This window comes from Panicum hallii, chromosome 1 (assembly GCF_002211085.1).
Source record: "Panicum hallii strain FIL2 chromosome 1, PHallii_v3.1, whole genome shotgun sequence".
In the NCBI taxonomy this organism is placed as follows: domain Eukaryota; kingdom Viridiplantae; phylum Streptophyta; class Magnoliopsida; order Poales; family Poaceae; genus Panicum; species Panicum hallii.
The window spans coordinates 3,586,960-3,651,187 of record NC_038042.1 but is presented as its reverse complement, the minus strand read 5'-3'; the positions used below and the strand labels follow the sequence as shown (position 1 = coordinate 3,651,187).

The 64,228-nt window shown below is 44.5% G+C and overlaps 9 protein-coding genes across 11 annotated transcripts in view; 3 read left to right on the top strand and 6 right to left on the bottom strand.

Moving 5' to 3' along the window:
- Positions 1–7,052: 7,052 nt before the first annotated feature.
- On the top strand, positions 7,053–9,393 carry LOC112879249 (myb family transcription factor APL). Its single transcript, XM_025943505.1, has 6 exons — positions 7,053–7,242; positions 7,325–7,401; positions 7,521–7,578; positions 7,792–7,858; positions 8,028–8,100; positions 8,392–9,393. The coding sequence occupies exons 1-6, from the start codon at positions 7,053–7,055 to the stop codon at positions 8,998–9,000; spliced, it is 1,074 nt and encodes a 357-aa protein (XP_025799290.1). The 3' UTR covers positions 9,001–9,393.
- Positions 9,394–12,645: 3,252 nt separating this feature from the next.
- Positions 12,646–21,594, bottom strand: LOC112872977 (succinate-semialdehyde dehydrogenase, mitochondrial). The gene is made up of 20 exons (XM_025936013.1): positions 21,437–21,594; positions 21,172–21,285; positions 20,690–20,789; positions 18,313–18,361; positions 18,136–18,223; positions 17,933–18,043; positions 17,103–17,165; positions 16,893–17,003; positions 16,407–16,472; positions 16,228–16,305; positions 15,987–16,064; positions 15,116–15,182; positions 14,952–15,037; positions 14,635–14,667; positions 14,494–14,526; positions 14,057–14,157; positions 13,810–13,895; positions 13,273–13,379; positions 13,113–13,190; positions 12,646–13,019 (listed from the first exon to the last, which is right to left on the bottom strand). Exons 1-20 carry the CDS (start codon positions 21,530–21,532, stop codon positions 12,987–12,989), a joined length of 1,578 nt encoding a protein of 525 aa, XP_025791798.1. The 5' UTR covers positions 21,533–21,594; the 3' UTR covers positions 12,646–12,986.
- A 1,744-nt stretch (positions 21,595–23,338) lies between these two features.
- On the top strand, positions 23,339–26,212 carry LOC112892320 (ALA-interacting subunit 3-like). The gene is made up of 8 exons (XM_025959490.1): positions 23,339–23,765; positions 24,200–24,258; positions 24,348–24,422; positions 24,502–24,615; positions 24,797–24,867; positions 24,995–25,292; positions 25,507–25,796; positions 25,876–26,212. The coding sequence occupies exons 1-8, from the start codon at positions 23,681–23,683 to the stop codon at positions 25,928–25,930; spliced, it is 1,047 nt and encodes a 348-aa protein (XP_025815275.1). The 5' UTR covers positions 23,339–23,680; the 3' UTR covers positions 25,931–26,212.
- A 7-nt stretch (positions 26,213–26,219) lies between these two features.
- Positions 26,220–29,925, bottom strand: LOC112892313 (ribosomal RNA large subunit methyltransferase I). The gene is made up of 8 exons (XM_025959479.1): positions 29,715–29,925; positions 28,666–28,891; positions 28,443–28,577; positions 27,909–28,125; positions 27,600–27,786; positions 27,216–27,400; positions 26,881–27,018; positions 26,220–26,598 (listed from the first exon to the last, which is right to left on the bottom strand). The coding sequence occupies exons 1-8, from the start codon at positions 29,878–29,880 to the stop codon at positions 26,470–26,472; spliced, it is 1,383 nt and encodes a 460-aa protein (XP_025815264.1). The 5' UTR covers positions 29,881–29,925; the 3' UTR covers positions 26,220–26,469.
- Positions 29,926–30,352: 427 nt separating this feature from the next.
- On the bottom strand, positions 30,353–32,632 carry LOC112902247 (haloacid dehalogenase-like hydrolase domain-containing protein 3). Its single transcript, XM_025971212.1, has 5 exons — positions 32,316–32,632; positions 31,992–32,241; positions 31,308–31,630; positions 31,010–31,216; positions 30,353–30,920 (listed from the first exon to the last, which is right to left on the bottom strand). Exons 3-5 carry the CDS (start codon positions 31,605–31,607, stop codon positions 30,603–30,605), a joined length of 825 nt encoding a protein of 274 aa, XP_025826997.1. The 5' UTR covers positions 31,608–31,630; positions 31,992–32,241; positions 32,316–32,632; the 3' UTR covers positions 30,353–30,602.
- A 179-nt stretch (positions 32,633–32,811) lies between these two features.
- On the bottom strand, positions 32,812–36,393 carry LOC112878176 (choline-phosphate cytidylyltransferase 1-like). Its single transcript, XM_025942604.1, has 8 exons — positions 36,079–36,393; positions 34,511–34,624; positions 34,337–34,432; positions 34,108–34,150; positions 33,834–33,989; positions 33,633–33,713; positions 33,336–33,434; positions 32,812–33,256 (listed from the first exon to the last, which is right to left on the bottom strand). The coding sequence occupies exons 1-8, from the start codon at positions 36,309–36,311 to the stop codon at positions 33,122–33,124; spliced, it is 957 nt and encodes a 318-aa protein (XP_025798389.1). The 5' UTR covers positions 36,312–36,393; the 3' UTR covers positions 32,812–33,121.
- Positions 36,394–40,512: 4,119 nt separating this feature from the next.
- On the bottom strand, positions 40,513–42,055 carry LOC112893053 (VQ motif-containing protein 22). The gene has a single exon (XM_025960210.1). It carries the CDS (start codon positions 41,738–41,740, stop codon positions 41,057–41,059), a length of 684 nt encoding a protein of 227 aa, XP_025815995.1. The 5' UTR covers positions 41,741–42,055; the 3' UTR covers positions 40,513–41,056.
- Positions 42,056–46,950: 4,895 nt separating this feature from the next.
- On the bottom strand, positions 46,951–51,739 carry LOC112877151 (cytochrome P450 97B2, chloroplastic). Its single transcript, XM_025941362.1, has 14 exons — positions 51,388–51,739; positions 50,961–51,165; positions 50,682–50,789; positions 50,348–50,432; positions 49,668–49,891; positions 49,305–49,478; positions 49,170–49,217; positions 49,003–49,062; positions 48,815–48,901; positions 48,645–48,733; positions 48,411–48,502; positions 47,789–47,850; positions 47,472–47,621; positions 46,951–47,382 (listed from the first exon to the last, which is right to left on the bottom strand). Exons 1-14 carry the CDS (start codon positions 51,543–51,545, stop codon positions 47,167–47,169), a joined length of 1,758 nt encoding a protein of 585 aa, XP_025797147.1. The 5' UTR covers positions 51,546–51,739; the 3' UTR covers positions 46,951–47,166.
- Positions 51,740–62,154: 10,415 nt separating this feature from the next.
- The window catches only part of LOC112892598 (urease accessory protein D), a 2,948-nt gene continuing 874 nt past the window's right edge, over positions 62,155–64,228 (top strand). Inside the window, exons 1-5 of one of the 3 annotated variants that reach the window (XM_025959735.1) lie at positions 62,156–62,389; positions 62,515–62,589; positions 63,466–63,510; positions 63,624–63,854; positions 63,973–64,055. In XM_025959735.1, the coding sequence (XP_025815520.1) occupies positions 62,216–62,389; positions 62,515–62,589; positions 63,466–63,510; positions 63,624–63,854; positions 63,973–64,055 (608 nt within the window). In that variant the 5' untranslated portion in view covers positions 62,156–62,215. Of the gene's footprint in view, positions 62,390–62,514; positions 62,590–63,465; positions 63,511–63,623; positions 63,855–63,972; positions 64,056–64,228 lie in introns of all 3 variants that reach the window. The other 2 variants (XM_025959741.1, XM_025959746.1) reach the window with 2 other exon arrangements.

Here is a 64,228-nt window from a genome sequence, read left to right as displayed (position 1 = left end):
AGGGAGGGAGGGGGGGGGGGGGGGGGGGGGGGGCGAGAGAGAGAGAGAGAGAGGCCCTACAGGTAGCAGGCACGTCATCGGACCATGTACTGTCATCGTCTCGGCCCGGCCCGTATGTGCAAATGGGCCCACGATAGTAACAGAGCCTTCCCCATCAATAATAATTACTCCAGAATGAATCCAAACAGAACCATCTCTGCAAACAAAATGGAGAAGAGAAGCTCAGCGAGCATACGATGAAGACAACTAGACGAGATCAGAAGATCTAAAATCTCCCGTCGATCTGGGGCCTATCTGCATTGGATTCTTGAAATCATCATCATGCGTGCAGATTACTTGGGCTGGGCTTAATCTTCTACCGCATCGCTAGGCGCCTAATCGAGGACCTTGGGCCATCACCAACCGAATCGTTCCATACCTGAGCTAAAATGCGGCCCATACCAGCTCTGCAAACGTTTGATGCAACAAAACCCTTTTTTTGAGCTGGCAGCACACATCATGCGTGCACTTGCAACCAAGAAATAAGAAGTTCCATTCAAAAAAAAAAGAAAAGAAATAAGAAGTGACTCTGAAGATGGACCGACGATCAGCAGAGTCAAAGGATGCATTCACATGCACACCAAAAAGATTCAGCATTTCAGCTGCGGCCAGGGAACAGAAAGCGCTCGACAGGTCACTTCAGGGAGGAAACATTTTCAGCAACGGCGACCGGGATGTTCAGTCAGAGTCGTCAGTCTATGTGATGGGCGTGCATGCCTCGGCGAGGTTAGCGTCAGATCGATTGAAACGGATGGCCTCCCGAGCACTGAAAGGTATAGCTCGGGCGCTCAGTTCAGCTCGGCGGTGGCCGTTGTTTCTTTAGCTTACGCCCGGTGAAAAGTGCCCACGAAAAGGGCGCCGCAGATGGAAAACAACGCCCCCGTCTTGACCGGAGACCTCAAGGAACGACTGGATCTCTCTTTATCAAGTTCAGTTCAGTCATTTACACGCCCGGATCTGCTGGGTGTTCAAAGTTGGGGTAGTGAGTTTTGGAATCAGCAGTACATTATGCATGCAAAACCTTTCAGAAAAAGTTTCACTGATCTAAGGAAAAATAAAAAGGAATTCCATTGAACTGAATGAAGATCTTGTATTCTTATGAGAACTGAAGGTTTCATTGGAAGATGGAAAGATTATATGCATGGAACACTGTAGAGAAGCATATCCCAATTGACGATTTACCTAATAATAAGAAGTTCTCACTTTAAGTCAATATTGCATTTTTTTCCTCTTCTTTTTTTTTCTGAGTTAGAAAAAGGAAAAAAACAAAGCAATACTGTCAGATGCGACCTACAAACTTGTGTGTGTGTGTGTGTGTTATACACACACATATATATATAGGCTGCACAAAAGAAACTCCCAATTGTATCCATATAGGGCCATAGTCAAATTGTCGACCCTCTATCTATCAGAATCCTTATAACAAACCATGTATGATCGAGACTCGTGTGAACTGCACTTTAATTTTTCTGAACTACAAAATAACTTCAGGGACCCTCATGAAGCCTAAGTTAGTCACATAATAATCATCCTTGTTCAAAGATCAACAAAAAGTAAAGGATGGAGGGCAATGAAAGGACAAGATTTCAGACACTTCCATGCATAGATTTCGTTGCTTTAACAAAAGCTTCCAGTGTGCTCTTTCACCACTAGTATATTGGGAGCCATTTGACAAACAACTCAACCATGTTCACACCTTAACCCTCAAAAAATGCAGCTCTGCACCATGATTAGAATCGGGATACGTTGTCTAAGGTTGCAAGACGAGCTTTGTGCTTCGTCTTTAATCATTTCAGGCCAAAGATGAACTTTTTACGGTAATCTAGTGGTTAAACTTTGTATTGCTTTGCCAAAGAACAAACAAAGAAACCCTACACGTAATTTTAGATGGATTATTAACTACTACACAGGTGTATAGGTCCTTTAATAATGCACTGTTTGCAGCAAGTAGAGGGGTACTCTCTTCCAACTTGCAAGTTATAGATCAGCTGACTTTATGCACGATGGATCAACTATATATATGTGATTAGCAACACGTACATCAACTATACATCGTTTCTTTCACATGGCTAAGATGACGTAAAAATGGGCGGCTACGTGCATCTTGAGATGTAGAGGCTGAGATATAATCCATTTCTCCAAAAGAAAATATTAGCTCGAGCGAAAAATAAAATTTTGTTGCTGCTACTACACTTAGTGCGGGTTTCCTGACTGTAGAATCTTAGGACAGCGTACTTAGCGTTTGTATGATTGGGGGTGCCAATAAAGGTTTGGAGAATCTGCCAAATTAAACAACAATCAAGAAAAGTGTCACCGGTTAGCTAGGGGAGGCATCTCTCCGAATGTGTGCTTGAAATGTAAGCCATCTTATGCCAAGTGGATGTGATTATTTAGCTTGACTAATGACTAATCAGTGAGCTAAAGGTTAAATACCAGCTTTACTCAGAGTAAGAGAGTAACTAGAGACGACACAGCTTGCTTTTTGCACGTGAACGAATCTGCATGTTAGTACTAATAAAGAGCAACTTTCTTCCTAGTTCAAAAATCCGTTATACGAACATGGATTAAGTTCAGGATTGAAATACATAAATGACAATTTCAAATTATTCTTCCTCCATCTAGTGATCGTCATATACCCCCAACAAGTTAACTATGGGGCAAGAATGAGATGGGGTTAGATCGGAAGAAGTAGAGTAGTCAAAGGAACAGTAATGTATCACCATATACTTTCAGTTCTCCAGCAAATTATGCAGACATATGTCACTTAAAATTTGCATTATAAAATACATATTCCTGTTACCTTAAAGTTGGCCCTTTCAAAGCACTGAAGGCTAAGATTCTTCGTTCACAGCCATCAAATAATTCTGTAAGAATTTTTCCATTAGATTTTTTAGATTCCCAAGAAAATCTCCCAGAGAACCACAACCACTTAACCAGCATATATATAAAGGTAATGACATTTACTCGAAATAATATAATTTAAAAGACATTTATCGGAAACTAACGTCATTGGTTTCTTATGCTTGTCTTAAAATAGATTAGTTGACTTTTGTTGTTGGAGTGCTGTCTTTTCATTTTGCATCGTGCTCCTGATAAAGACAACACGAGGTTATTCAGGCTACAAGATAAGGACTGTAAGCCAATACTTCTTCTTGCAACAAAGAAGACATCGACTAAAAATAAGTATATGCTTAAATAGGGCTGCTATTATATTGTGTTGTTCATCAGAATAATATTGCCTTTATGCTTCCACTTCAATGTATAGGATCACCACTCACTAGAAAGTTACATACATTTTGATGAACTAGATGATGTTGATGGCGACATATTATATTGATGATGTTTTATCAAAATAGACATGATGATTCAATAAATTGTTTTTCGATTTGTAATTACTCAGCATTTTTGTCATGTTTTACAAAATGCTTATGTTGCTTCCTATCTACTAAGATTACTAACTATAATCAGCATTGTCTAGGATACTAACATGATCTCTAACGCAATACAATGAGTGGCATTATCTAGCATACTAAAAATTCAGCAAAGTATGACACACCTAGCAATTTCATTTTAGAATTCAAACGCAATTCAGTTTGAGCCTAAGGTATACTCGTATGAACATATTTGTAGAGCTACCAAGCCTTATAGAGTGAGCTTGATCTTCTAGCTAAGCATGTTTGATCTCGGCTCACTGACATCTCCCTAAATTTAATCACTCAGTCTCTTGACATAATAAAAATTAATAAATGCAGTAGATTGAAGAAATTAACTTAACAATATTTTCATTTTTTTTGCAATGGGCTATATAGCAATCAAGTGCTGTTCATCACCGGTTTCTTATTGCTTAAGGAAAGCCACCAGCTAGAGCCACAATAGATGAAATGAACCACATTTGGAGAATGTTTGAGAAGAATCTTTGCTTAATTGTCAAAGAAGGAAGCATCTATTCCCTTGTGGATAAAGAAAATGGCAGGCAGGGCAGCGCATGAGAGCTTTACAATGTTCTTACTCATCCTGTCTACTTTTTCCCTCCTAAAATGGGACCCCATGCTTGAAGCTTGAAACTGAACCCTAGTTCTGACCTTTTGCGAACTTTACATTTTTGTTTGGATTTGGAGCCGTCACGGGGAATTCTTTGGCGGTGACGTAAGCATGTATGCACATGTTGAGTGACGGGTATGCATATATCAAGGAAATTGATGTTGCAGCCAAGATCAGAACCAGTGCTCTTTTGATTCTCTGTTATAGAATCAATATCTGCGGAAGCAAGGTTTTTATTATTTTATATTCATGAAATTAAATGTGCAAAAATAGCTAAAAATATTCATATGCATTTGTATAGATACCATTATTTCATTCAATTATAGGGGGGCGGGGGGACATATTGGTAAGCCATTATGACTTTCAAAATCTGAATTTAATTTGTTTTATCTTTTTGAGGGAATGAATGTATACGTACGTAATGAATACTCCCTTTGGTAAAAAAATGCTATTAACCTTTTGAATGAAATTGAAAGGATTGCAGACTTAATCAGTAATTTTTTTCTAATTATTAGGGATTAGAAAAAAATTGCAACATATATACAATTTTGAATACATTTTTAACCAATTTTTATTCATTATCATTTTCATATGTCCAAACTATTAGCGTGGATATTCATTAAAGTACCGTGATATATTTCATGGAAACAAATCATAAGATGAGCAGTATAAATAATTTTGCATCTTGTTTACGACTGCTCCTAGCTAAGCTAGCTTCCTGCCGAATATATGTGTTACTCGTTGGGGTCATCAGTAGTCTGCCTCGCAGAAGCCTCGGTCAGCAATGTAAAGAAGAGAAAGGAAAGAAAAAAGGAAGGAAGATGCATGACTTCTAGGTGCCCCACACGGGCACCAATGCCATGATCACATAGCTCTTCAGAACGTACTGCGAGACATAGAGGCTTTTCTGCGCTTCTGAGTATATTGTGATGTCTACGTGCCCAACCATGCTTTTTTGGGTCTCCGTGCAAATGCATCCATTTCTAATTCCCACAAATCTATGAGCAATCATCCACACATGATAGTGTCGACGTTCATCAACTCCGATCCTCCATGGACCTCTGAATGTTCTGAGTGTGGCGAAAGTAGTAGTTGCAGCAATCAACATTCTCATCATACAGCTTTGGTGAAATGTGTAAAATAAAGCTATGCATGTATGTATGCATGCAGATATCATCGTTGAGCAAAGATAAAAATAATATCATGCATTGCTAATTAAAAGCCAAAAGATCTGTTTGATGAGACTGTGCACGGAGATTGGCCAACACATGATATGCTCATGTATGATCTGTTTGATTCTTTTGCTTACATTTGTTGTCAAATAAGTAAAAAGAAACAAGTACATAAAGTACTGCCCATATTTCCCAGCGATTATCTAGATTTATTAAAGAATAATATTTACACATTGAACTGCGTGCCTGTTTGTTTTCGCTAGCTTACTATATTGCTGCTAGCTGGTCAAAAAGGGACGAAGAATGCACACACTTAGTACAAATTAAAGGGGGATAACTTGCTTGTTTCTAGTGCCAAAGGAGGGGCAATAAAAAGTGGTAATGATCCTACCATATGTGGGGCATACAAAGACAAAATAACTCAAGCTTGAGATTTTTATTTTTGTTGATGTACAGTTGAGCACTTTTTTTGATGCTCTCACTGTTAGAACTCTTATTTTTGAAGAAAAGGGAAGAGAAACCAACACGTTTCTTGTTTACTCGTGTGGCACCAATTATGTCATTATGTGCCCTATACCATAGCATGGGTACATACCCTGCTCCAAAATGTAATTGCAACAACACATTCATCAAATTAAGCAAATTTCTCAATTCAATGTTTTCCTCTCGTTTTGGTATGCGTGGTTATATATACCACAGAAGTCTCCCGACCATTCATCCTAACTTGTGATCTAATTTCCTACACTCAAAACCAAACAGGGGAATAAGGATTTTCGGTTAAGCTCCTCTTCTTAATTCTCATCACATGCCAAACAAGGGACCGTGAAAGTCTAACTTCCATATGAATTCCCTCTGCCAATTCCCACCTCTATAATTTCTATGCCCTTTTGCACCACTTGGTAAACGCGTTGAGAGACTATGTGTTGCACTAGGGGTGCAAATTGGTGACCTTTAGGTGCACCTCCAATCCTCTTTAGTTCAAATACTTGTACTAATTTTCTAAAATTGGATATCATTTTGGAGAAATAGCACAAATATTTGAACTGAAAGGGGTTGGAGGTGCACCTAAGGGTCACCAATTTGTATCCCTATGTTGCACACAAAACCCTTATTTCCTGTCGTTTACATGCTTAATTATTTATATCAGATGTTTGCTCCTCTACTCCGCTTTGGCTTGCACACCTTTGTTTCCGTAGATATATTACTAGTGCTGTTCAAATCAGATCCAACGGTATGCATGGTTCTATCGGTTTTTCTTTCCCCAAATAGACTACACATAAATTATATGTAATGCTAAGGGTACTTATGACACACTTCATAAAGAACTTCACCTCTCTATCTTTTTGTGCCAGGATAGAATATCGCCACACACCATGGGCTTTGTAGGAGAAGACTCCTAGAGAGAGAAAGCGAAGAAAGAGATAGCAGGCGGATGGAGGAGAGAAAAGAAGAAACTAAAGCCACCCCGGGCAAAAGAGAGAGAAAGCTAGAAAGAAGGAACCCCTCTCAAACACAAGCTAGTAGCCAGCAATCGACCAGCCAGCCGGTAGTGATCAAGGCCCGCCAGGCAGCAGCTAGCGGGCAGCCAGTAGCCACACCAACACCATCTGCACCACAAGGCCAACAAGCCCCCGGTCCTCGTTCTACGCGCCCCGGCCGCGAACCCTATTCCTTGTTCTTGAATCTCTCATCCCCAATCCTACACACCAGCTGAGAGGAGAGAGAATTAATTCTGGAGATCTAGAGAGAGAACGGCAGGGAGGAGCGAGGTGCGCGCGCGCGTGGGAGGGGGAGAATAGAATGTTCCCTTCCAAGAAGGCCACTAGCGCCGCTGCCGCAGCCGCTCCCGTGAGCTCAAATGACAGGCCGATGTGCGTGCAGGGAGACTCGGGGCTCGTCCTCACCACCGACCCCAAGCCCCGCCTCCGGTGGACGGTCGAGCTCCATGAGCGCTTCGTCGACGCCGTCACGCAGCTCGGCGGCCCGGACAGTACGTGTGCCGCCTGTCGTCGCACTACTATATGCAAGCAAGGTTCGTCGTTCTTTATCTGATTCTTGGTTTGTTCTTGCAGAGGCGACTCCGAAGACTATCATGAGGGTCATGGGAGTGAAGGGGCTTACTCTCTACCACCTCAAGAGCCACCTTCAGGTGTGTGTATGTGTGTAGTCGCACCAGCTAATTAGGGTTAGGTTTTTGTTTCTCCCTCTCTCTCTCTCTCTCTGCATGCATGTTGGCTAATTTAGTTGTCTGTTCTTTTTTATGAGCAGAAATTTAGGTTAGGGAAGCAGCCGCACAAGGAGTTCAACGATCACTCAGTTAAGGATGGTAAGAATTTTACGAAGATATCGAATTTTCCTGCATACAAAAGATTTTCGCAATCCAGTCCTCTGAAGAATATTAACTGGTCATCACCTTTCAATTTGCAACCTGCCACCCATATATAAATCTGTGTATATACATATAGTTTCTCTGTACGTGTTCTTCACTCCTTTACATATATTACTATACAGTTAACACTAATTCTTCAAATTATCGCAGCTGCGGCGATGGAGATGCAACGAAACGCAGCCTCTTCTTCAGGCATAATGGGAAGAAGCATGAATGAGTACGTTGATTTCATAATATACTAGTAGTAGTCAATACTGTGTGCAGAATTCCTTTATGCACACTCCATCATCCTAATTAACTTTTTCAGCTAAAACAAATTTAAGCCTTTTTTTCTCATATATTTGCCCCTGACCTTTCACTTTCCCTTTTGTGAACCTTAATTCCAGCCGCAGCGTCCACATGAATGAGGCTATCAGAATGCAAATGGAAGTCCAGAGAAGGCTACATGAGCAACTAGAGGTAATAATCGAGAGTGCAAACTAAAGTACATACACATGAAATTCTTAGGAAGCTTGTTGAAATCTTCTTTTAAAAGTACGAGGAAGTTTACTTAGCTCCACTTTTTGTGGCCGGCCTTACCATGCTGCTCATGATCTCATCATTAGCTTTATTATTTACAAATTACTCATGCATGATGCATGCATACATCATGAACATTCTTAGGAAGCTTACTTACCGCTACTGCCACTACTGCAGCTTTGGTCCTTCACATGTTTGTGCTGACGAATTCATGCATGCATGAACATGCAGGTGCAGAAGCATCTCCAGATGAGGATTGAAGCCCAGGGGAAGTACATGCAGTCCATCCTGGAGAAAGCCTACCAGACCCTCGCCTCCGGCGACGTCGCTGCGTGCCCGGCCGGGTACAAATCCCTAGGGAACCAGGCGATTCTCGACGTCTGCTCGCTCAAGGACATCGGCCCTTCCATGGGCTTCGCTTCCCTGCAAGACCTGCACATGTACGGCGGTGGCCACCTGGAGCTGCATGAGCAGATGGAGCGGCCAATGGAGGCCTTCTTCGCGAACTGCGACATTGGCTCGCTGGGGAAGAAGAGGCCCAACAACCCTTACGCCGCCGGCAAGAGTCCGATGATGTGGGGCGACGACGAGCAGGGCAAGGGCATCGACCAGCTCCAGATGGCGCCGCCGATGATGGACGCCGGCATCGACGTCATGGACTCTATCGCCGACGTGTACGGCGACGTGAAGCCCATGATGTCCGGCGACTCCACGGGGAGCAAGGGCTGCTTCGACGGCAAGCTCGAGAGGCCTTCGCCGCGGCGGCCGCACATGGGCAATGAGAGGATGGGCAGCCCGTCGGTGATCGGAGGCCAGACAAGGAACCTGTCCTACGGGTAACTAGCTCACTGCTGATTAATTAACCAGCAGTCCTTAACTTGCGGTGAAATTAAATTAAAGCAGGCGATTATTATTAACCGGTGCATGGCTACAAATAAGTATAGCTGGATCAGAATGGGGATACAATGGAGATACATATATAGCATATGTGTCATTGATCAGGATGATCTTATTGTGGCGTATCACTTGTTGGGATGATGCTCCAAGATTATCTATTTTGAAGAGATGTACCTAAGTTCTATGTAATTGCTGTGTTGTTGAGATGGGTGTAAATGCATGTGTAACTTAATTGGTAATTTTGCATGCTGAGGAAAAACAATCTTTAAATTTCATTGATCTGAGGCATGTACATTGTAATAACAAAGAACATGTCAATGGAACTTTCTGATAACTTGTATTGTGCTGATTAATTCTTTTTGGTTGATTTGAATAAAGTACTAATTCTGTGTGACTTTTGATGTAATCGACATTCTCGCAACTAATCTCGAGATTAAGAAACCAAGATTAGCGTACATATGCATTAAATTAGATCAATTATATATCTAGCTTTAATTTGCTGGTAGAAGTATATCTAGCTAGGGCGTCAATGCTACCTTCATACATGCGATAATATACGTATCGATGCCCTTATCTTTACAATACGGTCATCTCTGCAAAGTGGTGATGTAATGTGTAGATTTGAACTTTATGGCTTCTCTTGCAACTAATCAAGAAATTTTTTTTGGAGCGACACCCTTACCTTTTCATGCAGATCAGATGAGCTATATATTCTCATGCATGCCGCCAACAGATCTAGCTTTAGCTAGCTAGCTAGGTTATAATTATAGTCTTGAGGAAACACAAGCTTATGCGAGGGTACCCCCATGCATCTTCACATTAGCGAAGCAGTGTTCTTCGTTTCTGGTCAATATGACAACACAAGCTAGTAGAAGAAGATGCTTTGTATGTAGCTAAAACTAATCATATTACATACGATCAACTTGCAACAGAACCATCAACACATATACGCCTGAAAAAGCAAAAGCAAAAGCAATATGCACATATATTAACATTATTTGTGTGCGGTTATATGGAATCAAGGAAAATACTATTATTTCTAGCTCACAAGATGGCTACAGACACCGGATAGCATACGGCTAAAATAATAGGAACCAGTACATACACATCATACATGCCACAAATTAGAGAAAAACAATTTTGCATTAGAGAAACCTATCAGGTGGGCCTATAATCGATATGATGATTCTGCGGCATTTAAAGAGGAAAAGATGGAAGAAAAGGGAGAAAAGGAGAGGGGAAAAACTAAAGTGAGAGTGCATACTCAGTACTCACGCTGCAAGCAAGAGATATTTGTTTTTTTTCAAATGTTCTGTTTTCAAGGGAACTTTAAAGGAACTGTATTGATTGGATTAAGCCGAATGTGTGTTTTAATTGAATTCATCTTATGAGAACAAAAGAACATCATGGAAACTGTTCAGGTATCTCGTAAAAGAACATAACGCTGGGCTACTATATGCTGAGTCTGCACATCTCCTAATAAGGGTCTTTTATATATGTTCAGATGATACGGTAAGTTATCTAGCAGGCCCTGCCCCTACATTTTCTTTTCCAATTAATCATGCATACGGTTGCGTTAGTTGAATGTTCATGCATGACCACGCAAGATAACTGCCTCACTCACTTCTGTCGAATAAAGTTTAGGCATACTTATGATCAGCTTACATGTCAAATCGAGTACATAGAGGAACGACATGCATCAGTTATATATAAGCTCAACACACACGTTACGACGATGCATGCACTGCATGCATATAGTGTTGCACATACCAATATGCACCAAATAAACTTAGGTAATTCCTTTTAGAGAAAAGGGAGTACTTCCTTCCTACAAGAAATAACCCACAACGACGAATGCTTCATTTTACTGCTTGTGTATATAAAATGATAATAATTGTATCTTCACCAAGCGACAAAGGAGGAAGAAGAAGAAGAAAAAACAGTAGCACTGCAGAGACCGACTGGCGGACATACGAGGGCCACAAATAAAAATAGGCTCAACGAACACCGCAAGGGAGGCACCAAGCGAGCACCGATACTGACCTCCCGTTGAATGATGCAGACAGCGGGTGTCCAGCGTCTTTTACTCATCTTTCGACCATAGGAGAATACATTTTTCCATGTCCACTTCATGCGACATATATAGTTCCAATTCAGTCGTATACATATGCCTGTGCTTATAAATTTCAAAACACGTAACCAGATCATACACTCAAATAGAAGAACAGTGACCTTTGAACTAGGTAATCTAAAAATAAATCATGGATAAAAAGTCACCAAGCGTAAACAACCTAATAAGCTGAAATGTACTCGAACTTGAACGATAGAGTTGCACACTCAACGCGGGCTGAGACGGCACTTGCCACCAAATTAGCTAGGCTCCGTTCCGAGACGCCGACGTACACGCACTCCTCCCTCCCATGCAACAATGTCCCTAGCAGAGAACCTCGACCTCTCTCACTCTGTGTCTTTTCCCCCCGCTGGTCGTGGAGACCTCACCCCCGAATCGACTGGCTTTTTTTGCCTCTTTCCTCCTCCTACGGTCTTTGTTGGTACAGTAAAAAGGCAAAGGACGAAACGAGTACAGTGGTACACCACCGGCCTGGTAAGCAGTCTTTATTGGTGCAGGAGCAGACAGGCAGGTACATGCAGGGATTTCGAGGAAGCTTCTTGCTCCTGAACCATGCAAGCAGAGGAGCAGGAGCAGGAGCAGGACCGGGAGTAAATTCCAAAAGCTGCGTGCCCAACCCCCAGATCCGTGATGCAGCAAGAGCAGGAGTAGTACTAGTATGTGAGAGCACGGGTTCCGAGGCGGATCATCTTGGGGCGCATCAAAGGCGACCTTGATTGATTGCCCGCCCGGCCTTATTGGGTTCCGCACTGCCGGTGGGACAAGCAAGCAGCCTTTGGACTGGTGGCCTGGAGCCCGCTGGGATAGTGAGAGGAAGCTTCGTTTATTCCTTCCTGCCTGCAGCGTAGAGTATTGCATACGGTTTGCCAGTATAGCTGGCTGTGCCGCTGTGGGGTGGTGGCCCAGACGATACTGCCTGCCCAGGGGCTGGACGGACTGGGTCTCCTCTTCTCGGGAAGCGCGAAAGATTGAGCGCATGAGATCTGCGGTACAGTATCAGCATCTCCTGCTCGCTTTCAGTTTGCGAGCAGCTGCAGTTGCAGGTTGCCGCGAGAAGAGAGATTCACAGGCTGAAGAGAGGGAACAAGGCAAGCGAATGCGATGCAAGACCCCTGAAAATGAAATTTGAAAAAAAAATGAGATATGCCCATCCGCAAAACCTTACTCTACAATAGGGCATCAACAGAAGATCACCGATGGTGATTGTAACGCGGCAGGAGCAATGCCAAGCAGCAAGAACAAACTTACCTCCCATTCCCAACACATTCATTCCTCCCAAACTCACCACCGTTTAGCAGCGTCATGACGAATCTGGTAGCTATGGTAACCTTCGATATGCCAATCCGATTCAGAGATCGGCGCCGCCACCTGACGACCAAACTCCTCCTGCAGGATCCAAACTGTCGTCAGGAATCAGGCGTGGCGTACATGCCACCGACAGACTGCAACGCGGCATCTGGCGAGATGTTATCCACCCTAGAAGCTTTTATTTCGTACTAGCATCAACGTCTCCAAAGACGCCATCGACGAGTAGCGCCATGATTGTGTATACAAAAGCTCGGAGATGCTTTATTGTTCACGTCATTTACAACTCATTCGGACCTTTTTTTTATTCATGGCTCCGCGGCTTATTCTCTTTATTCTAAACTGCTCCCGACAGCCAGTGACGGGTTCCCTCCCATGCATACCATCTACTGTAGCTTGCAGCTAAACTTCCTATCAGGTGTCAGCACACCTGCCTCCTTTGGTTCCTCGTTTCATCGTCGTCAGGCGTTTCTAACCAGGCCGGTTTCAGGACTCAACCCATGTTGCCCATGCAGATATACTTGAGCTGCAGTTGTGCATTCGAGGACAGACATGTCAGAGGAGCAGCAACACTGCAGAAGTAACAACAGATACAGATACGATCTATGACTGTACTAACCTCCAGGTATTCGTCGACGCCATATTTTGATCCTTCTCTCCCAAGACCAGACTGCTTTACTCCGCCAAACGGTGCCACCTGAACAGTTAAAGGAAGATTATTATTGACGTACTAGCCACAAAATAGGCTATCGTGTACTATCTTACTGGCTGCTTCTTACCTCCGTTGAAATGATTCCCTCGTTTACCCCAACTAAGCCGTATTCAAGAGATTCAGAGACACGCCACGAACGAGGTATGCTCTTGGTAAATATGTATGCAGCTAAGCCTGCACATCCAGCATAATATAGAAATGCTTGAGATGAGAGGTGACCAAAAAAAATGTAAACTTTGCAAACAATGATCCACATCTTCCATCTAGCCGTATGAGCACAGTTCTCAGCATATTTCAGTTTAGGACATTCAAAGAGAATGCAGTACAAAAAAGACCTAAATGTCATTGAAATACAACCTACTATTTCTGGGCCTTAACATCAAGAAAAGAAAAATGCTATATAGTATATTGCAGCTTCTAACATCGAGAAACAAATAGAAGTTGCTATGTTCATCCTACTCAGCTCTATTAAAATTTCCTTGCTAAGGTATACCCTGCCAATTATGCTGACATGTAATTTCGTTCAAAAGCATGGCGTGTTACTCAAGAGCAATTGATTATTTTGAGTTGATACTTATTGGTGCACTAGGGACTGTTAATGAACCTGCGTTTGTATCATTGGCCAAATGGATTGCTTCTTCCTCAGTTTTGAATGGTATAAGAGGTGCAACTGGGCCAAAAACTTCTTCCCTGAAGCAAAAATGAAAGAAAGAAAAAGGATTAACAGCTCTGAAGTGTCAGCCTCTTGCCTAATGTATGAGCATTTATTCTCGCATGAAAGTAGAATCTGTGCACTAAAACAAGGTAGAATTGTAATTGCTGAGGATGGAAGGTCCAACTGTAAACTTTACCTGAAAAGAAGCATATTATTGCTGACATTCCCTACTACAGTTGGCTCATAAAATGTCATCCCCAGGCTGTGCCTTTTACCACCTAGCATGATGTTTGCTCCCTACAAAATGATTGGAGAGGGTACTTCACATGCCGTTGAAAAGAGAGCAGACCAACACCAAACAAACAAGTTCCCAGTTCTCAATGAAGTAAGCAAGCACAAGATGTTCCGACTTAAGCCTAGTTATAACCAACTGGGCCAATTCAGCCTGCTCTGGTTTCAGCCAACTTATCATTTTTCCAAAAGAAATCCCAGAAACTGGGGCATCCTGACTTCCTGAGTCCAGACAAACCAACAGGGCCTGGGGGCAGGAATCTGTCCAGTTCCTTATTTTTCTTTTCGAGCCATGCCTTCTGAACTTGGAGGGAAATGCACACTTATGGTGATTGAGAATACCTTTGAAGTCGCATCATTTATGAACTTCTCCACCTAGAGAGAAAAAAATAGGCCACAAATAAAGCATATGAGGAATTGCTCACTTCAGGGAGGAGGGGGGAGACTAAGTACATGGGATTTATTAGTGGGTAAAATATGCACCTTTTGGACAGCAGCTTCATTAATCAGAGGACCCTGCAAACGGAAGGAACTGGAACTCCTTAGTCAAGGGTATATAAATGCTAAAAGAAATATAATATTAGGTAAACAAAATAGAGAACAGAGCACATCAGAAAAATCAGCGTATGGCAACAGAAGAATGTGAATGGAAGTTTGGTAAGGACTGTAATATTAGGTTTAAACAGCTCATAAACTTTGAATGCAAAGCACTGTTTAAGCAACAAACACAAGAAAAACAAAATTGAAATGCTACTAGATCATTTATCATGATGAAAATAACAATTATTAGAACACTGTACCTGTGATGTACTCTCTTCTAGCCCATTACCAACATGCAAACTCCGAACAGCCTTGATGAATGCGCTTGCAAATTTTTCGTAGATACCTATAGATGCAACATACAACTTTGTGATGGAAGAAACGAGGCCCCAGTAACATCCAAATCACATAAATATCAATATACCTTCTTGCACCAAGATCCTGTTTGCACAAACACATGTCTGTCCACTGTTACGGAACTTGGCAGCAAGCTGCAATCATATGGAGTTGGTGAATATTAATAACATTATAATGCAAAGGGCAAAGCAAGTCTTAACAACAAAATAAAACAAAGTATTGTCTCTAATGAGGTATAGATTCATAGGTTCTGTTGGTAAACCCTTAAATACTTGAACATCAGCAGTTAGATCAGTGTGTCAAACGCTCCTTCATGTGGTTAACCATTAAAGATGGTCAATTTTGTCTACTCTAAACATAAATACTACACAGAACATGTGAAATATTTCTTCCTGAAGCTGGTAGAAGTCGATAAAAACAAAGCAGTGCCTACCGTACATAGTAAGCTAGGCAGAAAGCTGCATCATGCAGATACTGACCCTTAAAGAGACGGATCAGGCAGTCCCTGTATTTTTGCAATAATCTACATTGGAACTTCGGACACAAGATTAAGGATGTCTTTTTTATCTCACTAGAACATAAGTCAAAAACTAAATAGTATTCGTAATGCATTCGTTTACCAAAAGTGGACAATTTAGAGAAGATGGCATCATTTTTTTCTAACGCGCACATCAGAACCACAAAGGAACAAAATAATAGGCTCGAAAGTAATCTGGTAAATTTTAAGATCTTAGAGATTATTTACAAAATAATTTTATTTTCTCGAATACGCAGGAGCGCTGCGTATCATTGTATTAAGAAGAAGGAATGATCCAATTACAAGAAACCCACCACCCCGCCTTGGATCAGAGTGAGGAGTGGGGTGAACTAGAGATACTGGTTTGTATGCTAGTACGACACATAAGATAGCTGTAAAAGTGAGGTTCAAATTTACTTACACTTCCTTTAACAGCGACATCGATGTCAGCATCATCAAAAACAATGCAAGGTGCGTTCCCACCAAGTTCCAAAGAGACCTAGAAAGTAATTTTTGCTGTGAGCATCAACATTAGAAGATCTCAGAATGAAATGACAGCATACCAAATTGCAAAGAAAGGTCATTCAAAAAAAAGAAACACTTAACCACTGAGTGAAAAGATGTTGCTTAGTTACAATAATGGAATTTGCAGATCACTAGACCTTTTTCACGGTATTTGCAGATCCTGCCATCAATTTTTTGCCAACAGCTGTTGATCCAGTGAATGTAATCTTTCTGACCTAATAAAAAGTTATATTATAGTGTCAACCACAATTATTCCTACCTAACCTAGTAAAGAAAAAAAAATGTAGATGCAAGACAAGATGGGAGGAAATAAAACCTGTGTACTCTGCAGTAATGCATCACCTATCTCAGGAGCATTACCCATCACAACATTTAGTGCACCCTGAATGAAAGAATAAGTCCACGACAGGTTAAATTGATGACAAAGAAACACTGGCTGAACAAAATCATTTAGATAATCAATAGCGGAGAAGATTTTGCAGTTGCAAGTAAAAGAAGAGATTTGTTTCAAATGTGTTGTAAAATATGATTCTCTATCCCCTACTTCTGAAGGGTTGGAGCTATGAATTGCTTGCATCAGGTTTGGTGATTTGATTTGGTGTGATGATTTTCTCTTCAAACAAATGGTAGAGCATTTAGATTTGGTAGGTGATGGCATACTTTACATGAAAAGCCACTGATTTCTTTGGTTTCTACTACATACTTAGGAACCCTTACTTTGACTAATACATTAATTAACATGTAAACACAAGAAATAAAAACTCAAATAAGATTGGAATGATTGAGATCTTGATATGATTACCGCTGGTATTCCAGCTTGGAGAGCAAGATCTGCTGCAGCCAATGCTGTCAGAGGTGTGAATTCTGATGGCTTGACAACAACAGTGCAGCCACAGGCCAAAGCTGGTCCAACCTGCCCAAAAACCACGTATGCAAAAAAATGTACTGCCTTAGCTATTATTTCATTTTTTAACATTTTACCAAGGAATAAATATACTGCATGGCTAGAGACCTTTCGGGTTATCATTGCTAATGGAAAATTCCATGGTGTAATAGCTCCAACTACCCCAACTGGCTGCAGTGCAAAGAAAAAAGAGAGGAATATTGAGATACATGATGTGTAAATCTCCACATGGTAATAAATACTCAAAAGAAAGATAAAGAACAAAAACACTTGTTCAGAAACAACACACTCGGTCAAGAAATGAACTCCTACATTGGAGTCAGAGTCCATTACACTATGTCAATATGATAACCAAACTATATTACTTTGCTCAAACCTCAAGCAACTGGGAAATGGCAATTGTATTTGTATTAAATTAACTCCTTCCACATATGGACTTGCTAAACTAAGAAGTGGAAATCCTAAAGCCATGAATTAATCAGCAATATCTGTAGTCCCCAGTAAGTTGTACGGAAGTGAAACCCCATTTAAAGCAGTTAGCCAAAAGAACATTTTGAGTCCTCTTGCAAAGAGGAAGTCATGTATACATCCTTCATAAAAGGATGCCATCTTCTAGAATATGACATCACACCAACTGCGAACCGAGTATTTGCCTAGGTGGAAATTCAATTCAGTGATAAAAAAAGCAATCAATATTAATATTTTGTTAGTACTAACTTGTTTAGTTTCCTTGTGCAGACTATGACAGTGTCACTTTAAAAACCAACGTATCGGCTAAGCCATGCTGGTAAAACACAAACATTAAACTGCGTGATAAAAGGGCTCAAGGCAAACCGACAATGAACTAACGTAAACAAAATATACAAGCTAATAAAGTGAATGGACAAGTGAAAGTTATCATCAAAAAAGTAACAAAGGAAAAGGTATCAGCATAGTGCCTGCTTCAGAACCAACAGTCTGCGATCTGACAGAGTTGGGGGAATGATATCACCGTATATACGCTTTGCTTCCTCAGCAAAATATTCTATGAAACTTGCACCATAATTGACCTGACCAGAGGAGTAGCAACTAATCAGCCCTCAAAAGAACATTTGAAATTACGAGCACCAACATACATCAGTGGATGATTTAAATGAAGTACCTCACCAAGGGCTTCTTTCATAGGTTTCCCCTGCTCCAATGTCATGAGAAGAGCAAGCTCTTCCTTGTGTGCAATAATTAGATCGTACCTTTATGAATATATATAGTGAGAAGGAATATCCAAACAAATACAAAAATGCATGCTATAAATCATAAAAATCCTATTTTACATAACTACCATTTTCTCAGAGCCTTGCTCCTCTCGTTCGCGGTGAGTTTACTCCAAGCTACAAGAAGGAAAGAATTAGAAGCATTAGAACGTACAAACAGGACAGCTACAAATATAAAGAACATACAGTAAAGAGGCCAATATACATATGAAAGTATGAATTAATACAACCAAAACTGATCCAGATAAGGAAAAAACAAAGAGAGAGAAAATTCTTCTGCCTTTATCCTTACTTTATTGTGCTTTTAATTGTAGAATATGCTTTTTAGTTTCATATTCCCTCCGTTCTAAAATGTAAGACATTTTAGTTCTGTCCTAAGTGAAACTTCTCTAACTTTGATCAAGTGTATGGAAAAATACATAAACATCTACACACCAAGTTAATTTCAATAAATCCACCATGAAATGGGTCTTGATAGTGCATTCATTTGGTCTAGTAGATGTTAAAACATTTTTCTATAAACTTTCAAAGATAGAAAAGTTTGACTTAGAACAAAATTAAACTCTTATATTTTGGAACGGAGGGAGTACTTGTTTAAGTTACATCTTAAGATCAGGATATAGTACAGGGCACTCCTGTATCTACCTTCCAGTTTTTAGTAATTTTAGTTTCTATCAAAAGAAGACTTTACAATAGATATCCACCTGTGCAGTATGCTTATATGCTTGTTCTAGTTATGAGGTTGGAACTGCTATTAGTCAAGGTATTATAGAGCAACAGAACATTTAAGCAAGATATAGCGAATTTCTGAGATATAACTAGATATAGAACATATAGTGGAGAGTGGATACTTAGGCCACATGACTCAAGTTGAAAGTGCCGTTAGTCAAGGTATTATAGAGCAACAGAACATCTAAGAAAGATATAGCGTATTTTTGAGCTATAACAAGGACATGTAGTGGAAAGTGGATACTTAGCCCACATGAGACCTGCAGTACTTTATTTGCTTACAATACTAGACTTGTCTTCTTATGGAAGGGGAGAAAAGAGGTTAATGGTGGCTGCTGCTTGGTGGCTTGGGAAAAGGTCATGCGACCACTTGAGCTAGGAGGGCTCGGCATTCATAACCTCGAGGTAATGGGATGGGCACTGCAAATGAGGTGGCTTTGGATTGAGAAAACAAAACCAGATCGCCCTTGCCCCTTGGGCTGGCCTGGAAATCCCTGTCCACCTGAATACTTCTGCTATGTTTGCAATCTCGGTCATCACCGCAGTTGGTAACGGGGAAAACACCTTATTCTGGTCTGATCACTATTTACATGGACAGAGCTTGGAAGATTTGGCACCCAATGTTCACAAATGCGTTCCTCAGAAAGTGAGAAGAACAAGATCTGTGGCTGAGGTTCTTCACGAGTTAACATGGGTAGCTGACATAAAGGGGGCACTTGGCTGGCATGGGCTTGCTGAGTATTTACAGCTCTGGGATACAATTTCGGGCATTGCACTAAATGTTATGGAGGAAGTTCATCATTGGAAGTTTGAATCTTCAGGGGTTTTCTCCACTAAATCTGCCTACAGGGCTTTCTTCTTTGGGTCCACCACCTTTGAACCGTGGAAGAGATTGTGGAAGTCCTGGGCTCCAGGAAAATGCAAAACTTTTATTTGGTTAGCCATCCGAAATCGCTGCTGGACAGCTGATCGCTTGCAAAACCAAGAAGAAGAAACGGTACAACACATCCTCATATCTTGTGTGTTTGCCAGACAATTCTGGTTTGCCGTCCTGCAACCCCTGAACCTGGTCGCGCTGGTTCCTAACCAAAAAACCACCTCTCTGGCTGATTGGTGGAAGAGGGCTGGGAGGAAATTACCAAAGCAGCACAAAAAAGGTTTTAGTTCTCTGGTCATGCTTGGTGCTTGGATCCTCTGGAAGCATCGAAATGCTTGTGTCTTTGATGGATCGGCTCCTTGCCTTCAAGTTGCCCTGCAGGCTTTTAGGGATGAGCTTCATCTCTGGCAAGTTGCAGGCGCCAAGGGGCTTAGGGCCCTCGGTGTAGGCCAGGTGGCTTAGTTGCACCAGTAAGGTGCTGGTTGTGGTCAGGTCTCATCTTATTATCCTTTTGTAAGAGTCTTTTTTTGTTTTTTTTCTACCATCCTCCATTCTGGTCAAGGTGGGGGAGTGGTTTTTGTAATTGGACCAATTCTCTCTTCTTAATACAAAGATATGCAGCTCTCCTGCGTGTTTGAGAAAAATACTAGACTTGTCTGAATTACAGAATAAAAAACAGAATTGAAACAAAGCATAGGTTAATACTATCACAAAATTCAGCCCAAAGTCTGGGACATTATCTTCAGAAATGACATAACCTTGAGAGCAACAGTTCTGAAACACAATTTAATACTAATACAGAAGCAAAAAAATCGAATGCATCAAAACATTTGACTTACAATAGAATGCACAGTTAGCAGAAGCTATAGCATCAGATGTTTCTCTGCTGCCCATACAGGCCACGTTTGCAAGGACGTCACCAGTAGCTGGGTTTTGCACCTACGAGAAAATAAACAATGTTTCGGTTATCCACAATTAACATCGACACAAAAATTACGCGTTGGAAAAACACTGCGTTCACAAGCTAGAGGCATAAAGAAATCATAAATTCATCAAAAGTAACTCCTCAACTCAATATTGCAAATAGCCACCGCGCAAAATACATAAACTCCAATTCCCAATTCCATCCGAATTAAAATCTCTCCGCCTGCACCGAACCACAATCATCGCAGAACCCAAAAACATTGACATAAAACCCCTTCAAAGCCGCCACATGAGAGGAGGACGAGCCAATCAACCAACCACATTCCAGCTGATTTCCAACACCGCGAGAGGAGCACGTGCCTGAGAGGACGGCTGAATCCCGGAAAGTGACGCGTACCTCGATGGTCTTGCCGTCATATGCGTCGACCCACTGCCCGGCGATAAGCCCCTGCGTCCTGAGCAGCCCCGCCGCCCGGATCTTCTCCATCGCGGCGCCCGCGTCCGCGCTCATCTGCACGCCCAAAATATATCAACAAACCCGCAACCAGCAAGCGAGCGAGGCACCCCGCAGTGACGCTCCGACGGGAGGGCGAGGGGTGGGTGCAGTATGAGGAGGAGGGGAGGAGGAAGGTGGGTGAGGTGAGGTGACGTGGGGGGCGTACGTGGCGGAGGGGGGCGACGCGGGAGGAGGAGGCGGCCAGGATGTGGCGGGCGCCGAGCGCCGCCGCGCGTCGCATCGTCATCATCGCCATCGCCATTCGAGAAATCGGAACTGGAAGTGCGACGGGTGCGCGGGGGAGGGGGAGACCACGAGTGGCGACGGCGGACGCCGGGAGGTGGGGCCGGCGTGTTCCGACTCACCAGTGACTTTTTGACTTTTTCCGGTGCGCTGGCTAGAATTATGAGCGGCTGGTTTCTTTGTTTATGCCGCAGGCTGCTGTTGCGGCGCAGATTTGGAGTTTTTTAACGAAGCGGGGATAGCCCAGACGTCACGTAACTTGGGCCGGGCTGGATAGGACAATAATTCGGGGCAGAGGGAAGGTAACGGATTCAGGCCCAGTGTAGTTTTGGGCCTCGTGAAAAATGAAAGAAATCAGACCGAAGGTAAAATTGAAGGCTGTTTTCCCATTCGTTCTATTGTTATTACTCCTTAATCTCAAAAAAAATATTATTATTACTCCTGCTGCTTCTGCTTTTCTTTTTTGAACATACTCCTGCTGCTTTTCCCGTATGCAAATCCTATAAAATTTCTTGAGAAAAAAGATGCACTTGATTTCTGCCTAAATAGAGTTGTTTCTTGAAACTTAATCCTTATTTTTCTTGTTCCAAATATACTGTAAAGCGTGTAATAATTTTTGTATTCTTCCACATGTCAATAAAAATTATCTAGTGCACTTATCTCCAACGTAATAAGAGAAAAGTCGATGTAAGATAATCATGCTATAACATGATGGGACGTGGGTGCGCTTGGCAATTGGCGAATAACCGTCAAGGGCAGGATGAAAGGTATAATGATGCATCTATCATAAACAAAGGCATGTGCAAAATATGAAAGCCATGCGATTCTCAATGAGACAAGACGATCTACATGCAAGAACAGTGTGAGACCTTGATACTGGAAGGAGTAAATGCATTCTAGAAGAGAAAAGGGAGCCCAATTAAGATTGCAATGATCTCCTAAAAGATGTACTACCGCAGCATCTGAAAAGGTCTGACTATTCAGATGGTCCCATTAAACTCTTACCTATAATTCCAACCTTTTTCTTGCCTTGATGTTAACCTTCATACAAGTCTTTCACATTGTGACATCTTTAGGAGATGTACACATTAGTGCAAAGCCTACTCTTCCATCATTTCTATGGGTATCCTCCTCTCGCTCTTACACACATACTTGCACTTGTCGTCGCTAGATTAAGACCCTATTTGGATGGAAATGGGATATGACACAGATTATTAGAATCTAGATATTAGCTATAGATTATAAAAATTTGGACTGTAGATATAAATAGATGGGCATTTGGATCCCTGAGTTAAAGGGAAATAGTATAGGATTATATGGATCGGGTAGCTATTTGGATTGGATACACATTTGTAATTGGCTTTTATGATCCCTAACCAATCCAAACATTCTAAAGCTATTTTCACCGTTCTAAAGAGTTCTAAAGAATTTGTCGTCCCTCTAGAAATTGAGCATGCTAAACTGATGCAACAATAATTATTACATTATCTTTCATCCCAAACTAGTCGACCTTTTGAACTCCCTCTTATCAACACTATCTATGCCACTGATGGCATTAATTTCCCCTTGGTCACCACAAGTCCATCACATCATCTCTGAGTCTACAATTACGAAAATTGTAAGATTGAACATAGAAATATTATACACTTCAACGGCAGCTAGTATACACGGTTGCAGCGTAGACCAAAACTGAGAGGACAGCTAATCAGCCAATCTGGAAAAAAAACTGCCAACCCAACCGTTCCAATACCAACCTCTATTTCATTCTTCTAGACGCTGTTTTTCCTTTAAAAATGTACTGAACAAAAAAAAACATTAGGCAACTTCCTTGACTGATTCGACTCTCCCCCTGGTCATCTCCGCCGGCGCAGCTCAACACGGGGGGCACGGCCACGACCACCACCTCCCCCACCTTCTCTTCTCGAGTCAAACCGCTCCTCCCCCCTTCCTTGTAACCTTCGCAAGGCGACCAGCAGGGCCCCATCTTTTCCGTGTTCTACTTCTTTCCCCGCTCTCGCCTTCCCCGCGCCAACAAATCTCGAGGCAGGGGACCCGGGGGCGGCATTCGTTTCGTCGTGCTTGCTTGGGTTCTCGGTGCCGGCGGCCGGCGATTTTGGCGGGGTTCGTTTTGGGCGGCAGGTAGAGGCGTTTCTTGGCGGTTGGTGAGATGGACAGCCACGCCGCCGGGTCGAGCTCCGGCGGATCCGGGGACGGCGGCGCGGCGCCCAGGAGGAACTCCAGGAAGCCCAAGTGTGAGATCTTCTTTCACAATATGATCTTGCTGATATATTATCTCTAGCTTTAGGATTCAAACAAGGATATCATCTCTGTTTTCCTTTTCATTTTGACTGGGGTTTAGAACCTTTTCTTTTGAGTATTTTCGGGCTGGTTATCATGTATGAGTTGGTAGTGATCAAGATTAACTTTGTGAGGTTTAATTTCTCTCGAATATTAAAATCTGATGTTCAATTTATACTGTCTTTTCTCACTCTTTGAGATGATATAGTCGAAGAACTTAGTCCATGCTTTTGACTAGTTATTAATACTACCGATAGATATCAGAACTGGGGTTCCGAGTCATCCATAAAATTCTGAATCTTTTAAATGGCGTGCCTGCTTTTCATATATTCATATTAAGCTTTGCTGGTATTAAGGAGTTCTCATACTTGTCCTTCCGTGCAAACAGACTCCAAGTTTACGCAGCAGGAGCTCCCAGCTTGCAAGCCAATTCTTACTCCAAAATGGGTAGGTTTAATAGTACAAATTTCCCTTGACGCCAGCTTTCCTGCATCATATCTCACAAATGGTTGTGCTTAATTTCTTACGTTGTACAGGTTATTTCGGTATTTGTTCTTGTTGGCGTGATTTTTGTCCCAATTGGTGTTGCTTCGCTGCGAGCTTCAAGACAAGTATGCCTCATATCCTATCTGCTTGGTTTGATAATGAGTTTGGTCATTTTGTTTATGTTGGTTGTTTTCTTTGCTGCAGGTTGTTGAGATTGTTGATCGGTATGATGACGCATGTGTTCCCACTAATGTGACTGACAAGCTTGCTTACATCCGGGACAAATCTATACCAAAAATCTGCACAAGGAACCTGACGGTAATTGGATTATCTCCATATATTCTTCTATAACCTGAAATTTTGGGAATGGAAAAACAACAATTGCAAGAACATTGACTAATGACATAGTGTGTGACATGTTAGTTACTTTAAAAATATGCATCTTGGCCTAAAAATCAAATGAATCCTTGGCTGAAATATTTGAATACATGGTCTTCAGATTACAAAGGAGATGAAGCAGCCAATATTTGTTTATTATCAGCTGGATAACTTTTACCAGAATCATAGAAGGTATGCAATCTTTAGCCAATGATCTCTCTCTCTCTCTCTCTCTCTCTCTCTCTCTCTCTCTCCCTCCAGTCTTATTGCGCTTTAAGATGTTTTTACCCTGCTTATCTGTCACATTCATCACATTCAGGTACGTCAAGAGTCGCAATGATGCCCAGCTAAGAGATAAAAGTAAGGCGAGCGACACTAGCAATTGCGATCCTGAGGCCACAGTAGATGGAAAGCCAATCGTGCCTTGTGGTCTTATTGCATGGAGCCTGTTCAATGATACATATAACCTTGTCCGCAACAATGAAAACTTGACAGTGGACAAGAAAGACATATCTTGGAAGAGTGACAGAGAGCACAAATTTGGGAGTGATGTCTTCCCAACGAACTTCCAGAAAGGACCTCTTCAAGGTGGAAAAATACTTAATTCAAGTATGCCGGTATGTATGTGGTCCTTGCTTTGTATATCATCAAATAACTGCATATTTGGTGGACACCTCAGAGGGAAATTGTGCTTGTAGTATAGGTAGTTATCGAATTTAAGATAAAATGACTCCCAATGATTTTTCTCTTAGATTGATTAAGATAAGTTCTTTTGATAGTTCAGGGCAAGTTTTGCCACTGAATTCACTGACCTGCTTTTCTACTGAGCAGTTGAGTGAGCAAGAGGACCTTATCGTCTGGATGCGAACTGCAGCACTTCCTACATTCAGAAAGCTGTATGGTAGGATATATGTTGATCTCAAGGTAAACGATACCATTACAGTCCATCTGGAGAACAATTACAACACCTATAGCTTTGGTGGCAAGAAGAAGTTGGTGCTTTCTACCACAACCTGGCTTGGTGGAAAGAACAATTTTCTTGGCCTTGCATATCTGACTGTTGGTGGACTCTGCTTTTTCTTGGCATTTGCATTCACCTTGCTCTACTTAATAAAACCAAGGTTAGTGACTTTTTAGGTCTCACGGATTGCAATTATATCAAGATGTATGCAAATCTGATTTTCTTCTGGTCACCTGCAGGAAATTGGGAGATAACAATTACTTGTCATGGAACAGGCCCCCTGTAGGCCGCTGATACGCTTTGGAAGTTAAATGTTACACAGGCAGGGAGAAACAATTCAGCTTATGGTTCAAATGTATCATGTACTACAGAGAAATATTATTTGTGAGAATTGGTGTAGAATACATACAAGGTAGGCCATGTACGAGCGATAGCTTTGGATCAAATCGTGCACAGATTGTACATTACATTGAAACAAAATACCTTTCTGTTCTCCAAATTGTATACTCGGAGTCAGAAGTGAGTGTCAGTTTTTATTTTCAAAACTGCTGCGAAATTCCATTTATATGATTTGCATCTTCCATTCTACTCGCCACTTGTGGATCTTGATAAAAATACCCATCGTGCAAGTACAGTGTTCCCAAGGATACTCTGTAAATCAAACGTAATGGATGCGTTTTTCTTCATAAATAAAGTACTACATCTGACCTGCATGACTAAACTATGACAGATTAACTTAAGCTCTTCAGAAATCAAAGTGATCAGTATAAGGCTTGTCAGGCTGCTACAACTATAAACTTCCGCTGCTTTTATATCCATTTTTTTTTCCTTTTTCACGCAACTCGTAGCAAGTAATTGCTGAGATACTGTCCCTCAGGGTATGCAGGGTCAATGGGATGATCACAAGCGGCCCCAGCTTGGCGTAAGACTGTCACCTTTTTGCCGGCCATTGATGCAGCACCCTAATATAAAAGAACATTAGAAGAGGAAGTTTCTAAACAGTTATCTATGTGGGCAAATTAACACAAAATTATCAACGGGAACACCTACTTTTTTTAATCATCTGACAACTAAATCAAATGTCGGGAGAACAACAGCATAAATAAGAGAACATTTTTCTATCATGTTAAAAGTAATTCAACATGCTGGAAAGCAGTAAAAAGCTTTGCAGGGCCTTGTACTCTCTAGGGGACAGGATGTGTGTTGAGTAGTAGTTCTAGTGCAAGATGGGCAAGGTCAAATACCTGAATGGTTTTAAGGAACATGCCACTTTGAGTCATAGCTCCAGAACAAGAGCATGTCATGAGTAATCCCCCTGGCTTCACTACTTGCATTGCAAGAGCATTCAAGCTTCTATACATACCGGATGCACTTTGTAGTACCTATAAATACAAGAGGTGGTCATCAACAAGTCAATGAAAGGGGGCATGCTAAGAGACTAAGAGGCAAAAATTCACGAACAGTAATACATATAGCATGCTTCAGTTTTTGCATTGACAGATGAAAAGTATATCCCAATTCAAGTCAAACTAGATATTACAAGTCGACCCTTTAGGTCCAACGGTGCGTTTATGTGTACCTTCTTTCGAGGTGCCAGCTTTGGAGGGTCAAGGATTACCAAGTCCCATAGTTCGTTTTTCGAAATAGCTCCTTTCATGAATGCAGTTGCATCTCCTTTTACAAATGAGATCCTTCCACGATTTAACTCATTGAGAGTGATATTCTCATTGGCAAGGTCTAGTGCTGATCCCGATGAATCAATGCCTGAAAATGGTCACGGTGGTTGAAATATTTTGTACTGTAAAACCAGAAGAATTTATAAACATATAATAAAGATTAGATCTTAGTGTAAAATTTCCAAATTAACAATGTTATTCCACCAAAATCCAATTGTGCGTAACTTGAAAACCACATGAACAGATGACTAAAAATATAAAAGGCTCATTAGATTACAGTATTTTACCAATGACATTATCAGCACCACCCTTGGCTGCATGCAAAGCAAAACCACCACTGTAGCAGCAAATGTCAAGGACCCTTTGGTCCTTCGAGAGCAATGATATAAAATGGCGGTTCTCCCTTTGATCTGCATAAAATCCTGTCTTCTGACCCTCTAATGAGACTAAGTGTACAATGCCATTCTCCATGACCTGTAAAAATAACAATGGGATAGTGTTGGAACCATTGATGATAAATCGTATGTTAGATTTGACACAAACTATCAAAACCAATGGATACTGAACCATAAACTCGTCTGAATCAACAGGTCCACCTTCACAGTTGAGCGTGAAGAAGCATGCGTCTTTTGTTCTGATATATCCAATCCTTCCTCTTTCAAAATATCTTCTGATGGCCTCCACTTTATATGGTTGATGCCATTAACTTTGCTAACAAGAAACTGGATTTCTTCCCTATATTTCTCAACCCAAGCAGCAGATGAAGCAATCACGGCAACGTCAGCAAAGATATCCACTATTAGACCAGATAATCTGCAGTTCAAAAATCGCGAGTAAAAGTTTTAGATGAATTTCCAAGAAAACTGCAAGTCAAGAACTAGATAAAGCATAAAAATATAGTAAAATTAACTTTTTTTTTGCTGCTGATCAGCATTCAGTGCTCTAGCGGGAGTATTCAAGGCACACGAAAAACAATCTATTCTTCATCTAAGGATTTTTATCTAATGATATTTATTGCACAAGGTACGCATGTTACCCTACAACATAAAAAAAAAGCCGTGTTGAACAAATATTATTTCTTTTGATGATTCAACATGGTCCCAACTTCCATTGGTAAATTTAGCATATACCTGTCCCCTTCACTGTTGACAAGGCGATAAGCATTTGTGTTAGCTGAAGGGAGACCCAAACTTCGGCGCAAATCCACAGCAGATGAAATCCTTGCTTCGAGCAGTCTTTCCATATTAAGTGCACAAGTGGGATCTCTGAAAGGAACAAAAGTAAGTAATACATCCGCTTGAGGTGCTAAAATGTCAGCGGTTAGAAAAAAAAATTGGTACCACTGACTGTCACCTTCTTGCCTCTTCTTCCAGCTGCATCAGCCTAACACAAAACATGGACACGGAGTTATAGAGACCCCACCCGATAGATTTCTCTGTCCCATCAGCTACCAGAACAACATCACCAGATTTCGGAGGAGGTCGACCGATTATTCTATCAACGGCACCACTATACACCATTGGGCTCCCATCACGGAATATTTGGGTCTTTCCCTTCTTTAATACTACTTTTGCCAAACCTATAAAACATGTTTAAAAGTCAGTATTTACTTGAAATTAAGCGATAAATGCTTCAGTACTATCCATAACTTAATTGAAACGTGAGAGTTGATTACCAATCAAACAAAATCAGATATGCCAGATTTCACAGTACACTAATTCCTAGATGAGCACTGATTCCCTATCTTCGCAGAATACAATTCCACCTTATGGTGAATCATCGCTCAAAGGATTTAAAAGAAATTATTGTCAACATTTAGGTGTCTGTCGATCTCATCATCTCACGATGTTGTCACAAACAAGAAAATGCTTAGCAATGCATATGAAGCTTTGGGGCATTAAAGTGTAGCGCTAAATGTTTAGAGAAAGGGATGGATTTCAAGAATTGTTAGTTTTTATTTGATGGGAAGCAGCATCACCAATGGCAGTTCTCACAGATGCGAACTTTTTTATCAGCATAAACCTCACTATAAATAAACCTAGCACTATTCTGAAGCTACAATCAGGCACCTTGCTACACATAAACCTAGCACTATTCTAAAGTTATAATCAGGAACCTTGCTACACATAAACCTTTCCCTATTCTGAAGCTACAATAAGGTAGCTCACACACAACCTGGCTGCCATGTTAACATGGCAAGCCATGCACGTTTAGGCTGGGCATTTCAGCAAACAGGAGACCATCGCCATGGGCCATGGCTATTGCTCTCGCCTGCCCACCATGCCATCTTCGTCTTGGCATGGTGCGCCATAGAATGAGACAGAGGGCTCGGAGCGCCGCAGGAGCACGAGACGGCTGCCCGAAACCGTTCGACAGAATGCCACGGAAAAAAGGGGGGAGACCTTTGCGCTCGGCGGCGAGCTCTTCCAGGGCGGACGAAGCGGAGGAAGCAGCGGCAACGGTGGAGGCGGCGCAGGCTGTGGAGGAGGCGCGGCGCGCCAGGCGCGCCCGGACGAGCGCGGGCACCGACGCCGGCGCGGTGCCGCCGCAAGCGCGAAGGCGCAGCATCGCCTGCTTGAGTTTCCGTTACCCAGTGCCCAGACCCAGATACTTTCGGATGGATATCTCCCTCGCTGTGACTGCTACGTGGGCCCTTTTTCTGGCCCCACCGATGACATGTCGGGTTACCGAGAATTTGGGTGGTTTCCTTCTGCTTCTCTTTAATCCTCTTTTCTTTTTTTTAAAAAAAACTACTCCTAGTACTTTAATTAACGATCTAAATTTGTCTTGCTCTAAAAAAACTAGAGGATTCACGATTCAGGCTTTCCGAAAAAGGACTTAAATCTCGCCTCGTCATTTCCTAAGGCCCCTGTTGGAACTGAAAATTTTGGTAGTGGTCTTCGTGAAGCACACTGCTTCCAGCGAAATTCTTTTATTTGGTCTATGTGAATTCTGCAAAATCGCTTGAAAAATGGTGCAGTTTCTACGTCAATCCCTGTGGCAAAATTGTTGAAGGACTCATTGCAGTTGTAGATCACTCTGAAATCTGAACGAACTGCTCGTCTTGATAACACGATGATGCTGGTCATTGGCCATTGGCATCAGCGATCACCACACCAGCATCCGGATCGAAGCTAATTACATCAGCGAGCGATGAACACTCGCTCATTCAGCCAACCATTTTCTCTGGCTCGCTGCATCTTCCACACCGTCGTCGCAGCAGGAATTGCAATGCTCGTCAGGGAAGAGCATTTCAATCTTCAAATGCTCCACTTCTCCACCCGGGCATTTCACCTGGCCGTTGCAGGCTCCGCTTCCTCCTTGACATCCCCGGCGAGCCACTCCCGCGCGGCGGCGAGGTCCGGGAGCACCGGCGCGCCGGACCGCCGCCAGCTCTCCGCCTCGGCGGTCCCGAACCGGTCCAGCAGCAGCGCGTGCATCCCGAGGCTCCGCGCGGGGGCGTAGTCCTTGCGCAGGCTGTCGCCGATGTGCAGCGCCTCCCCCGGCGCCACGCCCCCGGCCGCCTCCAGCGCCGCCTCGTAGATCCTCGGGTCGGGCTTCTCGACGCCGACGATGCCCGAGAACACCCCGAAGTCCCACTCCGAGCCCTTCGAACGGTCGCGCAGAGCAAACGGTTGTCAGAGCTCCAGGACACGGCGAAAAGGCAGAGAAGGTGAGCATGGCATGGCTGGCTGACCTGGTTCAGCCCCAGCGCCGGCAAGACGACGTCCCTGTACCGGTACTCGGCGTTGCTGACGACGCCGACGACGAGCCCCCTGCCCCGCAGCCACCTCAGGAAGCGGCGCGCGTCCGGGAACACCGTGTAGGGCGCGCAGGAGCCGAACGTGGCGTAGATGCGCCGGAATATCCTCTCGAACGTGTCGTCGTCGTAGTCGTAGCCGGCCTGCGTTGATCACACACCATGTCCCCCACAGGATCAGCGATCCTGCTCGAAGAAACTCCATGGCCTTCACTTCGCGGATCGATGATCTTACCATGGCGAAGGAGTCCCTGACGCACACCTTCCACCACTCGGCATTGGGCATGGCGGCGGCGTGGCCGAAGCACGGGTGCCGCCGGCTCATCTCGGCGTAGGCGAGCTTGAAGCCCTGGTGCACGCGCTCGTAGTCCGGGCACGGCATCCCGGCGGACTTGGCCGCCATGCAGTAGTAGTCGCCGAGCTGGCCCTTGTAGGCGATCAGGGTGCCCGTCACGTCCACGGTGACCAACCGCAGCTTCGACAGCAGCGACGGCGACATGCTTGGTGGACTCTGAAGATGATGGCCGGAATGCATATATTGCTTCAGCCAAGTTGGATCTGATTGTTCATCAACAAATTAATCAGCCCTGTCACCCGATTACCACCAGGAGAGAAACGAAGAACATGACCTGATCATAAGCTGTCAGATTAATTATTTCCAAAAATTAAGATAATGGAGGAGGGGGGAAGAAAAAAAATCGAAGATCGGCGCCGTATTCTACAAGCGGCACAACCAAATCCTGAGTTCAAACCAATCAGCCAAATTTGAGTACCAAACCAAATTGCATTGAGAATGGAATACCAGGAGCGGCATTTGGCGGGGAAAGCATAATGAAATCGTAGAACTCTTAGCTGAAGTTATAGCAGCAGTGCCTTGAGCTGCAGGACAAAATGGGGGCAAGAAAGAAGCTACTACTACCTCTATGAAAGCAACCCCCAAATCCCCGACATCGAATTTGAGCATCCGGGGAAGGAAGAGGAAACTTCTCTTGAAGCAATCCAAGCAAGGATGACCAAAACCACACTACTTCTAACTTCTTTTGCCACTGTGCTGGTGTTTCTCGAGGAAAGGGAAGCGAAGGAAAGAAGTCAGGTCTATGTATACAATGCCCCCGTCTCCTTGCTCAACAAGAAAAGAGAAAATGAAGAGTATGCCATTAGCCAACCTCCTGCATTGAAGAGCCTAATCACATTGTAGAAAACCGTTCCCAAAAAATCACATTGTCGAAAACAAAAATCACACCTGAAACAGAAAAGGCGTAGGGAGAAACTTGTGTAGGCTCCAAGGGTGCCGGCAGCCTGCTACATAAAGAACACAAGCAAAGAACACAGAGGGGCAGAACAAGGCACCATAGAGAGAAGGTACCGGCCCCTAGCACGAGGCCTTGGAGCGGGGAAGAAACAAGCCAATCACCTGAAGTCCAGCAGTCCAGCACACAGAAAAATGTTCCTGTGGTTTGGTTCCAGGCTGAGAGTTCAAGGCATCCAGGTCCGAACTATAGAAAGGTGCCAAGGAATCCAAGACACATTTGTCTATTAAAAAAATCCAAGGAATTGGTAGGAAACCCAATTATGAATTGTTTCTCTCTCTCTCTCTCTCTCTCTCTCTCTCTCTCTCTCTCTATATATATATATATATATATATATATATATATATATATATATATATATATATATATATCAAAATTCCAGGTATTGTATTCATCATGGAGTTGTACAAGGCGAAACAGGGAGGACAATAGACAAAAATTACCAATTTATAACCGGCTTGACTTGAAATTTATAGTCTTATGTTCTGGACGAAAAGTAAAATGTGACATGTATCCTCCATACAAGTATGGGAGGAGTTCTACAACTTTTACAACCGGGCATTGCCTGAACAAACATCAAGAGCACCTACAAGCACGGCAAGCTGACCTGACCTACCTTTGACGGTTATAAGGATCCTGAACCAAGAGGGGCATATGAGACGGTGTAGGACCAACTGACCAAGAGACGATTTGCATCAGATAATAAACTACTAAAACCTTGCGTATATTTACAGGGGCGCTATTCCTTGACATCTTCAAAGTGTTCATCCTCGTCTTCTTCCTCATAATCATCGCTGTCGTACTGTAAAAGGCTACCAAAGTCCCTGGATTGCGCCTTGAGCCTCTCCTGGATCCTCTCCTTGATGGCGGTTCCCTGAGGGAAGTTTCGGAAACAAGTGTGAGCACTGGATTCCTATCAATAGCAGACTAGTAAGGGTCTAAGGGTAACTGACCATTGAGTGGCAACCTTCCTCAAACTTCTCTAGGAAACCAGCAACCCAGCGGTCTGCATTTTCCACCCACTCTTCCTGGAGTTTTGCAACTGTGTTCCACTGCAAACGAACGGTTGAAGTCAGAAGGCTAAGGGTGCTGGCAAAGTAATAATCAACTAAATAGCACCTTCACGTATAACATGGAAGCGTATGCACCAAGTTCACAAAGGGTGAGAGATTAACAAACTATGAGACTCAATATGTTCAACGTTAGAATCCAATGATTGCATAAATAATTATGATGGTGAATACAAGTACCTTCTCTCCCACTTTTTCTTGGTGTTGCTTCACTTTGTCACGCAGGTTTTTCAGTCCCATGTTAACTCGCAATCGTTTTTCCTGGTAAGACATAAGCGTCAGAGGGCCAAGCCCATAAAACAATACTACCACATTAATACAAACAGTTAAATTTACTATAAGTTGGATATTCGGATAAAGCGTGGGGTTTGTATAACATGCCTTCACATAGCTGACACCAAGATCCTTTCTAGTGTAGCCCCTGGCCAGATTCCGCATAACATACTCATTATAATCTTTAACAATCCGCATTATAATATCCGATGTTGATATTCCATCAGTGCGCTGGGTCTCCTTAAACTTACCAAGTTTTTTTACCTGATAAAACACATTCATATTAGTTACACCAAACCACAGACGAATATGAACTGATACGGTTAAGAGAATTCTAATTGATATAATACATGAACTGCTCAATTTGGAACTTAAGACTCACATGTTCATAAACATCTTTACCAGCTCCACTAGCATCAGCATACCTGTGTAGGTTCAAATAGGAAAAATAGGGTACAGATTAACTAAATAGACTGACATTTCAGATGCAGCATCGAGTAAAACCAAAGGCTTTGAATGTAAAGATAACCACATGTATCATCACAGGCATTTCCTTGGAAATATTTACTGCATTATGGAACCATCAAGGTCTTTTTCAGAACGATGCTTACGGAAGAGAATCATGAGCAACAAAATCAATGTTATGCTTATCCAAGAATTCTTCTGACACCACCCATGGAGCATCAGGAATGACTTCATCCACCCACCTGGATATGTTGAAAAATATATGAGATACAGTATTGCACTTATTAATTATGATGATAGAGCATGAGAAAGATGATTACTTGCAATGACGAAGTGACTCATATCGCTCATCCTCAGTCATTACAGTTCTTCCTTTGTATTTGTGCGTCAACTCATCATTGCAGCATCCGACAAGAAGATATGTGTTTGCAAACCTGCAGATTTGAAAGCATTCACTCAGTCTCCTTGTATTACAATAATTTTAGACTTTTAGTAAGGCAATTTCAATAGTGTTTAAGCACAGATGTTAGCAAGGTTAATAGCAGTTCAAAGTTAGATGCACTCGATTTTCTGAATACACAAAAAAAAGGCTACACATGTATCATTAGATACATGGAATAGTGTCATTATGGAGTAGCCTTTAAAGATCTAAACAAAGCTTCGTACTTAAGAAATCAACGATGGCTGCAGGGTTCCTTACAAAAGATATCACCGAAAAGTCATATGCTTCAACTATACAGTAACCTGAATAGACTTATTTCTTTCTCTCCCTGCTCGCCAGAAGTACCTAAAGTTGTGTTACGTGGATAAATTTGAGGAAAACATTGAATGTCCCTAAAAGCTAACATAAATGTGACAGCAACTTTTCCAGATACATGTCTTCTAGCGGTGGAGATACTTGTAGATACTCTTACTCAAATTCTTAAGGGACCACTGTGGTAGGTAACTAGGTTCTATATAGGGAATCTGTAACTCATCAGAAATCATAGAATGATTTAGACAGACAAGCAAGTTTCCACAGAAAAGCATCGTTTCACTACAGCATGCATCTGTACGACTGAAGAATAAAAACCTGGTACCAACTTCCATCCCTTTGCCTATGTCAACAATTTGGAAGATTCTCAGCAGTTGGCACTACACAACAACGCATGGTGATTCGTATCCACGAGCGAGAGAATCATAGCCCAAATCGTCTAATGAAAGAGTTCAACTACAAGCGGTATGTGGCAACACAACAGTGCAAAGTTGTTGTCCAGGCTAAAAAGGAAATGCACGGATGAATCCGAACCGGACTGCACTATTAGGGAGGAAACCTGACATAGGCACTTTACACACTAAACGATCCATTAATGGCAACATGGAGAAGAGCCATACAGAGAAATCTCACATCCATAAAACAATAACATACCGACAAAGTAGCTGAAATTTTCACCAAACGACCCATCTAATTGGCAAAAAAGGACACCTACTGCAATATCGCACATCAAGCAACCCACTAATCCACACTAACACTATCGCAGTTTTTAATCTGTTCACAGCAATACTTGCACAAAATGGTAACCACGCGTGATAATATAACCAAGAGAGCCCTTTCAGTCTGTTCAAAAAATGCTAATCGCGTAAGACGATTTCAAAAACTGCCACAAAGAGAAGGGGGGGAAGCTTCTCTCAGCCGATCTTGCACGGAACCACCAAAATCAAGCGCGATCCGCACCTCACAGCAAGTGCCGCTACAGCAGAAACCATTGCACGACACGCACGCAACGGCACCCGACCCCAACACACCAGCGCGAGGCGCAGATCGAGGCAGTTTGATTCAGTCGGAGGGAGACCCAAGTGGAGAGGAGGAGGAGGAGGCGGCGGCGGCAAGAGGGAGGGGTGTTCTCACAGCTTCTTGGCCTGCTCGAGCGACCTGGCGTGGCCGAAGTGGAAGAGGTCGTAGATGCCATCGGCGTAGACCCGGATCGGGCGGTCCGTGGGCACCTGCCCCTCGCCGGCGCCATTGGGGGCGGCGCGGTCGACCTCGGCGACGTCCCCCTCGGCCTCCTTCCAGTCCTCCTCCTCCTCCTGCGAGGACTCCGGCCTCGCCCGCGCCGCCTCGGCCTTCGCGCCGTCGGCCATGTGAGGAGGGGAGGAGGAGGTGGAGGTGGAGGCGGTCGAGAAGCTTCGGAAAGGGGAAGGGGGGCCGAGCGCGTCGAGGAGGGAGACGGGTAGACGTGTACATGTAGGTTTCGGGCTCGATCGGCTGTGTCACTGTCTGGTGGGCCTGGACGTGACGTTGTGGACCCAGATGTGAACCTGTGGGGCCCAGGTGATGCCCGTGTCGTTTGCGAAGGTGCTGAAACGCCGTTCGTGCCTTGCGAGATGAGATCAGGGTGAGGACATCATACGACACAAAGACTAACCAACTAACGTTTCTAGAAATACCCTTGCAAAAAAAAAACATTTCTATAAATATTTTTTTCAAAATAATGGAGTCGGGGAGGGTTGCTTTTTCTGAAAACATCTATCTAGCCTTGTGAAAAATTTTATAAAGCATGTATCCAATGCAGTTAATGGATCACAAATCATTCGGGGATGAATTGATGGTCAATCTTAAAATATGTCAGATCTAGTCTTTTGTTGACCTTCACAAAGGTAAGTCCGTATGATAAGTGGTAGCGCATATGATGTTTGTATTTCTTGAAATTGAAATAGCAAATGGTTAGTATTTCTTTTTCTTTTTTTTTTTTGAAACATAAAGTTGGCAGCAGATTTGCCAGATTAATATAGAAGAAGCAAATGGTTAGTGGTTTGAAATTCAAGAGACGACTTATTAATATGGAACATATGTATTTAACTGTATATAAAGAGTGCAAATAGGTATTCTTAAGAAAACTTACTGTACAGGCAGGTCCACATATTCTGGCCTGGTAGCCTCCGTGGTCCAAATGCATCATGCAAGCAAAAAAAAAAGACCCCACGGCGCCACTTCTCCACGGGCCAGATGGTCCCCGACTTCTCGTTGTCATTCTGTTAAGCAAGATTACTTTTCTCGATTTTTAAAACTTCGTTTCGCTTTTTTTCTAAAAAAAAATCGTTCCAGTAGAACTAGGAGGAGTGCGATACGATCGGGTGATTATTTCTCCATTAAGGCGTTAAAACAATTTCCTACGTCATAAAATTTTGTTTTAGTTTTTTTAGAGGAAAAATATAGAGCCTTTTTTCTTAATTAAAAGAAAAGGAATTCCGACTCCAGTTTTACGGACGGTAAGGCCCATGTGTGAAATGGGCTTTGCTAATCGGGCAGAGGAGGATGGAAATGGGGCAGACATCCATTCAATGGGCCTTCTTCCAGATCTTGGACGAAAAAACTAAACGCGGCAGCAAAACGGCCTGTTCACCAATTTGACCAGGAAAAAAGATCAAGACGAACACGGACCAGTTCTCACATGAAAAATCAACAAAATTGCCTCCCTTTAAACCACCATCCCCACACACTCCACTCCCCATGAAAAACCCGAAACGCCATTTACAAAAGCTAAGAGGTGAATCACTGATGAAGAAACACCGTCAGTTGACACTACCCATGTAGTACTTCCATGGCGATACAAGATAAAATCAAAAAAAGAAAATCCGGCATCAACGTTCTAAAACCATGTATCAGTCAGAGACTTCAGAGGCAAAGAACACCTCAAAACAGGACGGCGACTAACTCTGCTGCAGGGCTTCAAATGAGACAATCATGGGATGGGTGCAAGGCTGTGCCCGATACGGACCTCTTTTACACTGGCTGCATCCTCAGGTATTATTGAGTAAATAGTCACCTTAACGAGACACAAAGAACATTAATCGTAGAGTTTAAGCTTTTGATATGTAGGGATGCAACCACCATGCATCACCATACACCTTGGTGTTAACAATCATGTTGCCTACCATTGAAAAATAAAGCCGTTAAATCCTATAATAAATCCAGAAAAAATAGAAGCACACTCCTGTGATGCATTCAACTATACTACTCCAAGGTATGTGAAAATGAGTTTTTTTTTCCTTTACATTGAGAATAGCGCAAATTCATTGAAGTTCTTATTCGAAACTTTGGTGGTTTAAAATGAAAAGGAACTTTTTTGAATAATTGGTGAGATTTGCACCAGCCTTACCACTCCTGGACCTTCTAGTTCCCAGTCTAGTCGCGCTCAGCAGCTCTTTTGCGATTCCTCCCTCAAAGAAAAAGAAGTCAAAGCCATCTGGTCTGCGATTATTTCCTGTGTATATAGTCTGTGCTCATATGTACCGTCACGTCACTTTGACCCCCTTCGTTCTAGTTCACTGTCAAAATACAAGCTTGTGCTGGGCCATTCAATGGGGTGAGTTTAGCTTGGACCTGAAGCTTTTTGACCGGTTTAGCTGCGTGGAAAGCTAAGAGTCCAAGTAAGAGGTGGGTTTATCGTGCCGACAGGAAATGTAGGTCTATTTAACTTTGCTTAAAGCTAAATCTTACCACCTTGATTATCGATATCAAAAATTTATATAAATTTGTAACATAATATTGGCATTACTAGATTCCTTATATAAACCGCTTTCCTAATATTTAACTCTTTTCATTCAGGATAATATAATTTAATAGTCATTGCCCGTCAAAGTATAATTCTCTTTGTTCCTAGGTTGATCCATATATGTTATATATGTTTGTTCTAAGTTAAACTTTTAAACTTTGATCATCGATCAATATCTTAAAGTTTTACATAGATTGACTGCCCAAGATATAGATATTACGAAAGTACGTAGTATGTTTCATGTTAAGCCTAGTAATATACTAATACCTTAAACATATATATATATATATATATTGACAACACAAAATCTCTCATGTCTAATTAAGGATTCAAGGAACTAGTCACTACACGCCGGCTGATCTGACGGGCATGCACCCTCCTCTCATGTCTCACCAGACATCGCAATCTAGCTCGTACACGCACACGTGTCCCCGTGGCTTTCTTTCGCTTCGGCAGTTGACACGCCAGACTCCTCCGTCCACAAGCAAAGCCGCGACTGATGGCAACCCCCGGCGATCAGGCCGGCCGGCCGGCGAGTGGCAGGTACGATGAACCCTAATCTAATCGTACTCGCACATGTCACTAACGATCTTTGCTGCTGGTGTAATCGTGTCCCCGTGTGAACGCTTTGACTTGGCGCCGTGATCGGCTGCATGACACACTAGACAATTTTTAGTATAAGAAAAAGGCCATGCACTTGTTTTTTAACAAAGAAACAAAAAAAAGGGTGCAGCAATGGCCTCCGATCCCGAATCCTTTTCTTCGCTTTGTTAAGTGGAGGAAGCCAAGAGCTTTACAAGACTGACAAATACAAAAAAGAAAATTGTTACATAGACAGGCGTATTTTTTGTTTTTAGCGTCTCCCAGATCCTGCGCGTTGCGTAATCCGCGGCTCATCAGAGCCGTAGATTAAGATCAAGCCCGGCTGCGATGCTGGGTGCTGGACTGTTCATCAATCTAGCACGGCAGTTGTTGGCTTCGGCGTCGACCGTGGGATACGGATCGTCACTCGCCGACGGGGGTCCCACGTCTCGGATCAATCAGATCGAGCATGCCTTGCTCTGCTAGCCTAAATTTTAGCCGTAGCAGCACACACAGACCACCGCGAACGACGACTATTTTACAGGTAGAAGGATTAACCCGTGCCTTTAATTAGCTAGCTTGTGTGTGAAAAATTATGTTAATCAGTGTCAAAGAGAGCTAGATAGTGTGCCTAGCTTGATCGTGTAACGGTAGGGTTTGGATAGTGGAGAAGAATTTTGTGTTTCAAAGAAAAATGGAGAAGAATTTCGTACAACCTGCAGTAGTTAACCATGTGCTCATGCTGCCAAGTACACCCTCCCTGCATTCCAAGCTATACGTACTCATTTTTAGTTTTGTCAAAGTCAAATCATCTCCGGTTTGCGCTAAGCTTCTAGAAGCGAGGTACGACGTTCACGTCATCAGATTAGTATCACTGGATCCGTTACGAGCTTATTAGGCTCCAAACTGGACAAGATTTAAAAACAATCACCGAAGAGCTAGTCTGTAGCAAAGGATGAAAAGCAAATTGTATCATGGTACTGTGCTTAATTTTGAGCGTATGGCAAGCACGTATCGGAACTACCGAATTTGATATCGTTTTAAATGAATAACGCGTCGGTCGTCGAAGTCTCTAGACGTGGGTTAGTATGTGGCACGTTCTTGAACGATTTCATCTTAAAAATTGATGATCACGGTTTGCTTAATGGTTTCAAATTAGACGGTTCTTGCAAAAGGAACGAAATAAAGCATATATGCCACACGTATTTGATGAAGGTGCAATCAATTAGCGGCGGGACTTCATAATTGATCAGTAGTACAAGCATGTAGAGGAGCCCTCTCGGACTTTGCTTCCGATCCAAGGCGATCTAATCTCTCTCTAGAAAGATTCCACGCTATCAACTGCGCTACTACACACCGAAAGCGCACGCGCGCCCAACTTTTTACTAAAACTATTTACATGCCTCTTTTCTCTGCACTTCGTTTCACATCTAGCTAGCACCTAGCTCAACTCCTTCTAAATAAAGCAGCAAAGCTACTACTAGTGGTACTAATTACTGTGCGCTAAACTGCTAAGCAAACCTTAATTGGCCTCCTGATCACACAGCAAGGCCAACAAAAATAAAACGAAATAATGCTTGAGCAGCAGCAAGCAAGAACGTAACACATCATCATCAGCTCGTGATCGTCGACGACCATGCACCGTGATCACGAATCAAACTAATGGCTTCCTCCTCCTCGATCCGACCTTGGTTCTATTATTATTGTTGTTACCTTGTTGAGCTGGTAGGTGGCAGATCGATCGATCGATCAGCCGAAGTTGTAGCCATTGCCGTTGCTAGTCGTCGAGGACGGGCGGGTGGGCATCATCTGCGCCGCCTGGATGCTCTGCAGCAGCAGCCGGTCCTCCGCGGACGACTCGAACCCGTGAAGGAACGGCGGCATGTCCCCGCCGCCGTGCATCCCGTAGCCGACGTCGCCGGTGTACTGCTGCTGCGGCCTGAAGAGCTGGCCCTGCAGCGACGCGGGCCGGTGGTGCTGCTGCTGCGACGCCGCTGCCAGGTGGTCGAACGACATCACGGCGGACGTCGGCGACGGCCGCACCAGCGCGGCGCCGTAGTCCCCGCCGGAGCCGAAGCTGATCACGGGCCCGGCGCCCGCGCCGCCGCCGCCGCCGGGCCCGTAGGGGCCGGGCGGGATGCCGGTGAACTGCTGCACCATGGCGCGGAAGTTGGAGGTGTCCGTGTTGAGCAGCGTGACGGGCGCGCGGCGGGACGCGCGGGACCGCCGCCGCGCGGGCTTCGCGACGCGCCCGCCCTCCACCCCAGGCTGCGCGCGGGTGGGGCTGCCAACGGACCCGCCGGACGTCGGGCTCGACACCGTCCCCGCCCCCGCGGCGGCCGTCACCACGGTCGCCTCCGTCGCCGCCGGCGCGCCGTTCCCGCCGCCGTAGAGCCCGGCCCAGTGGGCCATGTTCGCGCCCGTGTCACCCATGGCGGCGCGCTCGCTAGCTACTACAGTAGCTACTGCTGCCCGTCGTCGTCGGCGGCGTAGTAGCAGTAGAGTATTAGATAGAGTTCTTGGACCGGACGGGGTGGGCGGCTACTTATAGCTGCCCCGGCAACGAGTCAAACGGAGCGGCTCAGGAAGGTCGCCGCCCGTCGGATGCGCGACGGGCGGCAGGGATGTGTGCGACGTCGCCTTCTGGAAGGTGGGTCGCGCGCGGAGGGCTCCTTCCGGGAAGCGTCCGGCCGCGGGGTGCGGGCGAGGTAGCCTTGGGGCCCGCCGTGGAGCGGTCGCTGGAGTGGGCCAGCCGCCACGCCGGTGAGCTGCGGCGCGCGAGGGCTTTGGTTAATTTGGGAGAGAGGTGACGTGCGGCGAGGCTCCGGCCTGCCAACTCGTCGCGGCGGACGACGACGCCGTCGGGAGCCGGCCGGCCACCGCGCGGCCATTATCGCCGGTCGATCGAGCTGCGGATGATGATCGAGCACGCGCGTCTGAACAAAAAAATTCCGTCCTCTTGTTTTCTACTTGTTCGTGCATGAACTTCGTTGTCGATTCTTTGCCCACAAACTTACTCGGCTGCACGAACATGATGATCCGGCCGCACGAACAGGCAGCAACTTGGCGTCGCGTTCCCTCGGCTGCCGGCGCTTTAGACGACACTGCAACTTGGGCCACTTTGACACGTTTGAACTGACCCAGCGGCGAGGGGGCGGGCGAGCAGCTGGCGCAGCAACGACGGCGAAGCTTCGGCGGATCGGAGTGAATCCACACGTCGTCTCCTCCTCCATCTAGACATCTAGTCCTTCTCGTCTTCAGTTCCCGCCAAAACAGGCAAAGGGCGACGGCGACATGCATAGCGCGTACGTGCTGACTGGGCCGAGCAATCGCCTTTTCTTTCCTCGCTATTTAAGCAGCACGTGCCCCTTTGAAACCCGTTATTTTAGGCTATCCGTTTACACCATCGATTTAGCGTAAACAACTGCGATTTGGATCTCACGTGATACGATTAGCAAGTTTAAGGATCTGAATATGCATTTTGAAAGTTTAGGGATCTGGACGATACCCCGAGCTAAATTTAAGGTCCGGCGGTGTATTCTACTCCTTCTTTGTATCAGCTGTGCTTATAGAATTACCATATGATACTGCTTTCCAAAAGAAACATGCTGCCAGCCTTAGCTTGTACTGCCGCAAGATGATCAAAGTTCTGTTTCTTCATATCAGGCTGTCCATGTAGAACCTGCCATGCTACTTTTCAAAAGGAACATACTAGGCCATCAGAGAAACACACAGTACCATAACAACAGCAAACTAAAGCAAACGATCCAGTTACAGACTAGTGGTTGTGTGAGAAACGGACACAAATGAAGGTGGCCACCACCGGTTGAACTTTGTTGGTTTGTTCCGGTCAAAGGATTGTTTGGTCCATCCGGAACGACAGCCTCTAACTTAAGCGATGGTCGCCGTCCGGCAGCCAGCTTTATTTGCCTTGTTGCTCGGGCTCGCACGGCTCTCTCCGATGACTAGCGCTGGAGGTCAAACGGGGCTGGACGGCATATCTGGTTGGTGGCTAGCTTCAACGTGACCACACCGAGGAGTAGGAGACCTTTCAGATGATCAACTCCTGTATCGGATCGATCTGCTATTGTATTCTTGACCAGCTGCCAACACAAAGCATCTCTCTTAGCTAGCTGTGTGCCTGTGTGGCCATGCATTATTTTCTTCAATTTTCTTGGTATCTGATTTGTCATCATGGCAAGTATAAAATTCAGGGAGACTAGCTGGCTAGCTAGCTAGGGTTTCAAGATGTATGGACACAACGCCGCAACGGAGTGAAGGTTAAATGGAATGCAATTTTACTCTGTGTTCTCTCTTTTCAAAGTTTTTAAGCAGAGCTTAGCTTCGAATTCGCCAATCTATGAGGCCATTAGGCCAAGCTTAGGAACCGAACGACCAGCGTTCTTCCATGGCTCTAGCTAGTAGCCTCCTAGAGCAGAGCCGGCCGCTGCGGTGGGGCCCAGCAGCAGATGCGGACGAAACTGTGACGTGTGAGCTGACGCCATGACACGAGTCAATGGGTTGACTGGATATTCTTTTCCTCCACTTCACCCTCACATGCTCCCCAATAATCAACATCCATCTCATCATCAATCAGTGGACCACACCGCCTATGCTACGCATGCCTCCTCCTCTTCTAAAAACGATTCAACAACCAAATACGATTCTTGCTTCCTCGCAGAGAAAAAACAAAAACAAAAACGATTCTTGCTCGAGCTTATTTGATAAAAATCTTGTGCTTAAACTACACAGGTAAAAGAGTTAAAATAATGCGTAACTGCGAGATCTGTTGCTAGGTTTTTGACACTGGGCTTGACAGTACATGTGGCGTGTAAAAACAGCGGATGGTGGTGCATAAAGAAGCAGCAGGTTCCATCTACCGTCACTCAGGCCAAGAAAATGACCTGCAAGTCTTTGGCAGTAGAGTATTACCTGCCACGGTCGCCATTTCACCACATGCGAGAGTTCATAGGATAATGCAAAAGAAACAAAGGGTGAAGAAAGGATAGGGTTTGGTGTGGACCTGGTCCCACCGGGACGTTGACCTTTCAACGGTGGATTGGTGTGGAGGGAAAAGGGAGCAGGGAGTTGGCCTGTGGGCTCTTATCTAGTTGATGCCCAACTTCCCAGCACCTGTTTAGCCTTTAACAGCATGCAAGTCCAAGGTACAACGAGGAAACAAGGGTACATCGGCATCCGATTCCGTACAGTCCCCATTGGTGAGGATTTTATTTTGCATGATTTTTTTTTCTCACGGGGAGAAGAAATAACCGGTGTGTGCACCCTACCATCGTGTAGCTCCAAATTACCATCAACTTAAAATTGGGTGCCCATTGTTCTCCGACAAAGACTACCTAGTTTCCTGTTGATGTTCCATCACGGTTTTTTTTCCCCCAAACAAGATAGCTGTCACCACTTCGCCTAACGATTGCTCCACGCACAAGTCCCAAGTGTTTGAATACTTCAACTCTGTGGATTAGGCAGCTGCAAGAGACACTTCACTTATATTTGCCCTAGTAAGCCAACATATTTAATGGTTTGGACAAGAACATCATGCTGGTGGTACCAGGAGGGAAGCTAGAGCAAAGAATACCCTGGTTCGCCTCTTCATCATGTATACGGCTGTATAGAAATTCTGTAATTCTTCACTAAGTAAGCCTAAAAGGATTTTATTACTGAAAGATGGATTCACAATAACTCTAAAAAATCAGAATTTTCTATTTCACAATAATTTATAATTCCATTCTAAGAAATAAAACCAAATTAAAACCTATATATATCATGATGTGGGGTAGTATGTTTTTTTTATCAACTTTGTCACACAGCCACATTACTTTCCGCGAAGCTAAGCTTAAGGCTTTTACTTTTGATTGTGTTTTCCTTTTAGTGGAAGCTAGTCAATCGGTTTCAGTAGGAATTTTCCTAGTGTTTTCGCCTTTCCTGACCATGTTAACAGCTCTAATCCCAGTGTCTGATATTCCACTATTCCTGAGTCAGCACGGCAGGTCTGTCCTTGAACCATTCGGCACGCTCAAACGTAACTGATATTTGAGAACTATGGATCCTTCGCCCATGCAGAAACAGCGCAAATGGATCTTTCATGTCCACCTTACGCCTTTACTCTTCATTCAGGTAAATAGCACCGAGCTGAGTAAATGGAAAATGTACCTTTAACCCTAAATACCTTAGCTAGCGCGCCCCTAAAAATTGAGCCGGTCCGGTAATCCATGTAGGCCTCGTATGCTATCCCACGAGTCCAGCAGGAAAAAGGAGGGAAAATTCAAAGCAGCATATGCCGTTGAAAGTTCAGGTCGTTCTAGGGCGGCAGCACTAACTTCAACGGTCCTGTCATACTTCGTCAGATCTGATCCTCTTTCTAGAAGTTTCTCTCAAGAGCTTATTAGCAGAACGTTTCGCTCCCTTCTCAAGGGTCAAAGGTTACTTCCCTTAATTATTAGGCCGTCGACTAGAAAACAATGCATAGAACCTACCATTTTGCCCTTTTTGCCTCCAAGAACTACTCCCGCTGTTTCAAATTACATAGCCTATTTTGTTTCATTAAGACAAGCCTTCGTCCAATAATTACTCTAGTAATATACATTTTTAAGAAAGTTCATACATTTCGATCCGTACTTGGGATACTTGGGGTTTAAGCATCTTGTAAATGGTAATGCCCCGGATATAGCTTTCCTAGCACATATATTAAACGCAGGGATAGTTATATTTATTTTGGATCATTAGGTCGATCGAAAAATATGATAAAATAAACTAGAATAGCATTATGTGTAATTATTTTAGGAGGAGAAATGAATTAGGATGACATGCCATTGTAAATATTTAGTTGACCCATGAAACACTGGCATCACCTTTTTTTTTTCCCCGAGTCAGTAAACACGCCAAGGCTTTCACTGTCAGCCCAGATCTCGTGTAACCGGACACGATCATCCTACCCACGTACATACAGCTTGTGCGACAGCGAGTTTGCTGACCGCAAAAGGTCGCAGAAACGTGCGGCTTCGGCTTGAAACCAGCCAGCCGGCAAGCGAAATTCCAGTTCAACCCCAGCGAATTTTCGCCGTCAAAGAAGCGCGCGCACGCACACGTGTAGCGAGCATATGCCAAATGCCAGAACAAATGATCAGGGCTCGTACGAGTACGCGACGCCCGCCGGAGAAGAAGAAGAAGAAGAAGAAGAAGAAGGGAAAAAAATCATGGTGAGTAGCCTGCTTACCCGTCGCTGTCGGCGCTGTCAGGTCCATCCACCCGGTTGTTTATTCCTGTGGGCTTCTTGTTGTTCCCTGCGCCGCATGCATCACGCGGCGGCACGGCACGGCACGGCCGAGAGCCCCAGCTTTGATGATGCACATGGTGATTAACTGGTGATGGACCATGGATGATGGTGATGCCACCTGCCAATGGCATTGCCAAGCAAACACATCACCGAAACCTAACTTGCTTCAGAGAGGACGAGATCAGGTTACCTGAGTTCAGACGGAACGGGGCACCTCAGCCCGGACGGACAGCGGCTCACGCTACCTTGGTTTGGTTGTCTCATCAGTTTGGTCGGCATGGAGTGGGTGTACAGGTGTGTTTAGGTGCATGGATGCAACTATGCAAGCAGTACTTGCACCAGAATCAGAATGTCAAGCTCAAGCAGATAGGTATGCACAAAAATGGTCAAATGGTTGTATGGCTGTCACTATTGCGCTACAAGATGTCTCCATGTACATGATTCTCATTCGCTGTTCATGAGGCCTTTTTTTTTTTTAATAAGGATCCATGAGGCTGTCTAGCTTGTCTAAAGCATATCAAATAAGTCAAGCAAGAGAGCTACTTCTTGGTGTAAAAGCTATGTTTGATCAGGTCCTCCGCCCCAGTCTGCACCACAGCCCGCTCTTTGTGTGGATGGTGGCGCCAGTCACCATCTCCACTTCGTCCGGCGACCCCCTCAGCTCCACATTAAACTTCTGCAGCAGCAGGGACAGCGCCACCGTCGACTCCAGGAGCGCGAATTGGTCTCCCACGCACTTGCGGGGTCCTCCGCCAAAGGGAAGGAAAGCAAAGTCGGCTATGATCTGGTAAAAGGGAAAACTTGATATGTTCTCAATTTCACATAAATGCATGCTGCAGCGGACAGGGTGAAGCGAATATTGTTGAACCAGACCTCATTGGGGTACATTGCTCCGGGACTCCTGCTGGGATCAAAACCAGACCAGCCTTCTATGCTCTCATCCTTCTTTGGAACTGAAAATCTCTCAGGTTCAAATTCATTTGGCCGGTCCCAAAAGTATGGGGATCGGTGGAGGTTGTATACCTGCAGGGCCAAAATTCACCATAAGGCGAGCCATGGCATGGATCAAACCATTTATAATGCAGTCAAGTTTAGAGCCATTTGTGCTGCACAAGACTTAGCAAAAGTTCCTCATAAAAACAACTATACAATTACACAAACCATTTCAAAACTGCAATCGCCTAACTCACCGAAACAAATATATCAGTCCCGGTTGGTATTTCATATCCGTCTTTTGCTCCATTGTACCCACCTGCATAAATAGACACAAGATAATCAGTGGGGAAAGGCAAGGGCATGTATCAACAAAGGCAACATACCCTGATTGTCGTTATATTAATTCACTGAAAACTAAAAGAAATTTCAAAAAAAACATCACAGTAATATGATGCATATAGGGAAATCAAATGGGAGATATAAATGAACCGAACTAGAAAGCATGCTATACATATGAGAAGTGCACAGTAAAAAGAATGTGATCACTTCAGTGGAAGCAGTTCGGCCTATCTAGGTGTAATCCAAGTGTGCAATGAAACTAAACTACTTCCGCATACTGAAATTTAAACTAGAACCTGGAGCCACAAAGTCATGTGCTTACATTAGTAGAAAGTTTCAGGTCAACACTTACATAAGTCAAACTTAATGGCAGCTTACTTTATTAAAGGAGAATATAAATATTATTTAATCCGATTTTCTGTGCTGAGGACATGCCCTTCACAACATCTGCCATGAACCCGCCTATCACTCAGCAACCACTAAACATCCTTTGGATTTTATGGGGAAGAACTTAGGATGTTAGAGAGCGAATGGTACCTGGCAACTTGTCTGGCCGGAGAGAACGCCTGATTAACAATGGTGGCTGAGGATACAAGCGAAGAGCCTCAAGAATGATCAATTTTATGTACCTAGAGGACAATGTAAACGTTTCATGAGAGGAAGGGGAAAAAAATCTGATTTGTAAAATATAGCTAGTAATTCCAGAGACAAATGGCACATGGAAGAATCAAAGCTAGTTGAATTCAAAATAATGGTAACATAGTGACATACTCTAATTTCTTGAGGGATTCCACAGTAATTGCCCCATTGCTGAGAACAGAATCAACCTCTGCCTGTGCTTTTCTCATCTTGGTAGGGCTCTGCATCACAATACGGTATAACCAAATGATATTCAAGCCAAATTTAATTACTTAACGCATTCTGTGATAACATTGCTGTACCTGGGCTAGCAGAAAAACAGACCAAGTCAGAACAGCAGCAGTTGTTTCATGTCCAGCAATAAGCATCGTCATAAGATCATCCCGAAGCTGTCACAAGCCATGGAATTTATAAACTTAGTTTGCTGCATATAGGAAGAGAGAGGCAGCATAACATAAAACTCTCAAAATGCCCTGTTCTCACAATTTACCTGGCGATCATCAACATCAGCTCCCCGCATGTCAACAAGGAACCTCAGCAAGCTGACATCCTACAAGCATGATGGAAAGATATGAGCCACTATTCACAAAACCCCCCTAGAAGTTGTGAGTTCTGACACTGAAATGAGCCAAAAAGGAGGGAGGAATAGCAGCCAACCTTCTGAGATGAGTAGTCCCTTTGCTGGAGCTTTTCCACATCAGCTTCCTATATAGCAAGTCTACAACAGCATTAGAACTACAACAAGCTCCTTAAAATGCCACCATGTGAGAATTGCATTGCAGTTGCACAAACCTGCCTTGTCTCCTTTGCATTTTTTATAAGATTATCAAGGCAATCGTTGATGACCTTGAGGTCACTGTGGAACTTGCGCTGCCTTGGAACTAACCATTTTGTAAAAGGAAGATTCCAATAGGGAATGTAAAATGTGGATCGGTGCTCAGCTTCAAAAAGTGTTCCATACACTGCCTGCATAATGGAAACGGAAGCTCTTAAAGCAGAGAACATAAAAAGCATAATCCATATATCTCAAGATAGTCATACATTATGAATCTTCTTCTGTATTTTTACTCAATTTCTCTATCCTAGCATCTGCATCACATCCTATGCACAAATAAACCTAAAGTATTAGGACTACAGATATAATTCTATACCAACCTTGATTATAGGGGATTCCTTAGTAACTGAGTCAAAATCAAAATTGAACACACCCAAGCCAATTATATCGAGTGCCAAATTGGAGAATTCAGCTTCAAGGTCCACCATGACTTGCCCTTCTCTTTCAGTAAGCTCTTCAAGCTTTGATATTGTTCTTTCTGAACATTTAGTAAATATTCTCACCATAGCTTCAATGAATAAGGCATGGAACCCAGGCGTTATAACTGCAGGCAGAACACATGGATTGGATAAGTTGTGCCATCAGTACAATATTATGTGAAATGCATACATGGAATTCAAATAATCTCTAAATAAATTTGATTATAATGATCAATTACCTCGTCAAATAGTAGTAACTGTTAAAAGATTGCATCAATTGTTTATTTTTCCACCCTCAAGGCAAAATGCAAGCTAATAAATTCAGAATTGAAAGAAGCCCTAGGATAATTTTGCATGCCTGGAGGTCTTGTCTTAAGCATCAATTAAGCTAGAAAAACTTTTAGGATTGGAAAACAGAACTGGCAAGGACTGAATTTTGGAGCATAAGCAACTGGTCAGCCTGCTACTTCTTACTAACAGCATAGGCTATGGCATAGATTAATGCAGAAAAACATGCAGTATTGTACTCAGTGCAAACTTGAAAGCACAGAAAATATGATTCAATATCCAACCTTTCTAACCTTTTCTCCTTTGCTTCCAGGTATCAAGGTCAGCAGGTATAAGACCCTTTCCCATTATTGGTTTTAAAATTTCAGCGAGAACTCCCTGATTTCAAGTGCAGAAATACTATGTAAGAGGGAAACCAGCAAAGGCAGGTTATCCACGGCATGTAACAATATATGCAAAATGCAGTTGCAGAGAGGCAACTTGTAATATAAATAACCTAGCAGCCATCATGGGAGTCAAGAAATTATGGTTGGGTATTTCAAAAAAAAGAAATTATGGTTGAAAGCCATCTAGAATTTCTAATAGTTATGGAGCCAATAGAATATGAGAATATGTTAGACATCATACCTTATCATAACAGAAAGCGTTCTCCCGGAGGATGTGTCTGGCAACGATAGGGTCAGAGACGACTACGAACGACTTGGGTCCAAAAGCAAGCTTGTAGACAGAGCCATGCTGCGAATTAAGAGATCATAACTTGTCAGTGTTGCACGAGCTGCTGTCCTCAGTTTCCATTCGATTTTTCCTATATGGTCAAGGTTAACTAATTGGAGAACAGAGTATACTAAAAAAATGAAACGATCATAATGCGCGAGAGGGGGACGACAGGATGGGGGGCGCATTCACCTCGAGGAACCAATCGTAGAGCGAGAAGAAGAGGGGCTTGCCGAAGAGGTCGGTGACGGCTCCCTCGGCGACGGGCATGGTCCCGACGCTGCCTCCGCTGAGGAAGTTGGTTAGCAGGTTACTGGCGTTGTCGAGCAGGTTCCGCTGCTTCGGCTTGGGCGGCTGCTGCTGCTGCTGCTCGTTGTCGACGCTGGTGGACTGGCACCTGCGCCAACGCCCCAGAGGTACAAATCGATCGGTCACTATTCTGCCAACAAACACTCGCGCGAATTCAGCAGCCGGCCAGCCGCGCCCAACTGCTGGCTGGAACTGCAGCTCATTCGCGCGGTGGCATAGCGAGGTCACAAGTGGTCGAACACCTGGTGGGCGTCCACCGGCGCCGGGAGCGAGCGACTGAGCGAGGAGGTGAGGGTGTCAGTGGGCGTACCTGACGGCGAGCAGGCGCCTCCTGCGAGACGCGGATGGAGCCGACGTTGAGGATCCGTGACGCGGCGAGCCAGCGACGGGCCCCGGGAGCAGCGTGGCGGCGGCGGGCGCGGTCGCGGCCATGGCGCTGGGGGGAAGTCGCGAGCGGTGGCAGAGCATAGCAGGAGCAGTGGAGCGGAGCGCGGTGACCTGGACACAGATAAGGCGGCCGCGGCAGAATTGAATCGGGTCGCGCGTCGCGGCGGAGCCGGAGGGTGGTGCGGTGGGGCGGTGGGCGGTCGAAAAGGGAACAGCCCGTTGCGCGCCGACCACGGAACGTGGCCTGCCCGGCGCGGCGCGGTGGCCCGGCCACGCACGGCCGCGCCCGAAACGTGTCGCGCACAAGCCAAAGTGCCAAACTCGGTGCTCCAGTGCCCACTCCACCTCCATCACCACAATTGCTATCCCATTGCTCCAAATCCCGGTCTTTCTACCCCCATCGTTGTTTGCAAATCTTAAAAACTTGTGCTTTTCTCTCTTTGTTTTTAGATATTTATGGTGTTTCATATATTTTCAATTTTTTAAAACGGAAGGCGTACATGATAATGAATGATTTAATGCATGCTTGCTTCAGGAAATTAGTCTTTCTAAAAATTTCAGTGCATAAGAATACAGAATAAACAGTGGAATTTGTGAAACTAATCCATCTGAAAATTAGTTTTTTCTTTACACATTACAACTCACACACTCAAAATGTACGTACATTCATCCCTATGAATGCACGTACGCAAATAAAATTAGATTTTTTTTAAGGAACAAAGCTTGTCTCTGGGCAAGCAATTCGCAAATTTCCATGGTCAGTCTTCAGTCAGTTTCATCAAATCCAGCCGAAAAACCCGTATTTTTTGCATTTTGGCATTTTTTCATAAGTTGTTTACATTTAGACCCCCATAGCAACGAATTGTAAAAATGGACCCTCAGCACGGTGCCAAAGATCATGGAGCCGTTGTATAATAGCATGGAGCCATGATCTTTGGCGTCGTGCTATTGGTCCTCGCCGAGGGCGAATAGCACGGCACCAAAGGATATGGCGCCGTGCTGTTGACACCAGGCGTCAAGTGCCATAGCGCCATGCACTGGACTTAACTCCTGCCCAGACGTTTCCTCCTCCCTCTGCTGTAGCTCGGCGCCAAAGGCCCTGGCGTCGTGTTGGTTTGACGCCGTATCATTTGGCACCATGCTGCTAGCCATAGAAAATTTAGAAGTCATGAATAGAAACAACACATCACCGTATTTAGAACATGGTCACGTCTAAGTACTAAGTTCACATTAAGAACTAAGGTTCACGAATAAGCATTCACAAGCACACATAAGTTCAGAAACACATAAGTGGATGATCAGCTACTGAAAAGCGCGCATCAGTTTCTCTTAGACCGTCTCCTATCCTGTCACACCCGGTTTTTAAAGGACAAAACCGAATGCATAACTATATGTATGCCAGGATCAAGTTCCATACATATAGTGACTTCATCAGTGAATAATCAGCAACAGTATCACGAAAAGAGAATTTAAACACTATAAAGATTATCAGAGTTATACAGCTTATTCTGGAAACGAAGACTCCAAACTTCACAGGCAATCGACCAGGGGTTGCGCAGGCCTAGAACTCAGCATCATCTTCAAAAGACTTCAAACCACTTTCTCCTCTGAGCAGCAATTATAACAAGCGTGAGTACACTTATGGTTGGTACTCAGCAAGTGTTGGGAAATATATGACATGAAGGCCAAAATCAAGGAAAGGCTGACTAGCTTACTGCGATAAGCAATTTTAGTTGGTCAAATTTTATTAGCACCTGATTACTATGGTATAAGTTCGTACCAAAAACCCACATTAAAAGAGAGAGAAGAGATACAGCATAAGCATAACCACAACCATATACATGGTCCATGATAACCATAACCATAGCCATGGTCCACGATTTAATTTATCTTCAAGTTCAATTAATCATGTGAGGGTCCAAGCCGCTCTTAACCGTGAGCACGGCTGATATATCAGTTTTCACTCTGCAGAGGTTGTACACTTTACCCACAATTCGTGTCTCCCGATTTGCCCGAGGTAGCTAGCCTCTTAAACACTTCCGAGGTGAGTGGCAAGGGATTCACTACGAGGCCTTTACAAAGATTCCCTAACTTATGATAATCCGCTAAGGTTTCAAGTCAAAGCGGTCATAACCCTCCCTAATGAGGAAATACCTTAGCCAAGGACCACATAGCCATGTGCCTCAAAAGGACCGAGCTATACCCCGTCGATGCAACCCCTCTTGCCCTTTCGGTAAGATTATCATAAACTAGAGTCTCCAATTAATTAGCCAAGACCAGAGCCATATAGTATTGTGGTTGCACTGTTTTCCTGGGTGGTTCTCCATGTTCCAATTAAAATATATAATCTTGTGATTAACATCACTAAGAGCATGGACATGGATAAAATAGGTGTAACATCATCATTGTTGTCATCATGATTATATATTATTCCCCAAACCATAACCAGTTGAAGCAACTAAGCAATAGCTACCCAACAATAAAGATAAAACCCAGATTGACAAGGAATGATCATAAAGACTAGGCATATCCTTAATTAGGATCCATCAAAATTAGGACACATGCATGCATATAAAGAAAATGTTATATTTATTGTGATTATTAGGACAAAAGCATGATCAAGAAAACACTTGCCTTTCTTTTAGCGAATAGCTGCTCAGAGTCTTCAACTCTTGTTCTTGAAACTCTATATCTTCAAAGCTCTTGGGTCACGCTCCTTCTAACGTCACACAAGCAACGGGCCCAAAACATACAAGCAAGCAAACAAACAAGAACGACTAAGAACAGATACAACAAACAAAAGGAAAGCTTTAAAAGAGCAAACTAAAGGATAAGGCTCGATGCTACGGTCACGAGAAAGAAAGAAACGCGGAAAACGGAACTAGGATTGAAAAGATACAGCTATCGGGAGATTTATATTATAAAAGAAATAAAGAACTATAGGCTTTCATTTATTTTAATCCAGAAAACTAATGTAAAAGATATTCAAGAGAGAATATCCCTAATTATAATTAACTCATATTATATTTGCATTTATAAAGACGAAGTAGAACTTAGTCAAATTTTATATACAATTCTCTATGTACAAATTACACTAATTAATTAATTAATTAGAAAAGAAACTGGTGAGAACATCTAAACGCATAACTTTATGATTCGAGTTGAACTAAACAAATTAAATTATAAATATATTTAAGTGGATATTAATCAAATTAACATTAGTTATGAAAACCGGAGAAAAGACTTAATTGGATTTTATTTCGGAAAACTAGATGAGAGGATATTATTCAAATTAAATTGATATATAATTTTAAAAATAGGAATTACGGCACAACAACACTACTAAACAATAGATTAGGGTTTTAGAAGACTAACGCAAAAAGAACGGATCAAAACGGATCTAAAACGCGGAAACTACGCATAAAACAGCGCTGCAGGGACTTATACGCAATTAACTATAGACTTTAAGGGTTAGCTGAAAAGAAATACATGACACAGAAAATAGGGCTCACAAATACAGAAAAGATTAGGGTTAGACCTGAAAAAAATTCCATGGTGGGGCTGGATTGAAAAGATGGAAAAGATCTAGGGTTTTCTGCAAAATCTGCAAGACACAGGAAAGAACAGGAAAATTACATCTTTCTCCGGGGACTGGATTGCAAAAGCTCGAGTTTCCTCCATGGCTGCTGCACGGAAGCTTCCTGTCCACCAAAATTGGAGCGATTTAGACCATGGGAGAGCACGGGAAGTGGGGGAAAAGAAAGAGGAGAGGGAGGGGGTTCGATTCCATGCCTTACCCGCAGCGGAGATGCACCGAGACGATCGAATTTCGCGAGAGAAAACGGCAAGGTTGGGTCTGTTCTGAGCGGTTTCTGTTCCTGCTCGTGGCAGCACCTGGGCGACAGGGGGCGGGGCAAGGACAGTGCGCAGGGCAAGGTAGGGCGCTCAGGTGACGCGCACGGGCACAGGAGCATGCAGGAGAGGGAGGGGCGGCGCTAGGCGGGTCTGGGCGCACAAGATGCAGAAGGACGACATCCTGGTGGTGCGCTGGGCGATGCAGGGATGCGAGGAGGAAGACGCGCTACAAGGCACGGCGGCTCGGTGCAGAAGAAGAAGGGCGCGATGGCTGCGGTCCTCCGGATGGTGCGCACGGCACATGGGCGGCGTCCAGGGCAGCAGAGGCTCGGGCTGGCGGAACGCGGCGTCCTGGCGGCATTCGCATGCGAGCAGGAGAGGAACGGGAGGGGGCCTGGGCGCTCGGTGATGCAGGAAACAGGGAGGAGGCATGGCGGCATGGTAGGGTACAGGCCTGAGGGTTTTGCTCGCCCTTTATAGGGGTGCTGTGTGCGAAGAGTCCGAGTTCTCCGCGTGCACGGGTTGGGCCTCAACAGAAAATGAAACGGGTTGGGCCTGAACAGAAAACGAAACGGGAAAAGAAGATGATAGGTGGGGCCGTGATGTCATAGAGAAGGATCAGGGAAAGAAGCGATTGTCTGCAGGAACTCGGGGGCGATGCAGAAGGAGGTCGCAGGGGCGCAACGGTTTGGGCACTCGGCCTTGCGAGCTGGAGGGTCGCGCGGTCTCGGCGCTTGAGACTTCTATCATGGGCGCGAGCTCGGGCGAAGGCTGAACAGAAAAGCGAGCTGACAGCACTGGTTAAATGTGAACCATTTATTCGGAAGCGCGAAAAGACAAGGAAAAGATCAGGCCGAGTCGTTGGGGCTGACGGTGATCGAATATCATCGGAAAAACACTGAAGACAAGTCACAAGGCATCGTTTTCAAGCATGACTTGATCGGGGAGAACGGTTAGAGGATCGGAAGCTCGATGGGACATCTTAAAGATTCAGAGAGGACAAGGTTAAAAGGATATACAACAAAGATACGGCTCGGTCCGACTGCGATGAAAATTAAAAATATAAATATTTTCCAGAACATATTTTTAAGTTCAAAATAAATCTAGAAAAGCCCAGATAAATATTTCAAACCACGAAAAATATATCCAGAAGAATCCCAAAAATTTCTGAGGAAAACTCGGGTGTTAATTTGGGTCACGAGGATTCCCAATAAAATATTTGGACTTCATGAAAAAAGAATTTTAGAGCTTTCCAAGTAAAATAAATGGATCTAGCTCCAGGATAAATAGAATAATTTCTAGAAAAAATCGTTAAAATTCTCGGAAAAATCCTATTGATAGATGAACATATTGCAAAAGATAGTCACATCCTAAAATTGAATATTTTAGGGTGTGACATATCCCTGCCAAGTGCGTTAGTACCTGACGTGTGACGAGCAGAAGGGCGGCGACGACGAGGCGTAGGCTAAGTAGCGCAAGGAGCATCTTGTAGCTGCGAAGTTCCAATCTCGTCGTAGTCCTCCGGCTGGTTGGCATCATAATCCTCATCGTCCTCCTCCTCATCATCTTGGTGGTCGTTGAAAGTGGTTGTAGGTGAGGAGCTAGCCACGGCCAACTGATGTGCGCTTATGTGGGATGACAATGTTGTTGCTGTTGAGGCTGCGGAGGCCCTGGACCGGTGAGACAAGGAAGGCACTACCATGTTGGTGGGCACTACGCAACGGCATCCGCAACGAGCAGCAGCTCTGTTAGAGGTGCCTCTGCAACTTCTGCATAAAGGCCACAACGAATATAAAATTTAGTGAGTGTTTGTAATTATAACAAAAAGAATCATAAATGAAATTATATTTTCAAACCTCCAACATCTCCCTCATTCACCGCTCGTTGCCCGGACTGCAAATTAGGTAGCGTAGAGTATTGTCAATATCATACACGGACTGCATAACCGAAGAACCCTGCATAGTACAAAAGAGTGAGCTTATGTAATAAGAGGAAATGTTAAGTCAAAGTACGGAATTGAAGTTAGTGCTTACCAATGGGTGCGATCTCCACTATAGTGCCCTCTCTAGTTCGCACGTCGTAACTCAAAGAGTCTTAGTGATGCCTAGAGGGGGATGAATAGGCGTATCTAAAAATTTCTGAAAAATTCTTCGCAGAAGTTAAAGCTGTCGGAACTTTCGACACTGTGTAAGAAGTTCTGGTGAACCGGAACTTCTAATATAGGATCGGAACTTCTGATGAAATGAAGTTCTTAAGCAAAATTCAAAATTAAATTTAAAACTGCAGAACCTGGCTGAATTAAAAGTTGAGCAATGATGCTATGAACCTTCTGCAAGTGATCTTTACAAGCACATCAACTTGGGAACGTAGATCGGTACAAAACAAACTCTAAGTCAACAAGAACTAAGTAAAAGTAATAAGCACAAGACACACGAGATTTGTTCACCAAAGTTCACTCCTACTAAGTAAGCTACATCTCCGTTGAGGAGCTCACAAAGAACTGGGTCTTACACTAACCCTTTTCCGCCCTCAATCAACCATAAAGGAGGATTGAGTCACTTACTGTGTAAAAATCCATAAAGGATGGATAATAGAAACTTTCCGGGACGCACACATACGAGAGGACGCTCAACCGGGCGACACCGAACCGTCTAGAAGCAAGCTTCAAGAGTAAAAAATACGAATCGATGGATGGAGATGCTTCAAGTGCTCTTGAGATGAATGTGGCTGCCTTCTCACGCAAGTGCTCGAGCCTCACACCTCAATCTTACTATCACCCAATCTCTAACTTGAATCAACTTAAGGATTAGCTCTTGAAGGGATTGGAGAAGTGTAGTGGAAGCTTCTGGAGGTGCGTTCTTCGTGTTAGGTCAACAGCATATGAGTGAGGGACTGACGGGTACCCGACCCCAAAATCTGTATGCAGAATAAGTGATTGTAGAAACTTCCGATCCGGGGTCGTAACTTCCAACACTATTAAATTAGCCTGGCTAAGAACTCCCTGTCAGAACTATTAACCAACTTCCGACAGGGGTCGGAACTTCCGACCCATCGGAACTGCCGACACTTTATAGAAACAGTGAGAAAAACTCAGTGCATAAGTGTGTGATTTGTGTCTCTCATGGGTAGTTGGCATCTCAATTAAGCACTTTTACATGTTCAAACTATCCATTCGCATCCCTCCTAATAGTACGTTGTTTCCTATACTCAAATTCAAAATAGAAAATAAATAAAAATCTTCTTTTGAGCTCCATCACCGTCTATAAGTAGATTGGCATCTTTTCATGCAAATATTTTATTTTATTGAATTTTATCCTATCCATAGCTCGATAAACATATTAGTTCCTTAATTATGCATGTCATCAATACCAAAACCCACGCACTTTCAGTAACTGGTGTCCTCATCCTCGGAGGAAGCAATATCTGCATAGTCATCTCCGGTCCACTTCTGGCGCAGCTTGTGTTGTGTGGCCCTGTGGTACAATCCCAAGTACCGTCGGAAGTTAGCTCTAGTGTGTTGGGGTCCACCAAGTTTAGGAATGTCGTTCAAGCGCCGCCACCAATCCACCATGTCACGATGGTGGTGAGCAAAGTCCGTTACTTTCCTTTGGCATACCCGATTGAAACTACAAACAAGTTTGAATTGCGATTGTAAGCCACATGCATAGCATGGCATCAAAGAAACGAGGCGGCCAACTCTGTTGCAACCCATACTGGCGGGCTACCCTGTGAGGTAAGTGAATCTCGACGGTATAGAAGCAAATCAGAGAGCACCTAGCAGTTCACATGTGCTCATCTCGGCGGTACATTGGGTTCAGAGGCATTGCAAGTATCCAAGCCCTGTAGTGGAATGTGACTGTCGCCTCATTGGCGTCGTCCGGACAGCTACCAAAGGTGCCCCTCAACCAGAGCAACCAGACCCCATACATGGGGTCCCGGCAGCCCTCCACAGGCACTGGAAGTGGAGTCCCCAAGAACTCATTGACACGGGCACGCTAGCTGTCAGACACTGCAAGGCCAATCACTGAGGCTATCTCCAGCGAGAGCCGGTAAACGGTTCGCTACCGTATCAATAGAGGATACTGTAGCAAACGGACGCTCCAGCGGCAGCCTCCAAAGCGTGCGGTAAAATAGGGGAGGGGGACTGCGTCCCGCACAGAGGGAGTCAGGAGCGCCGTCCTCCATTCGCCTCGCCCTCCAGCGCATCTCCGGCAGCCCCTTCCGCGCGGCCGCGGGAAGAAACTGCCGGGACTGCGCGGGGCGGCGCGGGACGGCGCGGCAGCGGCGAGGGGCGGCGCGGCAGGGGAGGCGCCGGGCGCGGGGGAGGCGCCGGGCGCGGGGGAGGCGCGGAGGGGAGGCGCCGGGCGTGGAGGAGGAGGGGGCGGAGGGGGAGGCGCCGGGCGCGGAGGAGGAGGGGGCGGCGCGGGACGGCGCGGCAGGGGAGGCGCCGGGCGCCGGGCGCCGGGCGCCGGGCGCGGAGGAGGAGGGGGCGGAGGAGGAGGAGGCGGCGGAGGAGGAGGGGCGGCAGGGGAGGCGCGGAGGAGGAGGGGGCTGCGCGGGACGGCGCGGCAGCGGCGCGGGACGGCGCGGCAGCGGCGCGGGGCGGCGCGGCAGGGGAGGCGCCGGGCGCGGAGGAGGAGGAGGGGGGCGGGCGGACGGAGGGGCGGGCGGAGGCCGAGGAGGGGCGGGCGGGCGGCGGAGGAGGAGGAGGGGCGGGTGGAGGCAGAGGGGCGGGCGGCGCGGAGGAGGAGGAGGAGGAGGGGGCGGGCGGCGCGGAGGAGGAGGAGGGGGGCGGGCGCGGCGGATGGGCGGAGGAGGAGGAGGAGGGGCGGGCGGAGGCAGAGGGGCGGGCGGAGGAGGAGGAGGGGGCGGGCGGCGCGGAGGAGGAGGAGGAGGAGGGGGCGGGCGGGCGGAGGGGGGCCGGGCGGAGGCAGAGGAGGGGGGGGCGGCGGGCGGTTGGAAAAAATAAAAAAAAATTGAGATTGTGGGGTATAGAGGATGCAAATAGAGGATATTGTTAGAGTTAGGTTTGGTATAGGGAATGAAATTGATATGGAGGATGGAAATAGGGGATGGAATTTAGAGGACATCGCTGGAGATAGCCTGAATTGCCTCAAATTGGCAACCCCACGAGCATGGCCACATCCGATAGTCATCTCCCCGCAAGGTAGGTGTAAACTGTGAGTCTCCAGCCTCCACCTAAAAAGGTGCGACCAATGTTAGAATCATTTGCAAAATAGATATGCATCCCGATATGACATGAAAGGATAATCGAGTTTGTCATTCACCTATCGATGAGAGCAGTCAGTGCGGCGGGGTTGAACGTAGGAAGTCCACGACGAAGAAGGTTGGTGACGACGTGCAGACCGGCACGTTGAAAGAGTGAGGTGTACCGATCGTCGTACACCATGATCTGCGACCCATCGTGGGTCCGAGGTCGAAAGATAGGAAGGACCTGCAGAAAAAATAAAGTTCAATGTTATATATACGAAGCAATATTACATTAAATGTTAAAATTTGCATATAGTCCCTGAACATAGGAATATACCAAATCCTGCTCGATCAGCCTGGCCCTATGGTCCTTCTCGTAGAACTGATTCAACTACCAGTATTCTGCCATCCTGCATTTCAAAAAACAAGCATATCAATAGTAACTTGATTCTTCAAGCTATATCTCTAGGGTATAGTACAGTAGAGAAATAAATCTTGACGTAAACTTATTTCCATTGAGAGTACAGTAACATAATTTTGCTGATATACAAGTGCACACAATGAGCATAGCAAGTGCAGCCTGTATATCATACTTCTAAAATCGTTAGCTAAACCAGAAAGAATAAATGAAGATGTGCCTTTTCATTCAGTTAGGTGCAAGCACAACTAACACACGTTTTTGGATTAAAGCAACTGTTTTCTATAATTCTCTAGATCTCTAGAGGTTCGTATTTAGATATTTGGCCTGCTCTGTGGCCTTTCACTTTGCCTTATCTGCATTCAATATCTAAGTATTTCTATTAAGAACTGCCATGAGATACTTTCTAAACTTGTCTACTATTCGCAGGAACTCCATACACTCAACAGTTTGAATCATTTCCCCTACAAATGGATCAACAAAAAATAGAAAGAAGGTTTCCATGTCACTATCAATAACATCCACACAACCAATTCCAATCAAATCCTAACTAATGTCAAATCCCTAGCATTTAGCCCTAATATAGAATTGCACAAAATGTGGACGGTATAATCAATTTTGCATGAAAAAAGAGGGAGAAGAGGGTGTTCACCTTTGCTGAACACGGATCTGAAGCTTTCTCGCTTCGATTTGGCCAGATTTGGCCGGATTGGGAGGAGGGGTACGATGGGGGGAGAGAGGGACGGAGCGGTCCTAGAAGGAGATTAGAGAGGCAGAGGAAGAGCCGGCGGGCGCAGAACTTATATCCCACAGCATGGTGCCATGCCAGTTAGGGTCGTGGCCTGACAGCACGGCGCTAAAGGCTGCGCGTTGTTTTTCAATACCACGGCGCCATGATCTTTGGTGCCATGCTGGCCGCCCACGCCACGTTGACGATCCACGTGAAAATGCACGGCTCCGTGCTGTTATCCAACGGCGCTGTGATCTTTGGCGCCGAGAATCCAGAATCTTCCCGCCAGGGGTGCAAATGTAAAAAAATACGGGCCGAAAAACACACAGAACGCGCAAGTTCGCGGCCCAAACGCATACGCAGATAACCGAGCCCATTCCGCCCTCGGACGGCCTGGCCCGGTGCTGCGGTGGACGAACGAGAAAGCTAATGCGTGGGCTGGGCTTTGCTTCAATTCTGCCAAGAGTGGTTGACCGCCGCGCCCCATCTGCTGTGTCAGGCGGACTAATCACCCACGACGGAGGCGGTCAGCCGGCGATGGCGGAGGCGGCGACGGGGGCGGTGCGGGTGGAGAAGGTGCGAGGGAGGTCGGCGCTGACCCGCTGCTTCGCCAGGTACCCGCTCAAGCTAATCGCCCCCTCCAAGGTGGGCCCCGCCTCCTGCGACGCCGTCTGGCTCTACGCCCTCACCTACGGCGGCGGCATCGTCTCCGTGAGCCCGAGACCTTCCCCCTTTCGATTCTCTCTGCACTTCCCGCTGCGCCATCGCTGGCACTTGCGGTTCAGATGTGGTTGCTGTATAGTCTGACGATTCCTCATTGCCGCGCTTGCTTGCAGGGGGACACCATCTCGTGCACGGTCAGCGTCGGCGACGGCTGCACCGCGGCGATCACCACGCAGGCCTCCACCAAGGTGCGCCTGCTGCTACTATGCTCCGTCCCATGCCTTTCTAATTGTTTAGGTACATCTGGTTCTAGACACGTTAATCGCTCTGCTAGTGATTGGCTGATTGCTATGCTTGTAGGCTTGTAGCTGTTCTGTTGTAGTTTCAGACCCCGATTGCTTAATAACCTTGAATCTAGGTTTCGTACATGGATCATGTCTGTTTTGTGTGGTCCTGTGATGCATATCAGTTTATGCGGTAATCAGCAAATGAGTGGCCAGTGGCCTCTAACCCTGCCTCCGGAGTCTGGATTCTGGAGGAATGTAGAAACTGCATTTGGACATTGAGGCATGCCCTGCTTGGGTAATATCTTCCTCTGCTGTTGATAGAAAATAGTAATTGTTCATTGCGGTGATGAACTCAAGAACTAACGTATATACTCTCCTAATTTGGGAGCTCTGCCTGAGGTTGTAAAAAATTCAAATGGGGATATTTCTACAGTGAACCTTTCATTTTAATTTCAACAAAGAAATTAGCTAGCTGATGATGTTCTCTTCATCTCTTGCCACGATTTATTTGACTAGCAAACTTTGGATCCTTCTCCAGCGTTTCCCGCTTTACAAAATCCTTTAGCCAATTATCATCATGCTTCAGTAGTCATGCATTGCAATTCATTCATCGAAATGTCAACTAAAAGCCTTGTCAATTTCCTGATCGACAAGTACTATTGTAACTAGTTCATTGCTGAAAATATCAACTGAAAAGCTACTTTCCTTTAAATCGGTTGTGTATTTCCTTATCAGCAAGTACTTGTGTAACAAGTCCATCACAAAAAAAAAAGTCAATCGACAAGCTAATTTTATTAAAAACTTTGTTGTATTCCTGACTGTGAAGGTCTTATGTAGGTGTACAAGGCTGTGGGTTCAAAATGTTCCGAGCAGTTGCTAGAGGTAATGCATCTCCGAACGAAATTGATGTAGGAATGGCTGAATATGACATAATCTTAATTGCGTGCGTAATCTGAAAGCAGGAAAAATACATGATTATTTATTACATGCAGTAGGCCCGTGTTGGAGAAGATGCCTTGCTTGCTGTTATTCCTGACCCTGTAACCTGCTTCTCAACCGCTCGATACCACCAAAAGCAAGTTTTTCAAGTCTCTGCCAATTCAAACTTGGTAGTTGTAGATTGGTTTACAAGTGGTCGTTATGAGTGTGGAGAAAAATGGGATTTTAGCTTCTACAAAAGTGTCAACCATATTTTCTTGGGAGATCACCCTCTCTTTATTGACTCGGTAAAAACTCTTGACCTTGTCCTCCTAGGACGTGCTTTTTTAGTTCAATCCATATCTGTTAAGAGTTTTTATAACTATCAACATATCCCATTTGAAACTTATTTTTATGCATGAGCAGGTTCTGTTGGAACAAGGATCAAATTGGAGCCTTGCTGAGCAGATGCAGGAATACAATGTGATCGCAATGGTTGTATTACTAGGGTAAGGTTAATACTCTATAGGTCATCGTTCCATACACATTTTGGCTTGTGCTGTGTTTGACTCAGTTAGAGAACTAAAATTGTATGGTATGAATGGGTTTCAGACAGCACTCACAGGCCTAGTGTGCATATATCTATTCAGATTAGAACCCGTTTTTGGTTTTCCAATTGTTA

Excerpts from the sequence above, each read along its gene's own strand:
- LOC112879249 (XM_025943505.1), top strand. The coding sequence starts at position 7,053 with ATGTTCCCTTCCAAGAAGGCCACTAGCGCCGCTGCCGCAGCCGCTCCC. Across the intron at positions 7,402-7,520 it reads ACCTCAAGAGCCACCTTCAG|AAATTTAGGTTAGGGAAGCA; the intron begins GTGTGTGTATGT and ends TTTTATGAGCAG. Across the intron at positions 8,101-8,391 it reads GGCTACATGAGCAACTAGAG|GTGCAGAAGCATCTCCAGAT; the intron begins GTAATAATCGAG and ends ATGAACATGCAG.
- LOC112872977 (XM_025936013.1), bottom strand. The coding sequence starts at position 21,532 with ATGGCGATGGCGATGATGACGATGCGACGCGCGGCGGCGCTCGGCGCC. Across the intron at positions 16,306-16,406 it reads CATTACTGCAGAGTACACAG|GTCAGAAAGATTACATTCAC; the intron begins GTTTTATTTCCT and ends ACTTTTTATTAG. Across the intron at positions 13,896-14,056 it reads AATAATATGCTTCTTTTCAG|GGAAGAAGTTTTTGGCCCAG; the intron begins GTAAAGTTTACA and ends TTTTTGCTTCAG.
- LOC112892320 (XM_025959490.1), top strand. The coding sequence starts at position 23,681 with ATGGACAGCCACGCCGCCGGGTCGAGCTCCGGCGGATCCGGGGACGGC. Across the intron at positions 25,293-25,506 it reads TACTTAATTCAAGTATGCCG|TTGAGTGAGCAAGAGGACCT; the intron begins GTATGTATGTGG and ends TCTACTGAGCAG. Across the intron at positions 25,797-25,875 it reads CTCTACTTAATAAAACCAAG|GAAATTGGGAGATAACAATT; the intron begins GTTAGTGACTTT and ends GGTCACCTGCAG.
- LOC112892313 (XM_025959479.1), bottom strand. The coding sequence starts at position 29,880 with ATGCTGCGCCTTCGCGCTTGCGGCGGCACCGCGCCGGCGTCGGTGCCC. Across the intron at positions 27,787-27,908 it reads CTTCACGCTCAACTGTGAAG|GTCATGGAGAATGGCATTGT; the intron begins GTGGACCTGTTG and ends TTATTTTTACAG. Across the intron at positions 26,599-26,880 it reads TGTTCCTTAAAACCATTCAG|GGTGCTGCATCAATGGCCGG; the intron begins GTATTTGACCTT and ends CTTTTATATTAG.
- LOC112902247 (XM_025971212.1), bottom strand. The coding sequence starts at position 31,607 with ATGCATTCCGGCCATCATCTTCAGAGTCCACCAAGCATGTCGCCGTCG. Across the intron at positions 31,217-31,307 it reads TCAGGGACTCCTTCGCCATG|GCCGGCTACGACTACGACGA; the intron begins GTAAGATCATCG and ends TGATCAACGCAG. Across the intron at positions 30,921-31,009 it reads CGGCGCTGGGGCTGAACCAG|GGCTCGGAGTGGGACTTCGG; the intron begins GTCAGCCAGCCA and ends GACCGTTCGAAG.
- LOC112878176 (XM_025942604.1), bottom strand. The coding sequence starts at position 36,311 with ATGGCCGACGGCGCGAAGGCCGAGGCGGCGCGGGCGAGGCCGGAGTCC. Across the intron at positions 34,625-36,078 it reads CTCGAGCAGGCCAAGAAGCT|GTTTGCAAACACATATCTTC; the intron begins GTGAGAACACCC and ends TCAAATCTGCAG. Across the intron at positions 33,435-33,632 it reads AAGAAAAAGTGGGAGAGAAG|TGGAACACAGTTGCAAAACT; the intron begins GTACTTGTATTC and ends GTTCGTTTGCAG.
- LOC112893053 (XM_025960210.1), bottom strand. The coding sequence starts at position 41,740 with ATGGGTGACACGGGCGCGAACATGGCCCACTGGGCCGGGCTCTACGGC.
- LOC112877151 (XM_025941362.1), bottom strand. The coding sequence starts at position 51,545 with ATGCTCTGCCACCGCTCGCGACTTCCCCCCAGCGCCATGGCCGCGACC. Across the intron at positions 50,790-50,960 it reads TCTACGATTGGTTCCTCGAG|CATGGCTCTGTCTACAAGCT; the intron begins GTGAATGCGCCC and ends CTTAATTCGCAG. Across the intron at positions 48,734-48,814 it reads CTGTTTTTCTGCTAGCCCAG|AGCCCTACCAAGATGAGAAA; the intron begins GTACAGCAATGT and ends ATTGTGATGCAG.